This window comes from Struthio camelus, chromosome Z (assembly GCF_040807025.1).
Source record: "Struthio camelus isolate bStrCam1 chromosome Z, bStrCam1.hap1, whole genome shotgun sequence".
Lineage (NCBI taxonomy): Eukaryota > Metazoa > Chordata > Aves > Struthioniformes > Struthionidae > Struthio > Struthio camelus.
Window position 1 is genome coordinate 76,535,160 of NC_090982.1, and position 55,726 is coordinate 76,590,885.

The 55,726-nt window shown below is 40.1% G+C and overlaps 1 protein-coding gene and 2 long non-coding RNA genes across 4 annotated transcripts in view; 1 reads left to right on the forward strand and 2 right to left on the reverse strand.

Annotated features, from left to right (window-relative positions):
* Positions 1–5,218: 5,218 nt before the first annotated feature.
* Positions 5,219–11,829, reverse strand: LOC138064519 (uncharacterized). Its single transcript, XR_011137786.1, has 3 exons — positions 11,719–11,829; positions 6,973–7,059; positions 5,219–6,126 (listed from the first exon to the last, which is right to left on the reverse strand). It is a non-coding gene; the product is annotated as an uncharacterized lncRNA (long non-coding RNA).
* Positions 11,830–11,847: 18 nt separating this feature from the next.
* Positions 11,848–46,354, forward strand: LOC104147772 (Golgi phosphoprotein 3). The gene is made up of 4 exons (XM_068927445.1): positions 11,848–12,371; positions 35,246–35,377; positions 41,479–41,593; positions 44,356–46,354. The coding sequence occupies exons 1-4, from the start codon at positions 12,159–12,161 to the stop codon at positions 44,778–44,780; spliced, it is 885 nt and encodes a 294-aa protein (XP_068783546.1). The 5' UTR covers positions 11,848–12,158; the 3' UTR covers positions 44,781–46,354.
* Positions 46,355–53,869: 7,515 nt separating this feature from the next.
* LOC138064798 (uncharacterized) overlaps positions 53,870–55,726 on the reverse strand; it is a 3,664-nt gene continuing 1,807 nt past the window's right edge. For both annotated transcript variants that reach the window (XR_011138052.1, XR_011138053.1), the window contains exon 3: positions 53,870–54,068. This is a non-coding gene — a long non-coding RNA (uncharacterized lncRNA). The remainder of the gene's footprint in view (positions 54,069–55,726) is intronic.

Below are 55,726 nucleotides of genomic sequence, written 5' to 3' on the forward strand. Positions count from 1 at the left end.
TGGATATGGCTGAGCGACAAGTGTGTAGAAAATGTATTCGATGCATCTTTACTACTAGCTTTTGTTAAATTCTTTTAACTATTGGTTTGCCAATAGGGTACCACCCAGATAGCTACACTTACTGGAAAATCTTAGTCAATTAAAATCCCCCACTGATTCAGACTTCCCCAGTCTCCTGAACTTCTACCTGGGCCTCCTGTCAGAAGGTGAGAGAACTGCATCAACTAAAACTGTGCCTGGTTGTCAGCAAACCCTCTGTGCTGAGCTACAGAAGTCGAAGCAGTCTCCCCACGTTGGGGTAGGCAATAGCTACGTAACGAGACATTGGCAACTTTGGTCTGGCAATTAGACCAGATTTTCAGAAGTACTAGATATTGGTGAGAGAACAAAATTGATTGTTCTCTGGAGAACTGATAGGAGAAGCCTTGAAAAGGGGCTTTGGGGTCAGGGTGTTGGCTGAAAAAGCTGTGTTTAAACAAATTTTCTGAGTTGTGTGATTGTGTGCTCAAAGATGCAGGGCTGTACGTTCTTGTAACTAAACCAAACTGCATCAAAGATGCTTTATTCCTAACTGGAGTAACCTATCTGACTCTGAATTGGCCAACTGCCCAGGTCAAGAAAGATCTCTTCCTGCAGAAGTGAAACTGGCAAATGGAGTTATTTGGGAGTTTTGATAGTTTTTTGATTTTACCAGTCATGCTGAAGATATACTAAGAAAGTCTACTTTGAAGTAATTGTGTCTATGCATTGGTACAGTGTCAAAGGTAAGGGGAGATCATGGCACTCCACCTTGCTAAGTAATCACCGCTGAGATTATTTCACTTCTAAAATATTTGGCACAGTTTTCATTTTGATTGCTGGCCAATTTTCAAAGCACTCTTACTAAATGTAACAATTATATTTTGTGACTATCACACACAATTAAGCGGTATTTTCGAGTCTGAAAATGCTTGCCGTGCTACAGTATCCTTCAAAGACAGTCTGGCCAACGGAAAGTGGCTAGGTAAAAAGGTCATCTTCTTACCTACCGGTTTTGGTCCTCCTGTATATTCTCTGCCATATAAGTCCTTGCTACTGTCAGCACTCCAGACAGGGGAAAGGAGCTGTGAGTACACCATCATCTAAATCATTTGTGAAGCTTTTATTTCAGTTGCAGTAGTACAGATAAGAGCAAAGTGGCCTTGTCAAGCATTAGAAATAGATTGTGTCAGAAAGCAGGTTAAAGACACTCTGGCACCTTGTATTAACCTTATATTAACAATGACCAGCGAACACGTATTCAAACATGACGTTCATATCTGAGGCCAAGTTACAGTCCTGGGGTTGTGCAGATGTAAGTCATACTTGGTTTCAGCTGCAGGGTGTTTATGACTGATGTTGAAGTGCCAAGTTGGTTCACCAGTTCCAGGCTGAGTTTGCAGTTAGGAAAACAGAGCCCGTTTGATTTAAAGAGGAGGGAACTTCCAAAAGTTGCTTTTACAGAGCAGTTTTTCAGAGTAGGAGCGTGTTTCAGGATAGGGAGTGTTTTCTTTGCTTTGGCACAGTGCCTGGTCCTGCACTCCTAGAGTAAGCATTGGCAGTGAGAGATCACCTCTCAGGATTTAAGCCACGTCCTCGTAACTCTCGGCTCAGGTGCATTTTGCAGTAAAAGCTTAAGCGTGTTCTGCCTGTGTACTGGTTCTCCAGAAACACGGGAACTGCATGTGGTGCTCCCTAATGTAGGATTTGAACAATGAGATTATTTTTCGTTTGGGGAAGCTTTTTAAAGGATTTTTAAAAAAAAATCTCTCTGAATGACTTACTGTGTAGTAAACAGCTGATAAATATAATAATCATTGCTTTATCTCCCAGCAAAGAGAATTAAGCTAGCTTGGTGCGTAAGTAAATGTTAGTGAAAACATTTAGTGAGAAAAGACCATAAATGCCAAAGTAGGACACCTTGATACAGATGGTTGACTCATCAGTGTGATATATTCCATGTTAAATATGGAAAGCTCGTATGTCACTTTTGTATCTCAGCAAGAGCAGCAAGGGATTTATTTTATCTTCCAAATTTGACTTATAAACCAGACAGGGATCTGGACTAACTCTCCATGTGAGTGGAAATACTGATTTGCTGTGCAGCTTCTTTCTCAGTCCTCGCTGCTGGCTAAGGTCCCCCCTGGCAGATGCCCCAGTGGTGCTGGGAGGTTCCTGGGCCAGGCCTGGGCCTTGCTTTTACGCTGCTGAATGCATCTCCATTGCCAGTCATCAGCTGAACTTCTCCTCCAAATTTTTGCTCATAACTTCCGTTCTGATTTGTGAATGGTGTTAATTCACCTCCTTGTCCTTTTCTCTCTCTCATCCCCAGGGAAGTCACTGGAGTCCTGAAGGTCTAATCCCGCCTTCACTGATGTAGCTCCTCACTGTGAGCTGCAGACCAAGACCGGCAGCTGGAGGAGACAGATTTGTGGGAGGCCCAAAAGGTAGGCTGTGTTTTGTAGCCACCCCTGCAACCGAGTCTGATGGTTACTTGCCACAAGTTGCTGTTTCTGTACTAGCATGAGGGTCAGAGGCAGACAGGCATGAATGCCCTGGCCTGACGCTGTAGTTTGACTAACAGTAGATGGATTCAAGAGAACAGTAAAGCTTCTTCCACCCTACTCGAAGGTAACTTTTGCAACAGCGCAGTACCTTTAAAAAAGAAATAAAACAAAATACAAAAGCAAGTGGCCAGCAGTAAGACAGCAGTTCATGTAACTGAACTCTCCTTTTCTTCCCAACAGTAAACAAGTATTTGGAGAGTTTTTCTCATGACAGGTTTCCCCACACTGTCTCGTGTCACTGCCTCTCTGCTGCTGCTGCACGTCTGGGCATGCAGGGAAGTGCACTAAGCTGCCGGTTCACTCGAGGGTCAGTGAGGCGAGTCCCTCTTCCCCATCTGATGAAAACCCCTGGATCATGTACGTGTCTGGCCTGTAGGGCTCCTTTTGAAAGTGACGCCGTAATGCCCGAAGCCCAGCATTCCCAAATCTGTTCAGAGATCCCCCCTCCATTTGAACTGATTTCCAGTTTGGAGTTTGAGGGGTGGGAATGTTCAATAGACAAATGAAGGAAGCGTGTTTTACATTGGTACTTTACTTTACATGACATGCATGCCCTCGAAACTGGACAGGAGCCTTACAAAAAAGCCACATTGCTCTTGTCCAACTTTTCCAGCTGTATTTTCTGTTTCTGGTGCTGTTTGTAGCCCTTTTTGGCTTCAGGAATGAAGCCCCAAGTCCCCTCTCTTCTTCCTCAATCTAGTTTCTAGGAAGAAAAAATTACTAAAAGGCAAAAACATCTGAAGAGGTGAGACATACAAGGTTGATTTTAACATTTTTGCTTGGCTGTGAATTTTCAAAGATAGTTCTTTGCTAGTCAGGTTTCTGCTCTGTTCTAATCCACGATTGCTACAAATACTAATATTAAAAAACTGGAGACGCTCTATAATCACACACCCTCCTATCTCATGGCTAGATATTGTGTATCTTCTTCACTTAGTCATGTGCAGGTAGCGTCCTTACGCTGGGTGGTATCCAAATACAGAGCAGGAGGCCTTACATATTTATAGGATGTCGATGAACTAACAATGCAGTTGCTATTTATGAAAATGTATTTATTCACTTTGACAGCGGCATTCTTTTAATAACTGGCCAGCCTCAAGGACTATGTTGTGTTTGATGTTCAAATACCCTTCAGTCTATATAGCATGTACATAACATGTCCTAAGTTGCCTTTGTCCCAACAATTCATATTCTTAAGAAACTAAGAATAGAGTCTGCAGTCTAGATTTCATTTAAATATGCCTTGTAAATCTCCTGTGAAGAGATTTCTGTTTGAACAGCAGCTCTTTGCTCTCAAATGTATTAATGAATGCTTACATTGATGGTAAAGTGTTTGTCAGTGAGAAGACCCCTCTAATAGCAATCAGTTAGAAATGGCCTAGTGAAAACATTATTTTACAGTATTGAAGATAGTACAGATATAATCCAGCGCAGAACTTGCCCAAAGAAAATCAATCAGCTTTTAGCTTGTTTTAAATTTGTGAGAAAATGCTTGTGGGTCAATCTTCTCAAACTTTTTGCTCTGCAGTCAGTTGGAGGCACCTGGGGTACAGGTCACAGCACAAAAGTGGCAGCATCTCATGGGGTGCTCTGTTACTGAGCTGAGAGTCCCACTTCTGAGCCTCCCTGCCCCTCCTGTGAAGGCACGTGGTCCTGTCTGTACGTGCTCCCACTAAATAACGTCTTCTGCAATTTTGTTTCATGCTCAGGCATAACCAAATCCCAGTTAAGTCTCTAACAGGTCATGATGGCAAGGACTGTGCGAAGAAGTCCACAAGCTACTAAGATACAGTGCACTGGAGCAGCCGGGAAGAAGTGTGACATCTCACCAGATTTCATTGTTTCATGGGTTCAAAGCCGACTTTAAATGTAACAGATCTAGGTAGGCGCGCTTACGCTCTGTTTTGACCCTTGGATGAATTGAGGAAAACCGTGCACCAGAAATATATGAATGCTTTATCTATGATTGCCTATTATATGGTTTGAGCTCCCTGGATAGCAGGTATTATGGAAAGTATTACTGTCTGTGCCAAACTTAAAAACCTTCTAGCACTCACGGATTCCTAATCAGAAACTCTCCTACACACCAGTGAGTTAGATGTGATGACAGCCTCCTGGCTGCCATTGGAAGTACAAACCACCTAGCGTAAGCAGAGTCTACAGCCTCTGCCAGGACTACAACGGGCATTTCAATACATTTGGCTGATTTCTCACGCACAAGGTAAAGAGCGAACGCAGCTTTAGCTCCTTTACAACTGTCTTTAGAGAGGCTTCGAGATGGCTGCTGCCATTTCTAAATTTTTCTTCCATTTCCCCTCTCCCAACTGCTCACCCACCTGTGCTGAGTTTATATGACCGCTAGTTCCTGGAATCTTGTGTTTTTCTCCCTAATTTACCCCGTGTCCCTGTTTGCCTCACATTTACTGTGTTCTAAAATTACCACTGATTATTTGATTCTCTTTGTGTGGCTCTTCAGTCATAAGGAAAGGATGAAAACATACCAAAAGTAATAGACGTTTACTATATACATATTTGTGAATGAACCAGAGTTCTCTCTAATTTGACAAAAAAATCTACTGTTGTAATCACTATTTTATCTTGTAAATTACAACTCTGTGGAAACATTTTCTTTTCACCATCTGGCTTTACGTATTTTTTTAATGAGTTGATGAGTATTTGTATACTTTACAAGGAACAGATAGTGAAGAATTTGTTACATTAGGAACTGAAACAAGGATTTTTTCAAAACTGCATTTATATGAAATTCATTGCATTAAACATTGACAACATTTGACAACAAGTTGTCAAAGTACTAACGACAGTCAGTTTGGGTGGTGGTTGCATGACACGGGACTTCCACCTCATTTTATGAAATGAACATGTGTGAAGAAAGCTGCACATTTTTCCTAGTGATGCTGATTGAACCACGATGTAGAAATGGAAGCATCTTTATTACAAACAGCACCTTAACTGATATTTTTGTCCTTATGTTTTCAGTGTTGTACTTGGAATATTAAAATGGCAAGTACAGATTCTTGCTATTGAATAGTATCACTCAGATGATAGCTATACAGGGAGGAAGATCACAGAATCACAGAATCACAGAATCGTTGAGGTTGGAAGGGACCTCTGGAGATCATCTAGTCCAACCTCCCTGTTCAAGCAGGGTCACCTAGAGCATATTGCCCAGGATCACATCCAGACGGCTTTTGAATATCTCCAGCGAAGGAGACTCCACCACCTCTCTGGGCAACCTGTTCCAATGCTCTGTCACCCTCACAGTGAAGAAGTTTTTTCTCAGGTTCAGATGGAACTTCCTGTGGTTCAGTTTCTGCCCATTGCCTCTTGTCCTGTCGCTGGGCACCACGGAGAAGAGGCTGGCCTCATCCTCTTGACACTCCCCCTTCAGATACTTGTACACGTTGATGAGATCCCCTCTCAATCTTCTCTTCTCCAGGCTGAACAGGCCCAGCTCTTGCAGTCTTTCTTCATAGGAGAGGTGCTCCAGCCCTCTAATCATCTTGGTAGCCCTATTAAGATGCTATTAAAATAACAAAGATTACAGGAACTAGCAATCATCTGAACTCAGCAGGTGATGAGAAAATGAGAGGATCTGGAAATACGTGATATAAAAGGAAACCTTTCTGAAATGAGCAAGTGTGAATGCCACCTTTGCACGTCTGCCTTTTGTTTTCCTAAAGTGTCTGTCACTCTGTCTCTAAAAACCCCCACAATTTATTGGTTTGTATATATAAAAATTAAAGGCAGTACTCAATTTTAACTCAAAGCCCCTTGAAGTTAAAAGAAATCTTTTTACTGACTTAGTGGATGTATCAGACTGTATCTGGTTTTTTTATGAGCTAGGTGTTAACAGCTGGCACCGTGCCACTAAAAGTAATTTGCAGCTTCATGCTATCCTGAACCAGTCTAGGTCAAATATGGAATAACTCTTCGTATTTTTGAGAGGCCTAAACCATCATCCTTAAGCCACTTCTTTGGGATGATTTAAAAAGAGGCTTATTAGAAAATATGTATTACCAAATTTCTGCTTTGTAAAGTGATAACTTAAACAATGTCTAACTACTGGGCTTTAAAAGCTGTGAAAGCAGGGCTTTGTTGTATGGACAGAAAGAGCCATTTCAGTGGGTCTTTTCTACTTAAAAAGATTTGCTGCTAGTTTTGGAAACTTCAGTCCAAAAACCACCAAAAAAATTCCAGCTAGACTAAACAGCCACTAATGGGTTTATTTGGTAACCAGTACAACAGGACAAGTAAAACAGGTTTTCAGCTGAAGCTGAAAGAGAGAACAGGCTAGATAATGTTATGCGACCACTGTGTACTATCTCTATGGTCAGATGATAATTAATTTTAGTTTCTTTCCACTTACAATATCGCAGTCTACTCATTTCTCTTGTCCAATAGTCTCTCGTCTCCTCCTTCTGTCATCACTCTGTACTCCTCATCTTGATTCTTCCTGGAAGAAATTTCCTGTTCTTGGAGATCACATTGGTAATACTGGACAGAACAAATCTCAAGATATTGTGTTCCTTCAAAACGATTTCTATCATTAATGTCTGTCCTAGAACTTAAGCAGCATGCTTCTAATCAGGAAGCTTCAAGATATGATGGTTTGACCTTAAGAAATTCCTGTCCTTTGCTTCTGACCACTGGTTTCCACATTTTGTATGGCAGCTCAGTGCTCCTTCTCCAACAATACCGTGCCTATTTGTGAGGCTGCCCTGTCGAACTGAAAACTGAAAAAATACATAACCTTCTTTTGGACTGTTATTTTAAGTCGCATCCTTTCAGGGATCTGACACTTGTTTGTAGTGGCATAATTGGGAGTGGCAAACTCACTAAAAGGGAATGTGAAAACACAGGTAGGAACGTAAACAAGCTTTACTGGTGAAGCCCGTGGACGGTGAAGCTATATCAGAGTCAGCAGGCTCCTTCTAGCTTCTGTTTCCTCTAGAAAATAAAATTCAGTTTTCTTGCTATCGATTTCAAAACATCCACAAGGCATTAACCTAACCATCCTTCAAGAGAGAAATCTGCCTAGTAGTACCTTGTTATGATTCTGTGGCAGTAGAACTAGGATTTGTCCACTAAACTTTTAAGTTTCAGAGGATGGTACATCTATTAGATTTAGACTTTTACACATTGTAGCCTTAATCAGCAGTATGTTATAGTTGTGACATTCAAGTTACAACACCTTTGTTAATAGCTAATAGCAGGTGGCTTGCTGCTTTCGGTGTTTATAAAGTTACTCTTGGTTTGACCTGCTATCCCAACAGGCATGAGTTTCCATTTAGTCTGTTAATTGCAGAAGTGACCCCTACTTCCATTGTTCAGTAAATCACAAGACCTGCAGCTAGCACAACCCGAAGGAAGAGTCAAAGTTTCAAGCTTTTTCTATTTTCCCCTTTATTTCCACTTATTGGGAGCCTACCTGCAGTTCAAAAAACCTATGTACTTTTGAAGTCTAGTCCATAACGTAAGAACCATTAGCCACTATTACAGAAATTCTGCCAAATACTGGCTTAAGTTTAAATGAGGGTGTGTTATTGGCAAGTCAAAGACTTTTTTTTATAGACGGCAGACCTTCTTTATGCATTCTTGCTTCTTCGTCCAACATTTCAAAGATTAAGTAAGTCCATCCGTTCACAGGCTGGATGACACTGTAATTGTGATGGGACGAGGAAGGGAATTCAGTACACAGTACATAATGACAACTCAAAGCACGTGACGTATGCATAGCACCAGCCAATGCTAAGCCAAAGGGTAGGGGGCTACAGCCTTCCAAGCTCCTGGTAAAGCCACTTATGACTCAGAAATATTTTTACAATATGACTCGGTACTGCAAAATAAATCGCAGATAACAAAGCTGTGACATATACTTAGGCTCTCTCAGGTGGAGATTCAATAGACTAGGTAGAGTCCATAAAACAACAGCTTTCAGTAGTATACGAAGAATCAACACCAACGAAATCTGATGCCAGTGTGGGTTTTGTTTGCTATTGTCTGATGCAAATATTGGCTATGTCTATCAGGGTTGCAGTGATGTTAAAAAAAAAAAAAGTAATTGGCTCAAAATTCAATTATAGGCATTCTTAATTTGATTCACACTGAGTTTATTAGTTTCGCTTAATGATAAAGAATCAGAACTGCAATTAGTAATGAAAAACTGCATTAGTTTGAAATCACAGTTAGTTAAACTCATGCAATTCTAAAAACTACCAAATTCTCCAGCAATGCATTTATTCTGTATGCAATTTAGTTGTATTTATGCATATATTTATAATTGTTATACTAATCTTTTTACAGAATGATAGAATAAATTATCTTCAGAGATTAGATAGATTCAGTTCCCATTAAATAGAAGGTATAATCCCTACTTTACACGATATATATGATATTAAACTTTTTTCAAAAAATTTGAACCTGGCCTGTGGTTGGGCACTATGATGCACAGTATTATTTTTATTTGGGTGAATAGCCCAGATAACATCAGCAGTATCGCTAATATGTTTAGTGTATATGCACACGTAAGCATCTAGTACCCAACTGCAAAACCTACAAGTTTATTATTTATTTAGAGCTTGAATATTTACTGATCCATTCTTCAACTGATAAAACAGAAAAGGTATTTTACAAAAAAAAAACTTGGTATTTTACAGCTGTAGGCCTTCAAACTGCATTATAGTACAGGATAACTGCCCCTTTAATAACCATCTGTGTAATATGCTGAGGGAAAAAGCTAAGTTATTACACAGAACTGCAATCTGAGTGAGATGCTGGAAATCTCATGTTATCAGTATTAAAATGATATGTGAGATTCTAAGTCAGAAAAATGACTACTTCTAATGGATAAGTAGTGTCAAATATAAGGAATTTTACAGCACACCTCATCATAATAAAATGAAATTAAAAAAATAAAATTGATCAACAAAATTAAAAATTCTACTTAACCTACAAGTGATCCTAACCTGATCACTTCTGAAATAAAAAACAGAAAAGCAGGCAACTCAAAAATATATATAGCTACTGCTTTTAAAAAGCTATTTTCACAAAACTGAAAATAATGATGACTCATTTGAGTCTGAAGACCCTTCAGAAAAGGACTCAAACAGAAAAATATACATGATAATTAGGAGCTGCTAATGAACATCCAATCAGTTAAGCCCCAAAACGCAATCAAGATAAAAGACCAAACCCGTTAAAATGCCATAGTGGCGTAGTGGGAAAGTGAAAATAATTGTAATAGTCTCAACAGTGCATTTTATCGATAAAAAAGGAGAAGATTATATTGCTTTATGTAAATCTAGGAATTGAAGAAACAGTTGCAAATTAGAAGATATGATGAAAAATCTTTGGCTGATAGAAAGGAACAAGGGGTTAAATACCAGCAGATTCAAAGGGAATTCTAAAAATGATATTGCTAGAGAGAAATGTAAGAATTGTCAATAATAATACTTTAAAAAAGGCTGAAGTATTCAATAAATATCTTCGCATTTGGGGGAAATAGATGAGTTTTATTGTATGGGACAAGGATGAAATACTTTCCATTAACAGTGTACTGTTACAAGAAGAATTTAAACAGCTGTGGTAAACCTAGGTAATTTTTAATCAGCAATCTGTACACAGATTTTCCAAAGAGCTTTTCAGAACATCTTTTGATCTCTAATTATGACTTTCACTAAATCTTGGAACACTAGAAAAGTTCCAAAGGACTGGAAGAAAACTGATGTTGTAACAATATTAAAACAAAGTAAAAGGCATGACCAAAGCTAATTAGAGGCCTGTCATCTTGATTTCAATCCTCAGCAAAGTATCTGAACGGCTCATATAGGACTGTATTAATAAAGATGTGCGTATAATTACTGTTTCAGAAAACAGATTTCCAGAAAACAGGTCTGGTTGATGCTATCGTGGTATCTGTTTTTTATGCAAACGTTTATTTGATAAAAGTAATAGTGTTCATGTTATATCCTGAAGTTTTGTCTGGGCGTTTGACCTGGTACAATAAAACGTTTTGATTTAAAAAAATGCGACGATAAAAAATCAAAATGGCACACTGCACAAAATGGGCTGTGAGCAACTGGCAGGCATCAAAGCACAGAAGAGGAACGATCGGCAACACTTGTGTCAGCGATTCAGGTCCTCCAGGCGTCAGTTTTTGACCCTCTGCTATGCATTTTCATCAATGATCTTGAAGAAGCTATACGGAATTAGCGCCAAATAACATCAGCAGATTAGGTAAGAACTGGGGAAGCGGTAAATAACGGATGCTAGAGTCACTTGCAAAGTGACTTGGAGCTCTTGCTGAACAGGGTGCAAGTAACATATATGGCTCTCAGTAAGGCCAAACGTAAAATCCTAATCCAGGACTAAAAGAACAGGCCACGCCTGCATCGTAAGCACCTTTATCCTGCAATAAAACACGCTACGAAACATATATGGGATTCAGCCTGGCCAGGCAGGCCACGAGCTTGTGGTGTGGCACGCGCAAAAGGGCTAGCACAGTCTTTAAACGTGTAAGCAGGGGGGAAGGGGGTCCGCAGAGAAGCTGTACTGCCCCCGAGGCAAGTGTCACCAGCCAGCAGCGCCAACGCTCCCAACTGAAGCGGAGGGCCTTACAGCAGCCTTCAGACGCCAGACTGAGCGGGGGACGGCGCGGCGCCGAGGGGCCCCTCCGCCTGCTGAGGGCGAGGGCCAGGGCGAGGGCGAGGGCCAGGGCGAGGGCGAGGGCGAGGGCGAGGGCCAGGGCGAGGGCCAGGGCCAGGGCGAGGGCCAGGGCCAGGGCGAGGGCGAGGGCGAGGGCGAGGGCGAGGGCGAGGGCGAGGGCCAGGGCCAGGGCCAGGGCCAGGGCCAGGGCGAGGGCGAGGGCCAGGGCCAGGGCCAGGGCCAGGGCCAGGGCCAGGGCCACCCCAGGGCGCGTCCGCAGCGCGCAGCCGCGCGCAGAGGCTTCTTCACAGCAAGCCGACCAGGCCTCGTGGCTGAAAACGACATCGCGCAGGCGTTAAGGCAGCGGATAAGGCACAACTTTTTCACCGTGTGATCACCAACGGGCTGGAGCAACTTGACAGAAGGTGGTGAATTTCCCACCACTAGTTTTTTGGGGGGGGGGTGTTACTGTGACGGGCCGCGTGCGGGGAGAGCCCCTGCTTGGCGCGGGTGGAGGCCGGGCGAGAGCTCCCCGCCTCGCCGCCGCCCGCCAGCCGAGCGCTGTCCCGCCTGCTCGCCCGCCGCCCTTTCCGGCGCCCCCCCCGCCCGCCACTGCCACATCTTCCGCTGACATCCGCGCCGCCATATTGGAAGAGAAGCTCCGCCGCCAGCTCGGCCGCCGCCGCCGCAGGGAGGGGGGGGGACGCCGGCCCCTCGCTGCTGCTGCTTCTTCCTCTTCCTCCTCCTCCTCCGCGGCCTGGCCTCGCTCCCCATGCCTCCCCCCGGCCCGCCGCAGCCCCGGCGCGGATAGGGCAGAGGCGGGAGCGGCCCCCGTCGCTTCTTCTTCTTCCTCCTCCTCCTCTTCTTTCCCCCGCGCTGCCGCCGAGCCCCTCTGCCCCGCCGCCAGCCATGACTTCCCTGACCCAGCGCAGCTCCGGCCTGGTGCAGCGCCGGACCGAGGCCTCCCGCAGCGCCGCCGCCGACAAGGAGCGAGGGGCCGGGGGCGGCCCGGAGGATGAAAGCCGCCGGGACGAGCCGGGCGACGACGAGAAGGGCGACTCCAAGGAAACGCGGCTCACCCTCATGGAGGAGGTGCTGCTGCTGGGCCTCAAGGACCGTGAGGTGCGGCCGGCGCCGCGGCGGGAGGTCGGGGGGGGCACCGGGGATGGGCTGCCTGAGGCCGTGCTGGTAGCTGAGGGGGCGCGGGAGGTGGTGGGGGCACTGGGGAGAGGGTGGCTGAGAGGGGCGGTGGGGACACTGGGGAGAGGGTGGCTGAGAGGGTGGTGGAGGCACTGGGGAGAGGGTGGCTGAGGGGGCGCTGGAGGTGGTGGGGGTATTGGGGAGAGGGTGGCTGAGGGGGCGCTGGAGGTGGTGGGGGCACTGGGGAGAGGGTGGCTGAGGGGGGCAGTGGGGACACTGGGGAGAGGGTGGCTGGGGGGGCACTAGTTCTTTCAGGGGTTATAGAGAGCATTTATGGGGAAGGGGAGCTCTTGGGAGGGCATTAGCAGGGTGGAAGGGATGTGTAGGGTGCAGGTGGGATGGGGCAAGGGCACTGCTGGGTCGGCAAGAGTGTTGTTACAGGATTGGGTTTGGGACAGAGGTGTTGCTGGGGATGGGGACAGCGATGTTGCTGGAGGTAGGGGCACGTGCTGGAACAGGCTTGGGATTTTGGAGGAGGGAGAGGGCTGAGGCTTTGAATTGCCCTTCAGATGTGGGATTTGCTGAGGGGATCTGATGTTTGTAGCATCTCAAGGAAGGGAACTTCGGTTTTGGGGGAAGATAGGTGCCTTGAGAGGAGGGCCGGGGCCTCCAGACAGCATTGGTGGTTGACTTGAAGGCTTGGGTAGACCTGTGATAGTTACGCTCCTCTTGCAACTTACCTGTGGCTCTTACATGAGAAACTTGTCCGTTTTTGTGTGTTTAGTCAGACACAACTATATTGTATTTATAGGATTCTGAAATGCTTTTGGATGCTTAGCAGCCCTTTTTAGTACGACTTTTCAGTCTTTTCCAGTGTAATGTATGTGAAAAATGTGTTTGTACCTCTCTTAAAATTCAGGGAGATATATTTGACAAAAATGGGCCTTGAACAATGAGAAGCGTGTCAAAATGTGGAAGTGGCATTATTACATAATTTTGTGTTTTTATTGAATTTATACCTTATTTATTTGTCACAGAACTGTGAATAATGTTCATTGAGGGAGGTGTATTTCTACCTATGTGTTGGATCTTTGTTTCCCTTGGAAGAGGCAACCAGTATAAGAAGTATGCATACTATAGGAAACTAGTCCTGTCAGAGGAAACTGTTCAGTTTAATATAGTGCGTGGTGAGGTAGATCTCTGTTAGGTATGAGTTCTAGTATGAATGTAATTAGGGGACCTGCTCCATTTTTGTTTTGTTTTAAGCAACCTAAGGAAAACAATTTGTTGATCTCTGTGGAAAGGAAGTATCTTAAAACTGTGCATGTTCATGAGTGCAGTGTAATGGGAAATAAAGCTGCTAAGTTATGTGTTCTTTGACAGTGCATTGCATCTAAAATAAGTTTGCTGATTAATAATGAATAGGTTGAGGAACGGTTTTTCTGTTTGGCATTCTATTATTAATATGTGTAGGTGTACCTCTATCTATCTGCCAAAATAACATATTTTATTTCTCTCTCAAACTATGTTTTTAGGCTGTATTCTTGTAATCCCATTTTTGTCAGATGGACCTTGGCTCGACATTCTAATAAAGTCGGGGGATATTCGCAATGATGTGTGCTTCTACCTGTTGATTATGAAGATAAATGCTAAGATTTATGCGTATGCACATTTCTTTTTGTGCTCAACTGAATAGTTGCGTTAAAGTAAGTTAGGCATGACAAGACAAGACAGATATCTATCAGGATTGCTTAGGAGATCCTACCTTGAGGAAGATAGGATAGACTGGATGATCTTTCAGCTTGTTTGTTTGTTTGTTTGTTTTTTCTTCCTGTGTGCTAAACTGGCTGAAGTTGTGGCATTAGACTGTAAAGGATTCCAAGTTAGGGAAAGTTCCATCTCCCAAGAAAGAATATAATAGGGTACAATTGCTCCTGGTGTATAAAAAGTTAATAATTAAAAGTGGGCATAAGCAAATCCTGCTTTGCACCGGTGTGCATCAAACTTACAAATCATTCTGTTTTACCAAGTCTAACAATGGCATGCACTAAAGATAATCTTAAATTTCTTTGTATGGAAAAAATAACAAAATGAGTACAGATATTCATGAATCTTCTGGAGATCTTGCAGTAGAGAGACCGAATATAAAGAATAATAATGGCATCTCTAGGGTAGGGGTCTTTATGTGCACAAATTATAGCATACATGGTTTCTGAGGTTTCTTAGACAAGAATCACTAGGGTTTGTATTTTGGTTTTGTGTCTACCTGTGCCCCTCTCTTTTACGCTAATTAAATCTCTTTGTCTTCAGGTTTGTTTTTTTTTTAAACCTGAAAATAAAACTATGAATTCATTTTAAAATATGGATCTTTTTGTTCTCTGTTGTTCTAATGATAAGTACGCAAAGTTAATTTATCTTATGCGTTTGGCAATACTTTATGAAAAGTTTTTACCTCCAATAGATTTGATCTCCCCTGACGTTTGTGTGAGACTTTATAGTAACAGCAAGCAGAGAAGAACAATGTGTGTGAAGTATAATTGTGAAACAATTTAAAGCTGACAAAGTCCTTTCTGCTTATTCCAATAGGACAAAATAATTTAGTGTGGAGCCTAAAAATAAAAAATTCCGTGAGTCTGTGTTGGCATAAGAGCATGTTTCCCTAAAAACTCTAGCTTCTCTCTCAAAAAAGTCATTGATAACTGCCTTTTATAACTTAGCTTTGAATTTTTTGAGAGAGAAGTTTGTTCTAATATTCAACATCTGTCGATAGATCTTTACACCGTGTACAAAAATGGCTTGCGTTTATAATTGTAAGTGTAGATAGCAGAGCCTGTACTCTTAGGAGAGAATTTTTCAGGAATGTTCAGGCAGTGATGGATTGATGAGTCCCGCGTTCCTAGGAGGATGCTAGGTATTAAGTGAATCATGCGTTCAGAATATTTTGATGACTGAACCATAGCAAAACTTTTGAGTTGTTGCTCAGTTGTCACTGTAGCATTGGTTCATTGTGAATGCCCAGCTATCTTAAAAGAAAAACAGCGCTCCTCAGTCCCACTCCTACTGCTTGAACACGATTAAACGTGTTCACGCATGCCTCCTGGACTTGATCTTTTTTTTTTTTCTTTATTAAAATGTAATTTATGTATGTTGGCTCTTTGCTCTTTTTCCACTGTCTATTCCTCTTCTGTTTGTATGTTCTATGTATACATAACTATTTCTCTATTCTAAGGTCAAGATAAGTATGAGGAGTCTATTCTGAAACGTATATGTACTTGCATAAACATGATGCTTTCTCATATATAAGACGAACAAGTTGTGTTTGCCTCAAGTACAACCATTAAGTGTAGTCAAACACATGACTGAGGAGAACTTGCATTTTTGTTTACTTGCAATGGTAGTGCATTTTGTGGTAACTATGTTTGAATGTAGAATGATAGATTGAAAAACCTCATCTGACTTTGGCATACATTGTAGTGATGTAGAAAATGGGACTTTATAGATTGACACTACACCTCATATGTCAAAAGGCAAAAGAGGCAGACTAAAGGAGAATACATGCATATGCTCATATATTCATATTTGAACTTATATGCAGAATTTTCAGATCAATTGTTTAAGTACTGCAGTATCTCTACTCTGCTGTTGACGAGTTTTCCATTATGAGCATACTTACACTTCCTGGAAAAGTAGCCGTTAAGTAGATGGCTTTCTTTTGAATATGTACGTTATGAAAGTCTGAATTCTTTTGAAACCTTCTGACAAATTCAGATGTCCTTAATGCGATGTCCTTAGTGTATCCCTAAGGCTGATAGTTTATTTACCTATTTCAACTAATAGTATTTTGGTATGCTCTCAGAACAATAAAGATTAAATAAATTGACAGGTGTGGTGTCCTAGGGAGAGCAGGTAAAATACTGGAGCAAAATACATTGCTAGGATAGTTCAGGAAACATCACAAGAACACCTACAACTTATTTGGAAACTCTTCAGGAGCAAGGCTGGTAAAGGGAGTCCTATTCATCCATTTCAAGTAGAGCAATAGCCTGTTGCTATAGAAATAAAAAAAAAAAATCACTGCCATACTTAGCCGTATTAAATTAAAAATAATACGGCAATAGAATAGATCAAAGCCACAATGAAAGGGGGAGAGTTTGCTCTGTAGAACTACTAAAGCATCTGAGGCCATCACTCCCCAAAAGGATGGAGCGGTAAATATTAGAAGCTAGCTTATTTTAAAAGCTACAGCTAAAAGATGAGTACAGGCCAGTTTGTTCACTACATCTTTTCCAGACATCTTGTAACTCAATCTCATAGAAAACTGAAAGGTTGCAAGCTGGCTGTACTCTGTAACTGTTGCTCCTTTTATGCTTTTTTGGACACGTAATTCTTTTTCTCTTGGAGAGCTCTTGGTGGAAGTTGGGGACCTGTTCAAATAGAGCAACGCACCCAGCTGCTGCCATACTTTACACAAACGTGCTACCACTAATCAAATTGAAGCAGGCTACAGAGACATAGCACCTACTTCTATAGTTTAGATAATTACAGTTAATAAGATAAAGTACTTATTTGATCTGTAATTAATTCCTTATTTGCTGAAAGAAAGCTAATGTAAAGTATGCCGAGATAATGGTCATATACTGCAATCTGCTGCATCAGTAAATATTTCTGGTTTTATTTACCCTTTGAAGACGGAAATGTCATTTGTGAGAGAAAAGTAGCGTTAAACCACTGTGAAGTACAGAAGTTCTCTTGGATCTTGACTACTTGTGTTCAGCCTTCAAAAACGTAATCTATTGAAGTTTTAAGGCAATTTGAGTGTTATAGTATAGCTTTCTGTCTAAATAATTTATGTGGGGGTCTCCAGTTTGTCATATTTTTAATTGTATCAAGATAAACAAGCTATTTAGGGAGCTAGTTTACCTGCTTCAAATGCGTTGTTTTGTCGTGATCGAGTTAGTGCTAAAACGCAGTTTATTCTTCTGACAAATCTGAGTAGTAGGACTTGTTGCTGCATTTTGTATTTTAATCCTAAAGAGCGGTGTGGTTGTTTTTTTGCTTTTTTGAGACTTGAAGTAAGAATTTTAAAACTGTTTAAAATATAGGCGGTGATTCTCTGAACTTAAGATCTGTCTTTGTGAAATTTTAATTGGGATACAAAAGTTTGTCTTTTTGCATGTGTAATCATTGTAGCTTTGAGAAGTCATCTTGGTATGTTTTCAGTTTTTGAAGTTTCAGCAGTAGCCTGAATGTCGGCTCAAAAGCTCCCAAGTTTTGCTGCAAAATTTCTAGGACAAATAAGTGAAACATGAAGAGGCATCTACTGGGAATTCACGTTTCAGTTGAAGAATGATGTATGAATGTGTTGAATCCTTGACAAAGGCATGCTTTTTCTCAAATGTTCAGGGCCTAATAGCAACAAAGTGTGTAATGTCTGTGGTGAAAAATTATTTCTTTCATAGCTGTCTACCTTTTTGGTCCTTTCTTATTTCATGTCCGTACATAAATTATAGGCTAGTGGAAGATATGGGGTGAGGGGAGGGAGTACCCCAATTCTGTGTACTGTGGGATGCAGTAAAGTGCCTCCTTACAATGCTTCTGAGTAAATCCTTCTCTGGGTTCTTTGGAGGATGTATTGATTTGGAAGCAGCGTTACAGATCCAATTTGGCTTCTTACATTCGAGTGGTGTTTAGTTTTTATGGTTCTACATGCAACCAGTGTGGTTATCCATGCTCTTACCGTATGGTTGATCTGTAATCTGTATTACTTATTCATGGATAACTTGGCATGTAGTCACCTCTTTCATATCAAGCTGTCTAGTGTAGGAAAGTCAAACAAAAACTCTTTGTCAAAGCCTTCCTAGTGACACTTATCTGTTTGTTTTTCAAAGTGCTTTTTAAAAAAAGTGCAGTAACTCTTCTTCCTCTCCTACAGCAAGCTATCTTCATTAAGATTTTTGCCTAAAGTATATCTGAGAAAGTATTACTGATTAATCACTGGAAGGGAAGTAATCAGGGAACTGAAAATTAACATTTTAGATTAAGGAAAAAACACGGTATTTCTTATGTTTCAGGGTTTTTTTGATGCTAAAATAGTTCAAGTACTGCTGCTTTTAACTGAGTTAAACTACATGTAATAGGGCTTCTTTGCATGGTTAAATTGACCAGCATAACTGTTGCAAACAGTATATTCTGGAATGATTTTGGCACTCACAGAGCAAATAATTATTACAGCACATAGTCACTTCTGTGATGTATTATTGGCGAGGGGGAGGCTAGTCTGGAGTAATGGTGCAACGCAGTTTCACAGACAGTGTTCTCAATCTGTTTTGTCATAACTTTTAGTAAAGAAAGAAAAAGAAATAACAGTCAACCTGTCGTGTGCCACATAACTAGATTTTTCATGACTAACCTGCTTGCCAACAGGTTTTATGTCAACGTTATGTCAACTAATTTATTTTCTTTCCTTGCAGAAATATTACTGCAGAATGGTTGAACAATCACAAATTTCAGACATAAGGTTACACCTGAAATAGTGCACAGCTGTTCTCTTCCTTTAAAGTGCAGAACCTGTAAGCCTGGATGAATAAGAGCACATAGGTGTGTGTTACTATCACTAAGCTGTTATACATAATACTGATTTGTACTGAGACTCAGTCTTTTTTTTTCCCAGTATACTGAACAGTTATACTGAACTGTTGTATTTTAGCCACCTTTTTTTATTATTTGCAATGGACCACTAAGGTAATAAAATAGTATGCCTTGTAAACTGGCTTTCTTTTTCGGAAAGGTGTTAAGCCCTTGTCCTTTGCTATTTGTGGAATTTATAGGATTTATTCATTACGTTAGGAAATCAGGCTGTCAGCCTTCTTGCATATCTTTCTGTGTCTCTGATACTGATTTGAATCACTTGTAAGATGTCTGCTGCTATAAACTTTCTAGTCATCTGTCTTCAAAGTCTTGCTAGATAGCATCATGTGGCTCTATTAGTTATAGAGTCCTCTATAGCTGTTAGTTGAGATGTATTTTGTACACGGACTAGTATTGTACTGTGGTTTTCTGTTCAGCAAATCACTCTTGTGCAGTACAGGACTCTGCACTTACGTTTGGACTTCACTTGATTTTACACTGGTACTCTTTCATTCAACAGTCTCTACTATCTGAGAAGCTTTCAGTACATACCAGGGTGCCATTTTAGTCTGTACTCTGTATTATACAGTGGAGAAGGCAGGTATAACGTTTATTAATTTGTTGAGGTAAATGCCAGATGGTTGTTCAGTCAGTTATGCGCTAGTTAAAACTGCTTTGCCTATGCTGGATATTTAAATGCAACTTCTGCTTTAGACTGCAGTTGCAGTCTTTGTCTGGAACCGTAAATTAACAGTTAGGGCATCTTAAATACTAAACAGAAGAACTTGTTTCCTTAAATGTGAGAACAGTGTGACATGAGTGGATTTTTTTTTTTTTTTAATCTCATAGTGAAAATCTTGTGATGTGGCAGTTTCATGAGCCTCAGCTTCTTGCAGATTTTTTTGCACCTGGGTAAGTGAAACAATTGATAGACCTGTTCTGAAAGGAACAAAATGTAAAGAAACTATTGATGAAGGAGAGGAATAGGAGGAACCCTATCTAGTATGTACATCTTGTTTTAAAAAAAAAAAGTTTATTCTGGAAATCTGTGCTCATTAATGATATGATAAGTGATGCAAATCCCTCAAAATGAAACATGTTACTGCTCCCCAATTAGAAATAACACATTGCTGTACTTAATGTTTTAAGATATGGCAACTGTAGAAGAAAAGTTGAGGAGAGGCTGTATTTGAAGGCAGGTACAGTGTACTTATAGGTCCCAAGGAGAGAATTGTAGTTTTAATGGGGCCTATTTTGGTCAAAATTAACTAAGTTTTGACCTGTTATTGAGTTAGCCAATATTAGCCCTGCTTTGTGTTAGGATGACATACTAGATTTCTTACTATTTTTAAGAGGAGACACGTAGTCATTTGCAAGTTTTTGTTGTAAGCTTCTCTGTTGTTAAACTTGTATCTAAGCAGGATGGGAGCTGCTTTTGTGATCCTGCCATATGTATTTACTTTAGTAAGACTTATTTCTTCAGTGAAATATCTAATGTGGAGGATTTGAGCATCAGTTCTAATTAAAGATTTCTTTTCACATACATGTCAGACTTTATTCTCAGTGACAAGAGCTAGTAGTATAGAAGTTAATTTGCAGATTACTTAAAAAAAAAAAAAATCAAATACAGCTTTATTTTGCATAAACTATGGAGAATAAAGATGGGACCCTGATGGAAGGTGACTTTGCAAGAACTGCGCAAGTATTTGCTGTAATTACCTGCATGTGCAGGTCATGCCTAATCATGCCAAAAGTCACACTGTTAAGTTAGTACTTTGATACCTACATGAGCAATTGGACTCTTAGGCATTGTTTTGTTCACGGGTCTCTTAAGTGTTCAGCATTGTGCATATGTTAGTTGCCTCCTCTTCAGCAAAGTTGCATTTTTGTAGTATCTTCATTTTATTGAAGAGGTGTGTTCTATATAATATATGCCTGTATACGTGCTTAAAATGCTGGACCATAGCATTTGGCTTTGGTGCTGTCAGTAGTTGACAGCAGTTGCTGTTTGTTGTTTATTTTTAAATGCAGTGGAAGGTTAATCAAATGCCTGACAAGTTTCTTGTCAACAATATAGCACTTTGTAGAATATGCTTGCTTTCCTAAAGTGTCAGAACGCTTCAGAGATTTTCCTCGCTAACTTCCTTTCTGTGTATAACTAAACTGTAACGTATGTTCCAGTAAAGCAACTAATGATTTAAAATGCATCAAAACTTGAAAAAGAGGGACTGCAGTCAGACATGAATGTCCCAAAATTGTAGGATTCAAAATAGAAAATGTTTCTACAATTGAGGTTGCTTTTTTTTTTTTTTATTCTTTATCTGGCTATTTATTTTTAAGGATTCTTTAGGGCAGGATGTATCAGTAGATGTTCCTGTGCTGAGAAGGCAATGGCTGACTTGAAAAATTAGATTTGCAGCGAAGCTAACCAGGTACAGCTTGCTATAGACCTGTATTCTCATATGAAGTGCATGAAGAGGAATTCATATTTTTTAAAACTGCAAATGAAATGTCTAGACTTGAAATTAGATTTTTTCCCATTAATGCATGAGAAAACCTTACTTATCCCTCTGGGAGAAGTGTCTTACTTGAATATTTTAAATAATTACCAGTTCTGGGTGTATTTTTTTTATTATTACTTTTGAAGGATGACTGGTAAGAGGGATGAATATCTTTTCAGATTATTTTACCTTCAGAAAAGCATCTTTTTTTTTTTTTTTCCAAATTACGTAGGTAGATAGCGCTCTTTCTTTTACTGGATCTGAATTTTTGTACTCACTGAAAAGAGCTATTTGAAAAACGAACCTTAGGGTTTTGAATGTTAAACATACAGAATATATACAAAGTAGCACTCTTCTGAATGCGTTTCTGTCACAGGAAGCTGGGTCCTATCTTTCACCAAGCATGTTTTAAAATAGATTGGTCCAGAAAAGCAGTTAAGATCTGGCAGACAGTAGATGTGAGAACAATTATATAAGAAAAATGGAGGGGGGAGAGTGAGCTCACAAGTTTGGATCCTAAAACCTTCCCCCTATCCCTGAATTTATTGTCTTTTTATAATTTTCTAGATAATAAATTTTATTGAGGCTTATTGCTGTCAACAGCAAAATTTTTGATTTCAGGGTTATTCTCTAAATAGTCTAAACATGAGAAAAATATTTCCAGCACATTTTCATCTGTTATTGTCATTCTTGTGTCTCAGAGTTATGGAAGCTTTTGTTCTTCTCTTGGTTTTTAGGGCAGTAGAAGATGGAAGGAATTGAAAAGTAAAAAAAGGAGACAAGGCAAACTATTACTGAAGAGTTATTTAAAAAAGCATGTAACCCTTAACATTATATATTCAGCTGAATATGAATAGTGTGCGATAAGACTGCACAATTTATTGCCAATGAAAAATAGTTTGGGTCTTGCTAGAGAACATTGCCACAGAGGTGGAATTTGATTTTCAGAGTTCTACCCATGCCTATGCCCAGTATTACCATGAGGCTTCAAATAATTTTGGACATTCCAGCCTGTTTTCAACTAAAATCCTGGAGAAATTTTTCTTTTTCCTCTTCTTCCATCATAATTTTCTATTGCTTGCATCTTTTTCTCAGCTTCTTACGAATGTATTTAGTTATATGCTGGTAATAAACTTCTAATTGGATCTCACTGCAGTTTGTGGTGCTATATGTTTACAGTCTCTCTAAGGTTACTCAAATGGCTAGATAAGAACAGTGAGCTTTACTGAAGTCCACGTCAGGAACTAGATGAGGAACAATAAATACAGGTTGACTACACGACAGGAATTGAGTTGAACTAGTGTAGGATTGCCCATTATACTCCTGTTAGGTCTCATACCTGGAGTGTGCCCCTAACTGTTAGAAACTTCCTAGATTCTAGCAGAGCTGTATGCGTTGCTGATTTACCAGCTGATAAAACTAATTTCTTATTTTCCTGGTCGTCAAGGATTAGATTATCTTGCTTTAGTGGCCTATAAGAAATATACAGAAGAGTTATTCAGAGTATTTGTTAAAGTGTATTTAGCGGATTAGGGGAATGTATAGTTTTATGCAATAATTAGATTCGAAAAGCAGCCAGTATGTCAAACAGAATTATATCCATTTCAGTATTTGAGCAGATCAGAGATGTGAACAGCATGTTTGCAATGTTCTTGAAAGTTTAGCTGTAATGGCTTAATTTTAAGAAACTCTGGATCTGCTTTTCTAATATTTCTGTGCTTAGACATGCCACTCTAATCTTCAAAAAGGACATGAAGGAGGACCCAGGGAACCACAGGCCAGTCAGCCTCACCTCAGTGCTGAGGAAGGTTATGGAGCAGCTAATCCTGGATACCGTTTGCAAGCACATGAAGGACAAGAAGGTGATCAGGAGTAGTCAGCATGGATTCACCAAAGGGAAAATCATGCTTGACCAGTCTGATAGCCTTCTATGCTGGAATGACTGGCTGGGTAGATGAGGGCAGAGCAGTGGATGTTGTCTACCTGGACTTCAGCAAGGCTTTGGACACTGTCTCCCATCACATCCTCATAGGCAAACTCAGGAAGTGCAGGCTGGATGAAGAGGCAGTGAGGTGGACTGAAAACTGGCTGAAGGCCAGAGCTCAGAGGGTCACAATCGGTGGCAGAGAGTCTAGTTGGAGGCCAGTAACAAATGGTGTACCCAAGATTTCGATATTGGGTCCGGTATTGTTTAACTTATTCATCAGTGACTTGGATGATTGGACAGAGTGCACCCTCAGCAAATTTGCTGATGATACTAAACTGACAAGAGTAGCTGATACACCAGAGGGCTGTGCTGCCATTCAGAAGGACCTCGATAGGCTGGAGAGATGGGCAGAGGAAGACCTCATGAAGTTCAATAAAGGGGAGCGCAGAGTTCTGCACTTGGGGAGGAATAACCCTATGCGCCAGTACAAGCTGGGGGTTGACCTGCTGGAAAGCAGCTCTGCAGAGAAGGATGCCAGAGTCCTGGTGGACAAGAAGTTGACCATGAGCCAGCAGTGTGCCCTTGTAGCCAAGAAGGGCAATGATATCCTGGGGTGCATTAGGCAGAGTGTTGCCAGCAGGTTGAGGGAGGTGATCCTGCCCCTCTCCTTAGCCCTGGTGAGGCCTTAACCTGGAGTGCTGGGTCCAATTCTGGGCAGTGCAAGAGAGATACAGAGCTAATGGAGAGAGTCCGGTGAAGATGATTAAGGGGCTAGAGCATATCTCCTTTGAGCAAAAGGCTGAGAGAGCTGGGCCTGTTTAGCCTGGAGAAGAGAAGACTTAAGAGGATCTTGTCAATGTGTGTAAATATCTGAAGGGAGGATGGAAAGATGAGGCCAGACTCTTCTCCATGGTGTCCAGGGACAGGACGAGAGGCAAGGGACACAAACTGAAACACAGGAAGTTCTGTCTGAATCTAAGGTGTGAGGGTGACAGAGCACTGAAACAGGTTACCCAGGGAGGTTGTGGAGTCTTCTTCTTTGGAGATACTCAAAAGCCATTTGTACACGATTCTGGGCAATGTGCTCTAGGAAACCCTGCTGGAACAGGAGGGTTGGACTAGATTATCGCTAAAGGTCCCTTCCAACCTCAAACATTCTGTGATTCCTTACACTTAATCATCATTGCACGAAGGCATACAAATACCTTCGCTGTTAGCCTCTAGCTATAGGATCACATCAGTAGTTCCTCTTTTTCTTGTAGGCCTTCCATGTGACTGTATCTCATGATGCAGAACACCAGAGTTGCTGATCTTATGCTGGTGGGGATAACTTGGCAGTATGCCGTAGCTAAACTTGTGCCACCCAAGTGGTTACATAGACCATAGTTTGGGAGACCTTGGTCTAAGTGATTCAGATGGTCAAAATGAACATGCAGTTATTTTTTTAATAGTGACCAGCTTTTCCATCTGTGTCACTGAGAACTTGGAAAAGGGATTTTTTTTGGTTCTTTGTGTTCATTTCTTTTTTATAAGATCTGTTTGCTTATTTTTATGTTGAGAAGCTTCTTAAAAAGGATATTGGGAGAATAACCCCCAGGTAAACTTTTTGAATTGCTTAATTGTTATTTCTAGTATAAGAATTTCCTGCTCTGTGAAGAAAGATGTGCTTGAAGTTTGTAGGATTGGCTGGAAAAGCTAGTTATCAGATTTGTTGAACAAATAACTTCATAAATATGCTCAGTAGTAAATTAAGTGTAGGTTGCATCAGTCTGGTTGACTTACACACACACACACACACACACACACACTCTTCAGAAATTGTTTTTTTTTTAATTTAATAGTTTTCCGTATAGAATGAGGGACTTTTTGTTGTTTCTAAATAAAATACTATCTCTCAAGACTTTTTATTATCTAAAGAATCCATAAACTTACTGCAGGAACTCAGTTATTGGCTTTGCTTGATCTACCTGAGACTTTTGTTTATAGTTAGTTATGTTTCACAGAGGATGGTTTTCCTTATTAGCAACAATAAGGACAGTGAAGCAGGCAATTTTTCTTTTAATGGGCAATTTTACTGTTACCTAAAAGGATAGGAACAACAGAATTATGTAAAGGTGTCTGAAGTTGGCGCCTTCACTTACTCTGCTTCTTTGTCCTCTCCTCCCCATATCTGCTGGCATTTCCATTTGACTCTATGACTTCCCCCATGAATATGGGGGAAGAGGAAATGTTGTGGAAGAATACTGGTAATAGATGCATTTTGAATTTGTATAATTATTAACCTATTGGGCCAACATGAAGGAATGATTTTTTTTTTAATGCTAAAAGATAATTTATAATAAACCAGATATTTTTCATTAACTTTTTCTGATATAAAATACTGTTTGTATTTTATATTTTGCCTTTTTGGTGTTTGCGAACAACTTTAAGGAGATGTTTTGTAGAAGTTCTTCAAATTTTTCTTGCTACTTTCAAAAATTCAAAATAGTATCAGTAATTGCAGAGAGCATATTTAAAGGAAACAGTGTGTTAAGATGGGTTTCCCTTTATTGAGGAGGGTTTGATAGCCCTGTGCTCCCCAATCTGCCAATACTCTCTATTAAAATCAAAATACCCTAATTAACTTTAAAATAATGTTTGTCATCTGCACTCATAGCTGTGAAGCAGACTAAAGTTGGAAAGTTGTTGGCAGCAAATTCTTACGTTGGAGTTATGGTGCAAGAGTAAGGAAACAGCCATCTTTGTGAATATTTGGCAGATCAAAATCCCTGTTATCCTTTAGCCTGTCGTCGTGCACATGGACAGTGTATGCTCCCTCTCCCCTCCCCAGCTCTCCTTCTGAAGATACAGAAATTGTTACTTAAGACAGGAACTCCTTGACTAAAAAAGTGAGAGTTCTGTCACAATTGTGATCAAGTCCATTATGAAATATAGCTCACTGCAGTCCATATTTCAAGATAAATTGTCCCTGCCTGTCTTTGCAGTAGTTGTCAAATGGGTGACAGATGGAGATTTTGGATTATTATGTGCTGTCTGGCTTTGTGCTGGCTAATAATAGGCTAGTAGACACCTCTGAAAGAACTTGCTATTGCTTCAGAGAATCAAAGAGATGCTGTCATTGTCCAGTCAGATTTAAATAATATAACTTTCAGATTTAAATAATATAACTTCAAATTTATGTTGATCAGGGTAATCGTTATTGGGGTCCAAACCAGGGAGCTCAAGATAATGGTGAGTATAGTCCGTGATACTGTGAGTATTTTGTCCTTTGTGTCTTTTGAGCGGATTGCGCTCGTGAATGGCTTCGGTATAGATAGCCCAATAATGTATGAATAATGTATGTTTGAGCTTTTCTTCCTGATTCTCTTCCCTCCAATGACTAAATGAATAGTTCTTGCCTTAACTATTCAGATTGTAGTGTTGAAATCAGTTTGTCAAGTAAACTGTGGGTTGTCACTGATGGGGGTGCGCTTGCCTTTTCCCCTCTGTCCCAAACACATTCCTTCCCTTCCTCCTGCTGCCACTACCATTCATTCAGTTGCTCAGTCAATCAGGTGAAGGGACTGGCCATTAGCTTTCAGCCAGACCGCTCCAAGTTAGCTGACTGCACAAATGCTACTCTAGGCTCAAGAGAGATGGCAGCGATGAGCAGCAATGGAAATTAACAACAGGTACTTTGTCTTCAGCAGCAGTTCACCCTTTACTGAACTACGTTCTCAGGTTTAGCCCTCAACTGGCTACAAATGAAGACGCAGGGGAGGACTTACCTTCTCAAGTTACCTGATTTTGTGAAAGGTTAAAATGAAAGTGCTGTGGAGAACTGACATTGATTTGAAAGGTCAATAAAATTGAAATGGTTCTCTCGAAGGAAGAGCAATTGAAATTGTGCGGAAAGGTTAATGCCAACGTGCTGTTGAAGGTAATGGTTCAAAAGAGATGCTTGTGCTGAGGAAGTAATTAAACCCTGGGATGTCATATTGTCCTCGGTGACTTTTCCTGCTTTTTTTTTTCCCCTTGGTGTTTCTGCCACCTTAAGTACCTCTAATTTAAAAAAAAAAAAAAACTGAATTAATGAACATACAAAACTTAAGTCTTTATCCTGGTAAATTATTCAAGGCGAGCATTTGGGTATTCTTGTTGCATGACACATCATGCCGTATGAATGTTAAAAGTAAATAGACTCTTTGCCAGTTGTGCTATGCAACATGTAAATCAGTCCGCCACAAAATTTGTATCAACAGACTACTCCATTTACTTAGTCCAATCCTACCAGTAACCCAGACTGACTTTGAAAGTTCTTCCAAGCTCCACATTCTTTTTAGTTAGGCCATCTCGGCCTACACAGCAGTTGACAACTATTTCTCCTGGTTCTTTTAATAGTGGAACTGAAGTGTTGTATTTTTATGTCTCCAAAACCGTGGTCCATGAATAGACCATGAGGTCTCCAACCTGACATTTTTTGTAAATTTTGGTGAGGATGTGAAAGGAAACCTGGAGATTATTGACCTCAGCAACTTCACGTGATGCCAGCAAGCATGGAATGTTTTCCAGTGTGTTTGTCATCAGTAATTTCTGATAACGTACCATAAAAATAGTCTGCCGTGCATCAGAAAGAGTAGAAGGAAAGAAACAACCCATCGCTGGGGAAAGCTCGGTATTTGTTTATGTATAAACATAAATTTAGTCTTAGGGCTTTTGTATTGTCACGGTATTTGAATGCCATCCATGTAAAAGTAATAGCAGGTCCCCAGCGGAGTAACGGAAAACAGGCTTCCTGTAAATTCAGAATTTACTATTTGCTAAAATGAAAGCTTTCCTTAACCTAGGTTGTTCTTAACTGAGAAATCCTGAAGTTAGGCTACCATTAAGACATGAAACCCTTATCAGATATATTGCCCTGGAGCCAGGGCTTTCATACACCTCAGGTGCTGTAATTGTTGGTTATCTTGGCTTTGTGCTGCCTTTCCAGTTGGCCAGCTCCCCTTCTGTTAGGGCTACCATGGTTAAAAAGGGTTAAAATAAAATTTTCTTTCTGCTGGCTCTAAATGAAATTTCAGAAGTTGCATTCTTTGGTAAATTTTTAAGTATTTCTAAACTTGGAATTTCCTGTGCACAGGAATTTCAGTTTTTGTATAGCTCTAGTGATGATTCTGGTTCAGAAGGCTCCCCCTTAAATATTTGGTTTATTTCAAGAGATGCTTTGTTTTGCTTTTATGTCGAGGATGTTAGATGAGGCTTAAAGGATGCTATTAAGCCAGAATATAAAGTGAAAAGGCTTTTAGGAAGAGAAGTTCAGACAGGGCTGTGTTAGGTGCGTTATTCCAGCGAAGTGCTGCTGTTGTTCTTCATAAATGTAAATTGAGTCTGAGCCAATGCCAAAACTTTGACCTGACACTGACCTCCAATACTGAATATGAGCGTGGGTGGATCTAAGGATGGGCCTGAGGGGTCTGTTGTTCCCAAAAATTTTTGGGCAGGCAGGCCGTCGTAAGCCTCAATTATTTTCATGGGCTACTGCATGGCTTTATGATGCCTTTAATTAAAAGGCTTGTAAAGCTGATATTCGTTTGCCATGACTCTGATCTGCAAAGTAATCTGTAATAACTTGAGACTCACTGACTTAGATCAGGGAATGTGTTGTCAACCACAGTCTAATTGTAGAAGGTGCTGCAAACTGGTAGCCTTGGTCAAGTAAGTTAAGCTCGCTCTTTTTTTTTTTTTTTTTTTTTATTGCCGTATGTGTGTTTTGAGGCTTCAGGATTAGAATTGTGTCAATGCTTTTTCTTCTTTCCTTCTTTATTTTTAATCTGAGATGTTTTCACAGATTTTTCACTCATCCCCACCCTTTTCTGATCTGTGGCTGGTGTAGTAGAACTGCACCAGAATAGAACCCTTCTATTCTGAGGTAGCTGAAGAATTGGAGAGGTAATCTATATTTTCGTAGTCGGAAGAGAGTTGTAGTAATTAAATGTTATGGGTAAGAAAAAACCAAAGTATTCTGAAATAAGACATCATACAGTCTGTATAAGCCTCTTGTCCTCATATTTATGAAGAAGGTATTTTTTAACTTTCACTCTGTAATCTGTTAAAGAGACTTTCCCAGTAAATATTTTGAGGTAGTGTCTGTGAATGTAAAATAGCATCTTTAGCATCAGCAATTTAATTATATTTTTGCATTGCTACTGTTAGGTGCTTTTAATTTGCACTTGTGGTAGAGAAAACAGTGAACTCCCCCCCCACCCCCCCAGAAACTAGCTTGACTGTTGCTTGGAAGCTGAATGAAGTAATGTAAATCTGTTGGCTGTTTTAAGTTTAAGCCAAATGATTTCAGGTTTCATAAAAGTTTTTAAGCAGCATCCATTCTGTAGAAACGACCAATACACTTGGCACTGATCTTTGCCAGATATATTCAGATGGGGTGGTTATGTTAGAGACTTCTCTTTCTGATTGCTTACATGCTTAGTAAATTACAGTGGTCATTACTGCAGTGGTTTTGAGGGACCTGAGATGGAGAAGATGATGTCTTCATCTGTCTTCTTTTAAAAACTTTTTACAAATGTTCTTTCAAATCTGAAATCTGTTGAGTAATTTATGGATTTTAAATATAAATTTCAGTTTTGAGTGTATTGAAAAATTGGAAATAAATGTGTTCTGTAGGAATGTACTTTAATACCTCTGCAACATCTCTTATTCTGCAGTTCCTAGTCTTGAGTGCTTCAAAAAAGTATTTGAACAGCTTCCAAATTCAGAATGCTGTGATGTTGTCAGTGCTAATACGTGTGTTTTCTTTCTACTATTTGACCTTGTTGTTACAGCTTTGCTATAGCATAAACAGAAGATCCCACTACATTTTTCACAACAGCGTGATGTTTGAGCTGCTGAAAGACATGAGTTCTTTGTCTGCGCAGGAGTTGTCACAATTTCTAGAAATCTTTATAATAAACATTTTTTTGCAAGTCCTGGGCCCCTATTCTATTTAAATACAAGGTTTTTGAAGCTTGGAAGTCGGGGATCTTGGAGGCAAGCTGCGGGGGTAAGATGATGTTAGGGAATAACATAAGCTAAAGTTTTAAGGGGCATCAGTAGGAGCTTTCCAGTCAGAACCTCTTCCGTGTTCTTGCCTTCTCTGCGGAGCATATGTCAGCCGTGCTTCCTGTTGCAGTCGGCACGCAGTAGCTGCAGGAAACTGGATCGCAGTATATGCTTACACTGTACTTTGTGTGCAGATCTGAGCTTGTGTATTCCTATAGCAAGTAAGAAGAAACTGCGAGAGCCATCCGCTTTGCTCAGCAAAACTAGACCCAACCTCTCAGAAAGTCTTACTTGCTTGAACATGTGCTAATCATGTAGCTTTTTCTCCCCCTCTTAGGGCAGAACAAAAATAAGATGACTGCTCACCGCATGCAGTGTAAATACTTTTAGTCTGCAATCTTGTCTGCCCCATCTGTGCAAACAGATCTAAGGAAAACCCTGAGGGTCACACAAATGCAGTTCTTTACCAAGCTAGAAGTGCAAAATTGTAATGTATGTCATCATAACATGGGGTGGGGAAGCAGGCCCCTGGGTGGAGAGAGTGTCACGATTGGATGATGGGGAAGTGTAGCTGAAGAGGCAAGGTAGAAGCAGGGAGTGAAGGATGGGGTAGGGGGTTCACAGTGAGGCACAGGGCCATGGTTAGGAGACGGACTGGATGTAAAAGTGGGAGTCTTCTATTTTAAGTGACTAATGGCTTTCTGAACCAGAAGACCTGGGTGAGCTAGGAATTGGGTAAGGGGTGTGGGAACAGGGGAAGGGGAATCAATGCTGCAAGCGATGATGAGAGACATGCTCTAATGAACATGGATTTTAGATAACAATCTTTAAGCAGAAGGGTGTTCTCAGCCTTACTTCTGTGCTTTGCCATACTTGACTGAGTTTTCAAAGTTAAGAGTGTAACAAGTTTCCATTATAAGCTTTATTTTCATTTCTCATTGTGCTTGTCTAGCAAAACTTGTTTTTTACCTTAGAATTTCTAGGTCTACTCTGAAGAAAAAATGTTTTTGTGCTGTGTTTGTGTAAACATGACAGTTGTAAACATTCTTATGATCTTTGAATCAACATAGATTTAAAATTTTGTCTCGCAAGCTATTCTTAGCTTAAAGTGCTATTCTGATATAGCTGCTGTCAGATAAAGACAACTCTCTCTGCCTTGTAAGACCCCCCCCCCCCGTTGCCTAGCAATTTTAATGAAATAAGTGTTTCATTGAGTTAGGATGTTTATAAAATTATAAAAGCATGTAGGAAGCTTGCTAAAGCAGAACTATCTGGTGTTACAGAGGTGGGAATACTTGTGCTGTGTAATAACATGAAATAGTGGAATGACTTGTGTCTATAAGGAGTGATCTTTGATGTCAATAGAGCATAGTTTTAAGAGTTTTAGGTATTTGGAACATAATTCAAGAATGGTGTTTAAACAGTCAGGCCAAAGGTCTGTCGTATTCTGTGTCCTGTAATCAAGAATGGCTAGGTAATACTTGACAAAAGGGTGTACACAGAATGACTCCTTCCGGTATACCTTCCCAACTTCAGTGGTGTACGGACTTCCCAAACCGTGTGGGGCTAACAGGTCCACTGATGTCTATCAAACCTTATTATCAATCTCTTGTTTAACTGATATTTTTTAAGCTTTCTTATACTTTTGCCTCCCTATAGGAACAGTTGAATTCTTATTTGAAAAAGAAGTTGCCTTTGAATTTTAAGCCTGCCAGCCAACCTCATTTGTCACCATTTAGTTCTTCTCTGTGGCAAATGAACAAATAATTGTTTCCTTTCCAAATAATGTAGTATTCTATATTATTATTCTCCTCTATTCATGTTGTTATTCTCCCTACCCATTTCACTCCCCTTTTCTTCACTGTCCATCTAAAACCTTTAAGTAGTAGTATTGCTGAGTGTTCTTATTTCTCTTTTCTGTGCCTTTTTTTTTCCTAGTTAACACTGTGTGCTATTTGAGATAGGTGACAAGGTGGTGTTTGCAGTATTGGAGATAAATGTCTACATCTTTCCCTTTCAGTTACAGTAAGAGGTTTGAGATAATTTAAAAAACAATTTAGTTATGCTGTTGTGTGCTAAACTGACCTTCTGTAAAAGTTTCTTCAGTTGTCTGAGGTCTTTGCAGTAAGTGCCAAAAAAGATCAGTCTCTTTGAACTATCTGGAAAGACCAGTTTAATGGATTGAAAAATGATGTTGAAAGGTTCAGGATGACCCCTTCTGTTACAAAATGTCTTCTCCTTCACCATGTTAATAGCAGTGTAATCTCTGTATCTTAAAATTGGTGTTCTTTCTCTTGTGGATCAGCTGCAAACTCTCAACCTTTCATCACAGACCATTTAAAAAGAAGATGGTAAGCGTTCTCCTGACTTTATTGTCACCTAACCCACTGGCGCAAGCACAGTCTATTTATGAAGACCATAATCTTTCTGAGCTGCTCTTCAAGATCACTTGATTAAAAACTGTTAGCTGGTTTTGCTGCCTCCACCCTTGGAGGTTTTGAAGACCAGCCTGGTTAAAGCCTTAAGCATCTTAGTCTGCCTTCGTAGGTGACCCTGCTTCAAGCCAGGGGTTGGACTGGAGATCTCCCGAGGTCCCTTCCTACCTGAATTATCCTATGATCCTATTGTTTCTAGCATGTTTCTGTGCAACTCACTGCCTGTAGTCGAATATGTTGAATAACTGCTGGAGCAGAAGAGTTTGTATCTGGTGATAACTGCAGAAGCAATGGTGCTAATGTCACCTCATTGAAAAATACTAATTTTAATAATAAGTTTTCATTACTACATAAGGAAATAAATTCCAGAACTTAAATTATTTGAATAGTAATATAACACTTTCTGTGACTAGAAAGAAGTGTATATTTATCATACTACAGCTGTAAGTTTATCCAATGGATTTTTAGTTTGCCTATGTATTGTCTGATTTCAAAAAATATTTTTACATAAAGAGACCATTTAATTTGAAATAGTAGCATGTAGGAGGAATCATTTTTCATCAAACCTGGTACTCCACCTGATTTTATACTTTTTTGGGGGGGGCAAAGAAGCATCTGATATCAACCAAAAGCTTAATCTAGGGAATGGCTGACTTTTGGTAGTAGCTGATATTCACAAAGTATCAGCTTTGAGTAGAAGGCTGATTAGACAACCTCTCAAACACCTTTCCAACCCTGTATTTACGGCCTTTTAGATAAATGTCTGTGACGTATTTCAGTAATGGCTTCCTAGGAATACAGAGCTTTTGCAGAATTTTTAGGAATATTGGATTTTTATATAATACAGCTCTTGAAAATAGCTGGCTGCCAAATGGAAGCCCATATCAGCGTGTTCCTAGAAATCCATGTGTAAGGGCATGAATTTATTGGAGACTGGTTAATACACCTAAACATATTTATCAGACTTCAGATGCAAGCATCTGATGTATTTCTATACCCCGACAACTTTTATTTGCAGTAAGTGTAAAACTGCATTGCTCATGATTTTATTAGTGGTTAGGATGAGAATCCTAGGAAAGGGAGTGCTCTGTTTCTCTTGTTTCTTGCACCTTTCTCTAAAGTGTCTCAGGGTGGGTGTTGTCACAGACGGGGTGCCCTCACTAGAGGAGTTTTGGAAGGCCTTTCTGTATCACGCTCCGTGTTTCTGTGATCATTTCTCAAAAGACAAGTCCTTTCTCAAAATTATTTTGTTTTGTCTTAGATACTGTTCCTGCATCAGTCATATTTCTTTATATTAAATGTTGGCTACTCTGTAATTAAAATAGAAGCTGTCTTCCCACTGCAAGTGAGAGCTTCAGCTCTCCTTAGTTTTGTAAATAAATTTGTTATGCCTTTTGTAAGAATATTTAATAACTTTAAGCTTTACTTAAGTTGAAGACTGAGTGTTAAAGCTGACTGTACTTCCTTTTCATAAGGTTTCTGTCACAATTTTTAAGCAGTAAAGTACAGAAGTCAATAAATGTATTTCTAGGAATTGGATAGATTTATGGGGTCAAATGTTCTGTTCTGCCATGTAAGCAGATAACTGTATTTCTGTGTTCTTGATAGCTAAAAAGAGTGTTAGATGTGGTATGGTTCAGAGAATAGATGCGGTTTCAGTTTTGCAGTTTGTGTAAGAGCAGTCTGCATTAAGTTTCAGAAATATATTAAGTAGGTCTAAAAGATTTGAATGACAAAATAGTACCTATATAGTAGCTGTTATAAATATTTTTCTTGAAAAAGTTTTGTTGTCTTTTGGTTTTACTGTATTCAAGACAAAAAAAATCCGTTCTGTAGATTGTCTTAATCGCCACCCTTCTGTTTGATCATTTAATTTGCAATATACTACAGATCTTAATACTGATTTTTCAGATTATTATTACTTCATTGGTGCCAGATTGTTTATGGATGTAAAATAATTTTAATATTTCTCAGGAAATCCAGATAAGCCTGTGTGATGTTGGAAACGCCAAACGCTTGAGGTCTGAAGAATGTAATTATGCTATTTTAACTACTTATAAACTACACTTTATATCTAGCAGTTGCTGATATCTTGCTATATTAATTTGTATCACTCTTTTGAAGTTCACTGTTCTTCAAAGAGCGGAGACTGTCAAAACTAATAGGAAATGGATCTGTTTCTCTTTTATATTTTCAGTGAAGAATGGAAGTTGACTAGCTGTGCCGCTTCAAAGTGCGTTAGGGTAGAAAGAACTGGTTAGAGAAGGCAGTAAGCCCTTTTTATTTGTTTTTAAGTGGCGATGGAGATCTCTTACTGTCTTTCATTCTTCGCAGGGTTACACATCGTTCTGGAACGATTGCATCTCCTCAGGATTGCGTGGCTGTATGTTGATTGAATTGGCATTGCGAGGGCGTCTTCAGCTGGAGGCTTGTGGAATGAGGCGCAAAAGTCTATTAACGAGAAAGGTAAGTGGAAGAAAACGGTCACGTTTACTTTTGTGGCATGCTTATAAGTAGTCGTAAGGAAAGACTTTTTTTCCTTTCTGTGGGGTTAAGGATCCTGAATAGTAACGTAAGCTAGATGCACAGAGTTATTACCTAAAACATTTAAACCGTGAGCTAAAGTGGCTTGTAACATCTTCTGTACTTGCTCTTTGCTCCTGTTCTTTCTCTTGCCCTGTGCCTGTTTCTGTTGGGATCATTGCACACACAGTTGGCAGAGGCTCTGGCCAGGGTGCGGCGGCAGCAGTTGCTGCTGAGAGCCAGTAGCACCAGTTGTGGCCTGTTGAAGGAACTGGCTGTTGCAATGTGGATGAGCTGTGGGCTGGGGCTGAGCGGGAAGGCTAACTGACAGCGTGCCACTGCAAGCCACCAGTTTAACAACTCTGGTGTACGCAGTGGCACAGTCACAGCGCTGCAGTGTATGGGAAGGAGGCCATCCTTGTACATCAGGCCCCGGAGAACACAAACCTGTGTCTAATTTAAGCATGTGACCGGTGTGTTAAATTTGGTGTACTCATCTAACTTTAAGATGGGCATATTTTTAAGATTCCTTATGGAATTAGGCTGAAGATTCGAGGCTTTAATTTGTTACTTCTGCAGCTGGATTTTTCCTTAGTATAAAACGTGCAAAGTCGCACTCTTTGGAGAATCTTTTATTTCATCAGCATTAGTGGATACTTCTAAAATAGATTTATTGAAAACGTGGTCAAATATTGCCTGTTCACCGCAAATAAATTTACTTCTATGGCAGACTTTCCTGTCAATATTACCTTTTGCTAAATTTTTTAAAGGAAAGTTTGAAAATTCTCCAACCCACTCCCAGCTTCCCTCACTTCTGAAGAACTGAGCCTCTGTTCAGACAAACAGCTCCTACTTCTTTTAGTTTCATTTGAGTAATTCAGCTTTGATTAGTTTGCACAGAATTTTTTCCTCCAAAGCTTTTGGCTTCTTAGGCATTCAGGAATGTTCTTTAGCAGTTATTTTCATTCTACAGAAACTTTGTCAGATATGTCTAACTGAAATTTTAACTGTGCTTTTTTAATAAGATGGAAAAATAACCTGTGCTTATTTTGAATAAAGAACAAAAGCCAAATTATCGTCTTGCGTTTTTTAATTTTGTGACTTTTTTTGTGTTTTTTTTTTGTATTGGGGTTTCTTGTGTGGTTTGTGTAAAGAGTTAAAAGCTACCCAGTATTAAATACTCTATTCTTTCTGCTATTAAGACGCTCCTGAGTTTTCTTTTTACAGGCAGAAGGGTTCTGTGAAAAACACTTAATATGAAATTCAAGTTAAGATTGATTTCTGCTTAAGGAATTATCTGCAAATAAAATCCCTAACTACTGATATATGTCATGTCTCTTTTCCCCATCTCCCCCGACCCTTGAATTGAGAAATCCTTCTCAGTGATGACTTGCACTGTTCTGTACCTTCCTTACTTGAAGTCTTGCAGTGTTTAACATCAAATTTCAGTCTTTTTTTTTTTTGTTGCTTGCTAGATTTCAGTGTCTCAATTAACAAATGTCCCTTCTTCCCCCTTTTGTAGGAGCTTGTAGGCATTGCTCACCTTGCCCTCAGCTTTCTGTTTAAGTATTGTGCTCAGTGAGTGGAATGAGCTATCTCGTTGTCTGCGAGGTTCAGTGAGGTGCGGCCTTCAGAGGCAATATAGCTTCTGTATAGCTTCTACCCCTCAAGCTAAGCCTCCTTCTCTCCTCTCCTCATCCTTCCTGGGACTTGGTGGGAAGGTAGGAGCTTCTTAAAGCAGCAGTTGTTGCTCAGAACCGCGCATCTTCGAGCCACGGTGTGTACGAAGCAGGTACAGGCTTCAGTCATTTTAGTCTGTGTTGCAGCTGAGAAGGGTAGTCCTGTCTTTCTCCAGTCTTCTGTCTTTGCGAAGAGGCTTACCTATTTTTGGAGCCTCTTGGGTTTTTACTAGTGTGTGTTTGTGCAGCCTTGTAGTAGATCAGGTAAGGGCTCTGGCTGACAGCTGACTTCTGAAAACTGATCACTTTTGTGATTAGTTTAGTTGTCACTTGAATCACGTTCTTGCTGTTGTCATCAGATGGTGCACAAGTGAGCCTGCTGGCACAGAGGGCAAGGTGAGAACAAGAAGAGTGGACTGCCTCTCTGGGGAGAAGTTCAGCTTTCTAGCCACCTACAGCAACCACCTTAGTCACGCAGCTGACTTAAAAGATTGCCAGCTACAATGATTTCCGTTTCAAGCCTTAAATCAGACAGATGTTACCAATTATTTGTTGTAGTTTCTAAGGCATAGCTTCAGGTGATCAAGACAGGTTAAAGCCATGCTTGAATGTCATAGAATGCAAACGAGACAATGAGAAACTGTCAGAGACAGTGGTAGTGAACTCTGCTGAAGCTTATGAAACGTCGACATGGCGTGGTTTACGTTGCAACATCATTGTAAATTTATCCTGAGGATATGTAGCGTTGTGGAGTTCTACCTGCTGGTATCACTTCTGGAAACAAGTGAAAGTCAAGATTTCTGTATAAATAAAAAAGTAGTTTTTAAGACTAGTGGTTGTTGAAGATAGAATATGGTATTCTGTTCTGCCCTACAATTAGAGAAAACAGTGCAATAATTCCAGTTACCAAAAAAACCTGACAAAACCCAAGAAATCCTTAGTAGGATAACTTCAGTATTTTATAACTGACGATTCTGAGTGATTCACACGAGTTAATTTTTGCATTATTAAAGCTAAACAACAGAGCGCTTACTTAAAATCAATGCAAGAGGTACTTCATCGTTAGCATCACTTAATTGCAAAGCTGCATGGTAGAAAATGCAAATTAAATATTCTATATAGTTGAAATGTCCTCAGCAGTTGGATACAAGGCAAATCTAGTACATGAAAGATCCCTGAAAAATTGGAATAAGGAAAGGTTTTTTTTTTGCAGTAAGGCTAAGGAGTATCATCTCTGAAGAATCAGGTTCTTAGCTGCTTTCTCTACCTTAGCTCATCTATTAAAAAAAGGGGAAAAAAAAAAAATTTATCCACCCTTGCAGATACTTGGTCTTCTGTGATGATTCAACTCATAAGATCCTCAACCCACTTAACAACACAAGAAGGGCAAGGAAAATATGACTTCCAATGTGAAAACTCTGGAAAGAATTAGTCAAGAAGCACTGGTCAATAAATCCTCCTTCAGGAACAAGCAGAGCTGTGAGCATAGGAGAGGGGTGGCTGGGCCTCCCCTGTTGCCTCCCTCCGTGGAAGTGTGTACTGGGAGAGGAAGAGGGAGAGAAATACCATGGAAGCGTAATCCAAATTAGTTTGAGGGAAAGGATAATAAAAAGAATCCACGCAAAGCATATTCAGTATAGCGGAGACGAGACAAGAAAATGGTGCATGCCTGGCTGTGGAAAATGGTAAACTCCGTGACAAAACTGCTGTGTTTTGTGGCTTCACAGAGCCTATCGAGTCTTGACTGAGTTGAATGGAAGAGTCAGTGTTCCCTAGAGCTCTTTCCTCTGAACGCCTGTATGTTAAGGCTCATACAGTCATGTTGGATTTTTTTTTTTTTAACTGTTAAATTAATCATGCGGGACAATTCAAAGATAACTAAAATACGCTTATCTACTGGAATGTCAATTTTAAAAAGAAGGGAAGATAAATTTGTTGGAGTGTTTTCAGGCTAATTATTAAAGGAAACCTGAAAGTAAGGGTATTGATAGAGCTGAACCTAGCAGCTTAAAAATCCAACCTAAAGTAGGCTCCAGGAAAATTAAAGAGGAGAAACTGAAAAATTCAGAATCTTGATATAAACCTTGAAGATACGTAATACTCTTTTATGCAGTTAATAGAGGTTTTGAGTGCAGCCATGCTGTGAGCTTGTATATCAGAAAGAGAAATATAAAGGTAGTATAATATATCAACAAAGAAATATAAATTGTTGTGTATTGCATTTCCAATAGGGATTGTCTGGATTAGAATGTAGTTGTGTTTTTAAAACCAAATATCCAAGTTTTATGGTTGGAGTGACCTCCAGCTCCCAGAAATGTAGATCTGAACTGTATCTTAACAGACTATCTAAACTTGTTGCAGTAACAGAAAATCGGGTTTATCTGGTCTCTCTCTGGCAGATATTTATCTTAAAATTCTCCACTAAATGCAATTCAGTGACTTCCCTGGGTGTTTAATTTGCCTTGTGAAGTTCTTGATAATGTACATCCTGCAGCATCTTTTGTATTTCCAAAATAAGCTGGTGTCTTGTATTTTTTCCCAACTAGATACCCTAAGCTACTGGTTAATATCTTCTGTGTAAAAAATCTTATCTATTTTATTTTTAGAACTAAACAAACCTACTTTTAACCTGTTATTGTGGACTGTTTTATTCTTGCTGGTGTTACTAAAATCTTAGTTTCTGTGCTTTTATGTATGCCATCGGAGTTGGACATAGTATTCCAGCTAAGATCTCCTTTTCAGAAAGAGTTCTCTCGTACAATATTACTGTTAATGCGTCTTAGAGAGGAATTTGTCTCTTTACTAAAGGACTTGGCTTTTGTTGATTCGTTTAGTTCATAGTCTATTACTGTAACGCCTAGATCTTTTTCCTGTCACTTTGAACTGTGTACTTGTTTATTACTTGTTTTATGTTTGTTCTCCATTTTCTCATCCTAACGACATGACTTTGCATTTCTTTTTGATTTCATCTTATTGACTTTAGCCGTGTCTCCAGTTCAGAGTAACCGTGCCATTATGAAGCCGTCGTACGCTACAGCTCATCTCAGTTTAGTGTCATCCGCAGACTTCTTAAGCCTGTATTCTACTGCACTGTTGTTAGTATTAAGAATTATTAGAATTACAGAACAAATGTAAACTTGAAACATATTCCAACAGGACACTTAACCCTTTTCCAGGTTGACAGTATACACCTTCTCAGCTACTTGGAAGACTTATTTAATTTAAGATCTTTCACCTGCTGCTTCTCCCTTATGTATTGAATTATTTGGATGTAGTTGAGTCTTCTTCAGTTGCCCACTGTCTTTTTTACCTGATGCCTATACGTTGCCAACTTGTAAAAGTACTTCAGTTGCCAGATTTAATCATTATTTTCATGAATAACTTTGAAACTGTAGTAATAATTTTCCTCAAGAAGAAAGATTTGTTTAGTTTTGTTTTTATTAAAACATGTTGACTTCTGCTTGTTAAACCAGTAAGTTTTAGTTTGGTGCTGTTTTTCTTCTAACCAGAAGAAAGCGGTATTTGTACATGGTTTATATAACTACTTATATTGGTAAACAAATAGTTATTCACGTTCTTAGGTCTTATTATGTTACTGTGAATAACTTTTTTCCCTTTGCTTTCTCTTGGAGAAAGAATTCAATTAAATCATTTAGAAGTTATTTAATAACAAACTTAAACATCCATCATATATAAAAACTTGCATTAAAATAGGTAAAATTAAAATAAACAACACTTATTAAAACGGAAATATTTTGCCTAAAACATGCATTTTATCTGTTAGTGAATGGAAGGAATGTAGTGTTGCTGGTCAGTGTGTTCTTCAGAGCTGTAAAAACTCATAGCTGTTTTCCTGAACCTACTTTTATCCAGAGATCTATGGAAGGAGAAGAAAATCAGTTTTCCTGCTTTTTCAGTTTTAATTGGGTTCTCAACTTCATGTGACCTAGTTGTTTAACTGTAGTAGTCAAATAAATTGACCTGAAGCTGTAGAATAGATGAGTGCCATCAGAATGCAATTTAACACTGTAGTATACTCTCTTTTAAGGGGACAGTGAGGGACATGGCCAGGTTAGTGGATTATCTTCCTTAAAAAATCAAGTATTAAGCATGTATTAATACTACAGTTTTAGTTGATTAAGTGGGTTATAGGTAGCTTAAGACTAAAGGTAGCTTTTTGTAACTAAAATCTTAAATATTTATTTCTAACAACTAGGTGTATTTAAAGCTTACACGTTCTTAAAGGAGAATTTTTTTAAAATTCTCCTTAGTTTTGGTAGTAGGTAGATTCTTCTAGTCTTTAATGCTTGATATTTACAGTATATGGATTAAGTCAAAATACTGATGCATTTTATTCCGTCTCAGGTGATTTGTAAGTCAGATGCTCCTACAGGGGATGTTCTACTTGATGAAGCTCTGAAACACATAAAAGAGACCCAGCCTCCTGAAACAGTACAAAATTGGATTGAGCTGCTTAGTGGTAAGACTTGGACATAATGCGTTTGCTTCCCCCCCCACCCCTCCTAGTAAAGCTAATTATCTGGCATCGCTAGAGAGCATACTGTAAGATTTTTGGGGTCGAAAGTATGTAAAACGGTTAATTAGTCTGTCCTCTAGAGTGGTCTCTTGTTGGCTGTAGCCTTTAATCAAACAGAAGTAACCATTGCTTTTGACTTAACTTGGGTATGGAAAGGCTCTAGATGGACGTGTCGGAGAATTTCCCAACTCTGTGAAGGAGGCCTCTTCAGCTGAACCCGAAGTAAACCAGACCTGTAAATGCTAATGAGTTGTTGCCAAAAAGATGAAAAGCCAATTAGATTTCATCTTTATCGCTGTAGTTAAAATTTTTCATATACTCCTGCAACAGTTGTATTCTCAGGATGCGTAACTGAAATGAACAATGACCATCTTTTAACACGTACTGCTTTTACTGTTTTTCTGTAGCCAGAATTCTATACTAAGGTTTGTCCGTTGTTTTACAAAACACACAAAATGAAACTTCCCTAGAGTAGATCAGAGCTGTTGTGCAGACAACACAGGAAAAAAAAAAACCCACTATTTTGTCAACAACATGACTTTGGTAGGTGAAGCTGTCTATCTAAATTTATTTGTTATGTATGTAACAACCCAAGAGTTTCAAATACCAACAAAATTTTCCTGCTTTCCCTGCCTTCTTGTTTTGATTGTGCTCTTCCTGTTCTCCCTGTGCCGCTTGAATCAGCCTTCCTGCCACTTCAGTTCATTCTTCATGCTCTTGCCATCACTCTCCTCTTACTCCTTGACTGTGTGTCAGGCAGAGAGGGCAGAGCGGGGAGAGGGAGAACAAAGCGGTCCTTGTCAGCAGGGGGCACGGCTGCACAGCCTCGCAGTTCAGAGTGCTCCTGCGCAGCTCCGCTGCACATTTACAGCTTGCAGAAACAATCCATTTTTCTTACCCCAGATACATAATTTGTGCTGACATTTCACCTTTTTCCCAGTGTGGAGCACATCAAGTTAGTGCTGATTCAAAAAGGTCAACTAATGAATTGAGCAAAACTGTAGGTTTTCCTTGAGGCCTGATCCTGCTAAACTTTGGCTCTGGGAAGATACTGATTTAATCCTTTTTTCTTATGCACGAGTGTTTGTGAGTGTTTGAAGAAAAATAGGTTGGTATTTTGTTTTGGGTTTTTTTTAGATGGGCTACACTGAAAAATTATTTGGAATTTTAGTTAGGAGCCTGATCCTGGAAAATAGCTATTCCATCTGTAACTATCAGTGATGCAAAGATACTGCTTAAAATTACAGTGTATGCAAGTTCAAGGCCATAATGGAGATATTTGCATAGGCTTTTAAGGCTACATTTGCCAGGCTGATGGTTTTTTACAAGCTGGGAACACTGAAATTCAGGTCGGAACGTCAAGTCTTTCTGTAAATGTAACAAACTTCTGTTTATATTTCTACAATCAAGTTCCTGTGTAATTGAGGGGATTGGTCACAAGGTGTCACCACACTACAAATTTTCTTATTAGCATATGGAAACATCCATCTAACAAAAAAAAAAAAAACTAGGAAATAATCTCTGCCCTATGAAGTCTACTTTTATTGCATTTCACTTCTTAGATTCATTCTAAAAGAGTTTCATTCATGGTCAGTGTGAGGAATCACATTCAATACGCTATGAGTCCTATAAGAACTTGTACAGTTCAGTAAGCAAAATGGGCCTGGGTGGGTTCACAGAACCTTTGCCTTTCACTACGCAATTTGTGTCACCTCATTTGCTTACTTAACTTGACTTCTACTTACATATGCTATAGAAATTCTCAGATCATTTATGGAAAAAAGTCATCTACATAAGAAATATTTAATGCTCTCTCATCTCTTGCATCTTAAAAGGAGTAAATTCTTTTATATCAGATGGGGATTTTAGTATTTAAAAGTAGATGTTAAGTATTCAGGCTGGACCTAAAATTTTAGCTTGCTAGGTAAACTCTTAAGCAAAGGCAGACTTGTCAAAGTGCTTAGTAGCTTTCGCTTTATCAGTAGCTGTTGCTATATTACTTTGCGCTTTTAAAATTCCCTCCTCTAAACACATAGACACGCACGCACAGACTGATGTGCCCACTTCTGCCTTGACAAAAAAAAACATTAGCAGTAATTTTTGTAGACACGTTATAGCCCTCTTTTCCTCCCATGCCCCATACACACAGTGTATGTCTCATTATTTCATCTTCGGGGAGAGGGGGCAGGAAGGGAGAGAAGAATGTAAACCTGAAGGAACAGGAAAAAGAGAAGGACGTGTAGAGTAGGTGTGCATTAGCTTATCTTTGTGGCTGAAAAAACGGCAATGACGCTCCTTCCAGTCTCTGAAGTGATAAAGGCTGAAAAGAGGCAAATGGACAAGCTTGGAGGAAATTCTTTGTTTTTTATTAAATATAAACTCTTTCTTTGTGTTTTTTTTTCTTCAGTACGAGAGTGCCTGTTTGTCATATTCTTAATCGGGACATGGCTTAGCTAGTGTTTCATCCAAAACTTAAATGTACACTGAAGCTCCTCAAAGAGGCTCTTATGGTCTCGCTGTCTGTGCATATATCTGGGAAGGTCAGAGATCAGAGAAATGCTGACATGAGCACAGCGTCTTGTTTTCAGCTATACGAATTTGACAGCACTTTCTGCACCATAGGGAAAAGAAAAAGAAAAAAGAAAACTTTAATAGTACAGATTAAACTTTGCCTGACTATTAGCTTTTTTTGTCTGCTTCTTTAGGTGAAACGTGGAACCCATTAAAGTTGCACTACCAACTACGGAATGTCCGTGAGCGGTTAGCTAAAAATCTAGTGGAAAAAGGTGTACTGACAACAGAGAAACAGAACTTCCTTCTTTTTGACATGACTACGCACCCCCTCACCAACAACAATATCAAACAACGCCTCATCAAGAAGGTTCAAGAAGCAGTTCTTGACAAGTGGGTGAATGACCCTCACCGCATGGACAAGCGTTTGCTGGCGCTCGTTTATTTAGCCCATGCTTCAGATGTTCTGGAGAACGCTTTTGCCCCCCTTTTGGATGAGCAGTATGATTTAGCCACAAAGAGAGTGCGACAGCTTCTGGATTTAGACCCTGAGGTTGAATGTATGAAAGCCAACACGAATGAGGTTCTGTGGGCTGTTGTAGCAGCTTTCACAAAATAACTGCAATCAGACTGAAGTGTTCTCTCTTCTTTCATGTAAACCAGTTGTTTCTCTTCTATTGACTATTCATGTTTTCTGTAATTTGTACCTTCTCACATGACGAATCGGCTCTTACTTCATGGGATTTATAAGTGGTGTATTCCCTCCTCTCTGTGTATCTGTATACAGGATTCTGCTGGTACAAGAGACCTTCCTGTTTAAAAACAACAGAAAAAAGTTTTACTGCCATATTGGCATTTCATTTCTATTAAATTTGAGTTATCTGAAATATTTGATTTAATCTATTTTTCATCTTTTTGTTATTGCGGTGGTTTAGCTTGGGAAGCACCTCAAGGAGGAAACGTGCATGCAGTTGGATCACTAGTCTTAGCTGACACAGATGTGTGCATGCATCAGTAGTTCTGCAGTACAACTCCTAACGGATCAGAAAGGGCCTTTTTAAAATCGCCAAAGCTCCATATCAAAGTATCTGTCAGGACACTTTATACACAGACATTGTTTCAATTATACTTAACAAAATTACTTTAAAAGCGGAAATGCCATTAAGCAGCTTTGTCAATAGTTCTTGTTAAATGCCCTGTGAATTTCACTTTGCATATAAATCTCCTGTGTACTTATACTTTCATGAGAACTATAACTGAGTCATAAGGCTAGTGTAGAAAGGTCCAGTTGTTTCATGACACAGTTTTGGGATGGGATACATTCCATTATATTGTATATATAGTTCAAAATGTATATTAACAACCTCCCCCATCTTAGTATTTTGCAAGATTTGCTTAGTTGTACACCTGATGCCCCCTTACTTGCTATCAGTCATCGCCATTTGGTGGAAAGAAAGGCCTCTTATAAAGAGCATGTATGTGAAAGCTGTTCGTTTCCAGTGTCTACGGAGTTTGCCATCCAGGTTTTCTCAGTCTATGCATTGCCTTTGATAATTAATGTATGGAAAGAGACCACTTTCTATCATTGTTTGTAATTTTTTTTTCTTGTATGGAAGAGGCTTGTGATCAGTACAGTTCTTGAGCACAGTTTTTAATTTTGTTTGCACACAAGTTAATGTTTGTCTCTTAAATGTCATAACCTGTTTAACACTTTAAAAACAAAAAGTCAGTCCTAGCTGGTGTTGCATGTAAATGGTTAGCAAGTAATGACTGCAGTTCAGATGATTAAGATTTCTGCAATGGGACGCTCTTATTATTATATTTTAATTTTTTATATACAATTATGCTGATTAGCACACTATTGTAAAAAAAAATATATAAAAACCAACTTTGGCTTTTTAAAATTTATTGCCTCTTTACCACTGCTTGTTATTATCTCCCTTTTGTTTCACAGTGTAAATATTATGCATTGAACAAATTAAGCATTGATTTATATATATATTTTTTTCCTCATAACAGCGCAGATCTGTAGCGGGGCTTACAGGTGTTTAGAAACTTTTTTGGTTAATATTCAGAGCAAGAATACTAGATGGTGTATAACTGTAGAGTTGAAATTTAAGGCATCCCCTAATCTGTATACTAGCTTTTTACCTACAGTAAATAAACTATGATCTTGAAAGTGCCTGAAACAGAGCAAGCATGTCATTTTTATTTTGTGTTGCTGACTAGAAAGGTTTTATCGCTTAACTGAAAGCTTTAGTTAATATCCTTCTTATTAGAAAGGGAGAGGTTATATTAAGTAGATCAAACTGACCTAATCAGTGGTGTCACTCAGATCTGCAGGATCCATGACCAAGACAGACTAAGACGAGCTAAGAGTTAGCTTAAGAGTATGTGGCTGTGCCTGCCGTGGGTAGACCTCTTCCATCTTGAGCACAGCTCTGCAGCCTCATCTGTGTCTGGACTTCCAGTTTTGCACTTCACTTTAAAACAGTTAGATGCCTAAGTAGTTAACTTTGAAATGCAACGTAAATTCATCATACCTATATAACCTTTTTTTAAATAAAAGTTTTTAAAATAAGGTCCTTAACATTTAATGCCGCACTATTCTTTCAGTTCTTAAATGCTGTTTCTTTAGAAAAATGAAGTTAAAAGTATATTGCAAAGTATTTCAAACTCTCGTTTACAAATAAACAGATAAACAGTGTTTTCTCAGTTGTAAGATTCTGTGTTTAAAACTTTGAGGAGCTTGGGCATGAACTTTGGACATTTCTTCTAAACTTTTTCAAAATGAGATTGCGTTAAGTGGGGGGGGGGGGGAGTGAAAGCTGCTGTGTAGTTCTTACATTTGATAGCCTACAGAATACTTTTTGTACTTGATTGTATATGTTAACTGGTTGCTTTTATTGTCTCTCCTGTGTTGTATTTCTTCCTTTTCTGTAGCTCTTTGAGAGGAGAGAAAAGTAATTAATTAGAAAAGTTAGGAAATAGATATTCAGGAGCAAATTGAGTGCATAAATGTTAAAACAACTTGGAAAATCTAAACTACTTGAAACATGCTTCAAATTTACAGTATCTTTTTCACAGTCCCTTTTCTATCCCCTCGTATTCATTTTGCAAGTCTTTTTCATCTTCCTGCTGGTTTCATGTTAGGTTGGGGGGGATAGTGGGGTTTTGTCCCCTTTACAGCTAATCTGGTAAGAAAATCACCTTTTTTTTTTTTTTTTTTTTTTTACCTCTTCCAGTAAGAGTTTTAAAATTATTTCATGTACAAGACAGAGGCCTACAGTATTCATTACCAGCTTAATTTTGCTTAAAGGTAGAACCTCTGTCTGCAAAAGGGGGAGTTTGCATTAAGCGGATCCCTGAACCTCTCTGACGGGTTTGGTGCAAGCCACGGCGGGTTTGCGAAGGGAGACGCTATCTTCTGTCGGCTGCCTGATCCGAACAGGGGCAGCGGGACAGGTAGCTTTGGGGATCTCAAGTCCTAGCTTGTGCTTTTAAAAAAAGCAAAGCCTCACAAGTGCTACCAGATCATAAATCTTAACAACGAAGGTAAATTCGCTACGCTATAGGGGATGATTTAGCAAACATCCTCGCCTTCGTTGCTATAATAGAGGAAATTTTAAAAGGTTTAACGTAGCGGGCTGCTTTGTTCTGCTGAGATTAAGGTACCCTTCTTCCCCTTGCCTACCACTGCAGCTCACAGAGACCCAGAGGCCTTGTTTTGAGGCAGTTCTGGATGCTCCTAGTCTTCAGCCAGCTCTCACTGGCTGCTTAGAGTGAAGGTCGCTATCCATACCCTGAACTCCAACCAGTGTCTCAAGGAAAAATAGATACTATTCAGGGACTCATTTTTTTTAAATAACATTTCCTCTGATGTCAAACATGGGATTTAAAAGATAAATCCAGAGGCAAGAATATATATTTTTTAATTTTACAGCCCTTGAGATTTACATCCTCCTCTCCTGTGTTTGTAGAGATGACATTACAGCGCTCCTATCTGAGATGTTAGTGAAAACTGCCATGCATGATGCTTTCGAGATCCACATACGCTTCAGGTGAAACCGGCATAAATTGGCTATAAAGGACTGGTAATTGAGAGCTCATGTGTTCATGCCCATTTCTCCTACAAAGTGAAGATATGTATTAACTAATGTGTTCTCTGTGAACTGGACTGAATCTGTAATGAAACAAAATAAAGCACCCTTTCACATTACAAGCTGCAAATGGTTAGTGTGTGTCACATGTATGCAATAGCTGAAGGATTCATCTGTTAAGTGATTTCTGAGTATTTTTCCTAAGGTTCTGGCCTACACCAGCTTGTGGAACAGAACTTAAAGAATTCCATCAAGCCTCATTTCTGCCTAAATCGGCTTCAAGCAGTTTGGCTAGTCAAAGGCTGTTACATCCTCGTTTCCCCTATTGTGTCCATCTGTCTTTCTATATGGAAGGGTGTTTCCAGATTCAGAGGAGTACAGACTTCTTCCAAAAGAAGCAGCTCATTCATTCTGTGGTAATGCTAATGTTTACAACAGTTTAATTACTCAGGAAATCAGGAGTTTTCAAGTGCTGTATAAGTGTCCAGTATAAAAGTGTGCTTTCAGGCGTGTGTAGGAGGTGGCCTTCTCGAGTAGGAGGGGAGGCTCTTTGGATGGGGAAGAAGCACTGGATCAAAACCACTGCCCAAGTTCATCTCTGAATAACGTGGGGGGAGCGCCCTCCCATTGGGTCTTGTTTTTTTTGGGTCTACAAAGCAGCAACACTTAAGCACTGTGAGAAGTCCAGGAAAATAAACGCCTGCTGGCTCAGCCAAAAGAGCTTCTCTAGAAATGGTGAGAAGAAAAGCTGGCTCCTAAGCAGAAAGGATAGAGAAGGAAATGATGATGCGTAGTAGCCTTTGTTTTTTTTCCCCTTCCTTTCTGTACTTACAAACAATTCATCGTTTCTTTTTTTCCTCTCAACTTTGGACTCCGGTCTTCTCAGTTTCTTCTCTTTTCCCTATTTCACATCTTGGTGGTTTCCTCTTTCATGCTCATGAACAATCTGCATGGATTCCCAGCCTCAGCTGTTTCCACTCTTGCTTTTTTGTTACTAACCTTTTTCTTCCTTCACTTCTACAGTCGCTCAAGCTCAACTCAGCTCCCCTCTTCTCGACTCGCTTTCGCTTCCTCTGTTCTCTGATTCTCTGCTGATGCTTTGAGGAACCAACCTTTCTTCGACAAACAGTTTTGTCAATACCAAAAACTGAAATCTGATATCCTGCAGGTTTTGGCTTTCTGGTTGATTGACTTAAAGGAATCTGCTTTCTAATCAAGAACTCCACCGCAGCTGGCTTTCTGCTATGGCTTATAACACACGATTTGTTAAGATGAACAGGAATTGAAGCTAATTTATCTCAAAGCTGCTGTCTGCTTGTTTCGAAAGCTAAGCTGTTGTCCATGCAGCAGGGTGGGCATACAGTTGAGGGTAATGATTTTGCCAGTAGTCTCATGTAAGTAGATCTCGTCCCTGTGTTAATGCTCTAAGAACTTGCTCTCTCCCACTGGAACTTTTCCTATAGTGAGAGATATATATACAAGATTAATTTTCCTTCTGAGTTCTCTGTTAAAAAAAAAAAGGGTTGAGCTTGTGCTGCAGCTTTGAAGAGCATCTTCTCTACTTGGCCATCTACTTCATTGAAGTTGTAGAGATTTAAGTTATTTGGAAAGTTTCTTCCATTTGATTAAAAGGGGAGAAGTGGGAAAAGAAAGAGGCACAGATATACTTACAGTGTGATCACATAAACCCTATTTTCCTGGCAAAATAGACTAAAATGCTTTGCTTTTTCATTTTTACTTTCTTGATTCCCAATACATCACTCAGTTCCTTCCCATCTGGTATATACTTGGATAGGCTTTGCCATCATCTAATGCACAGTCTGTCAGGATTTATGGTGCGTTCCCATTCTCTGCCCCTTCCTTTTATACACTTCTTCAAGTCTGTGGGTTTTTTTCCTTTTCCCTGAGATTGATCTTGAAGGCAAATGTTACAAGAAGGCTTTGGTGGCTTACTGTAAAGTGCTCTCTGTGCAGCAGGATTGGTGTTCTTCAACCCAGTTCTCCATGGGTTTCCCATGAAAGGTATTGGTGGACCTGTCTAGAATGAGTTCACCTTCTGGGAAGTTTTCTTGAGGCAGTTACCTTGCGGCTTGGTTTCAGATGCTGAACGTGTTCCACGCAGCAGCACAAAGCAGAGTTACAAACGTTTACCAGGTCCATAAAATGACAGAGAGTCTTTATAGGCTTTTCTTTGTTTTCTGTCTGTGCAAATGAAACCAAATCATGTCACAACCAGCTTTGAAAATTCTGCTGCGACTCTAAGCTCCTGAGGACCTCGGTCACTTCTGAAGATAAGATTGAGCTAGGTCACGTAAGTTTTGCAATGCTAAATAGAGCAACGCAGCGCCTACATGCCATTAAAAATCTCAGGCCTTGTATTCAGAGGACCTGCAGAAGAAAATTAGCAAAACCAGGTCATCTCTCCAAGCGACAGTCTCCCAGTAACCCACCTCAGCTGTGGCAGTTAGCAGAGCCCTTGGCAGAGAATTCACACTGGTGTCTGAACAAAAAGTGGTCCAAGGGGGTTTTCTCTCCTGTAAAGGTCTGAGATTCCTGATGCAGTTAATTTTATGCAATACTCTTATGACGTGTCAGAAAGATCTTGTACAGATGTATGTTTTATTACTCTTTTTTTCTCCTTGGGAAAGTGGAGTTGGCAGTGGGTCAGAGGCTAGGAAGGCTTGCTACTCCTCAGGTGGTGTGGGCGATGCTCTCTGTCCAGGCAGGCTCTGCACCTTAATAGCCCAGTGGTGGAGCTGAACATCTTTCCTGGAGATTTCTCTCCTGGTGAACATGCCCTGTGTGTGCCAGGGACACCTGTGGGGTAGCGGAGACTCTCTGAGCATGGCAGCAGCAACCGGAGAGCTGTACGTACAGAGGTCTCCTTCCGGCCACCCCCTGCAACCAATGCACTGCAGATGTGCCTGGGTCCGTGTTCATGCCTGTGTGCATAGTCAGCTCTTCACAAAGGTTTCAGTCAGTCATGAAAATACCACGTAATAGGGGTGGACAGTTGTACCTAAAAGAGGGGAGTGTCTGTGACCTTCCATAACCAGGAACGTGTACAAATAAAACAGAACTGAAATAAAATGGAATTGTACACATATTTGGAGTAACAGCTGAGGTCTGTTTTATTGGATGTGCTGCAAACAGGAAATGGAGCAGAATTCACTGAATTACTAAATTACTTTCTGCAAATATGTTGCCAGATGTTAGGCACTAGCTATTGATAGCTTCCTTCTGAGATCCAGCTCAAGATTTACACACATTTTAATATAGCAAAATCTGAGCCATTCAGCCAAAGACATGCAGAATCCCTTTTGCACAAGCAGCATTGACGTACAGAGGAATATGCACACAGCATTTATAAGTAAGTATTTAAACTCGCTTCTTGCATTTTTCTTAAAGAGAAAGCAAAGTCTACTTTTGATCATACAACAGTATCCTTTTTTTTTTTCCTTCCTCTATAGAGAATGGAAAGCGCATGCTGCCAACATCACATATGGCTGGCAGTCAACGCAAGGGTTAAGGATTTGTGAGCCATGAACAGCAGAAATGTCTGGCACATTTTCATTTACTCTGTGCAGTGAAGGGGAGAGGCAACCATTATTTGAGCCATAATTGCAGTGCATCTTTGGAAGACAATTGCTTAAAAGATAACTAAAGTTATGAGCAGGTTAGCGACTATCCTGCTCTTAGCATGTCTTTCAGGTTATGTTTATCGGCTGCACAGAAAGAGTTCAGAAACATGGGAGTTCACCCTGTGGGGTTACAGTAATGAATGGGGTTCGAGTCTGGTACTCAGCCCTTTTGTCACACAGTCAGATGAGTCCCAGCTCCCCCAACATCTCTCTCCCTCAGCTACTCAGAGCTTCCACGTTTGCCTCTTGAAGATTTCAGATGCGCAGCCAACTGTCAAGGCTGTCCTTGAAGCTCCTTTCCTTCCAAGCTTGTCTCCTCTCCAAATGCTGGGAGCCCCACGCCTGTAGGCCTAAATGTGGCTTCCTGCACTCAGCCCTGGAGGTCTGGAACGATTGCAAGAAAACTGCACCTATTCTGTTTCCACATGAGGCAGCCTCTAGTGAATACAATGGGGCTGTCAACAAACACAGGAGACAACCAAGTGACAGAAAATATGGAAAAGACTGAAGGACTCTTCTTTGCCTCAGCTTTCCCAGGAAAGCCTGCTCCTCGACCTCTGTGTGTCCCCCGATAATTTGGGATGGAGAGGGGCAGCCAGCAGAGGGAAAGCACCAGGGTGGGGACTACTCAGAGAAGCTGAAGTTTCAGTCAGAATACCAAACACGAGAAATGTAGGACAATTACACAGCATCAACACCAAGTTAACCCTGTTCAGATACAACTACCAAAGCATGAAACAAAAGAAGTGAAAGGTTCCCAGTCTCTTCTTGGCCTCACATCAGTGTCTTATATAAATGGAAGTATCAAGGCACACAGTGGTGCAGCATGAACTTTTATTCCCTGTGGGGATCTCTCTTACAGCACTGTCTATTTGTTCCTCTCTGATTTACACCATGCTTTTCAGCACAGGTTCTTAGCATCTCTCATTTTTCATTTCAACCTTATTTAAGACCACTGACAAATTGCCACCTCCATCTGACCTCCCTCTGGAAGATAACAAGGTTAACATCACTCCCAAACTGAACGGCTGGAGCAGCTGCAGGATCACTGCCTTTCAGTTCTCTGACAGAAGAAGAAACATTAACTGGAGTCATTTATAGAGAATCAGCAAACAAGGAGTCAAAAAGCAAACCCAGCTGCAATCTCAGTTTCCTCCTAAAGTGTTGAATCATATCACAATTTGTGGTAATTGTTTTTTAATTTACTTAAGTACCTACCTAGGTATGTAATTAAAAAGCATGTAGGTGTTTCTTGGGATTTCTTTGGGAATCACAAACCACTTTCAGTCTTACACGTTGTCGGCTTTGAGTCACAGGTGTGGTGAAGCAACCTTTCTGAAGACCGTAAAAACCTTTGGAAAAAGAAAGGGAAAGCTTTAAAGCAGGTGTGACTTGTTGGTGTAAATCATGATTTACAGCTGCTACTAGAAACTGGAGGAGCTCCTGCAGCCTAAAGTTTCTGGGCATGTTAGAGCAGTTGAGAAGGGGATGGGGTGGTAAGTGCAGATGGACCACAGCACTCTGAGGAGCTAATGGCTTTGCAAGTGCTTGCTGCCTTTGCAAGTCAGGTCCTTGTGCTTTTACTGCCTCTGTTCATGTGGATATGAGTTCTCCTATAGCTAGCTGGCTTTTATCACAGGATAGGCTAGGCACATTCTTCAATAAGGGCTTAGCTTCTAGGTTGCTGAGTTTTCTAATGCATAAGCTGGTCTTTTTACTTAAGTTTTAGATAAGATACACCCTCTTTTCATGCTCCTTATGTTTAAGACTGAAGAGACAAATCTTAGCCTCTCATCTGTGTTTTCTCTAAGCAAGTGACTTTGCTTCCTCGTTAGCTTTCATGTGTGACCTCCTCTTTTAAAAAAGAAAAAAAAAGAAAGGCTAAAATGAACAGTGTAACATGCAAGTCAAATATTCCAGGTTGTGGAAAGTTGTTGGGATATTTCTTTGTATTTCTACATCTTCTTCACTTGCCTTGTACTGAGATAACTGAGTTTCTCCTTAAAGCTGTAAAAGCTTGTAAAGTGGCTGTTAACGAAGGTGACTTTGAAGATGAAGAGAGGCTGCTAGTAAATCCCGTCCAGTCTCCTGACCGAAGGCTATATCTGTTTCCCACTGTGTGCGTCCCAGGTTTTGGCTAAATCAAGTTTTTCCAGTAAGACATCCCTATATGAGAGAGAGATATGAGAGATGCTAAGAACCTATGCTGGAAACCATGGTGTAAACTGGAGAGGAACAAATAGACAGTGCAGTAAGAGGGATCCCCACAGGGAATAAAGGCACTGTGTGCCTTGATACTTCCATTTATAAGACACTGATGTGAGGCCAAGAAGAGACTGGGAACCTTTCACTTCTTTTGTTTCATGCTTTGGTAGTTGTATCTGAACAGGGTTAACTTGGTGCTGATGCTGTGTAATTGTCCTACATTTCTTGTGTTTGGTATTCTGACTGAAACTCCCAGCCATTATGCTGTGATGTTTTCCCTGAGAAGATGCATTTATGTTGTAATTAAGTCGCCTCACAACCTTTTCAAAAACAAACTGAACAGCTTAAACTCCTTAATGGCATGTCAGTACAGAAGAGCAGACATGCTATACTGGCACAATTATCCCAGTAAAATACAGTGCCAGCCACTGTTGGAGCTCCCCACAAGGACACCTCTGTGCTGGGATAGGAGTGGTTTTTCTTTTGCTTTTCTCTGCAACTTCTTCCAAAGGGCCCTCAGCCCAGGGGGTTTTGGGGTGGGCAAGGGACTGCCAATCTTCTGCAGCAGCTTCACTCTGGGTGCACATCAGGAGCCAGCCCCAGGGGAGATTTTCCAACCTGGTTGGATGTAAAACTCGGGCTTTCACAAGGGCTAAGGAAAGCTCATGATGGCCCCAGTCCTTCCTGTCTTTCTAGGTAAGTCCAGCCCCCTGGGCCCTGTTTAGACCCCGCTAAGGCCCAGGTAGCTCATAAGAATCATGAATTAAATTACTATAACATATTTTCAATCCTACTTAGATTGAACAACAATCCTAGATTTAAAACTCAGGGATACAGTTGCCTCAGACTTTTTTTTTTTAAACATTAAGAGCAACCTGAATATAAAGACATGAAAGTTCACTGGAACCTGTTTCAGCCTGTAAGTGGGTCACAAGACACTGCATAGTTGAGTGAAATAACACCCACGCAAATCAAATAAAAGAGAAGCTAACCTGTATTAAAAAAAAAAAAATTTCTGGATGCCTTAGTCATAGATGTCGTAGCCATGAAATATTCAAGAGGCCAAGCACTTAGTGGGGAAACGGCCGCAGAGGATGCCTCCAAACCTAAGCACAAAATTATTATACTGACATTAGCAGGTAAATCGCTCCCCTCGATGCTCCAGGGACCTGCGATACATGCAATTTCAATTGAAAATAATGGAATTCATGAGCGTGAACCTGGGAAGCGGTGTCTAGTGACAGCTTTAGAGGAGAAAATCTAGCCAAAAATATCTCATATACAAGCCTGCTTAAAAAAAATACACCTGGAGGGTAGGTAAAACTAAACAAAATCCTGTGCAGTGACCAGCTGATATTGCTAAAAGATGGATGCAGCTGCAGAGATCACTGCAAAGTGGAGCGGAGCTGTAATCTAAATAGCTTGACAGGAGGTGTAACCTGTGTTCCTGGTAATCACAGCACAGCCCAAACCTGTGCAGCAGTTTGTCTGTAATTACACCAGGCCTACAGGGCTCCTCGAGCAAGTTTTATGTATTTTAGGGGCCGGGCCTGTCTGCTAGGTGCCTGCAGGTGGGTCACTGCAGGTGAGTAAGGCTGAGGAGCGAGGAGAGACTGGAA

Coding starts and splice junctions, on each gene's coding strand:
- LOC104147772 (XM_068927445.1), top strand. CDS start 12,159: ATGACTTCCCTGACCCAGCGCAGCTCCGGCCTGGTGCAGCGCCGGACC. Junction 35,378..41,478: donor AAAGTCTATTAACGAGAAAG/GTAAGTGGAAGA, acceptor ATTCCGTCTCAG/GTGATTTGTAAGTCAGATGC. Junction 41,594..44,355: donor TTGGATTGAGCTGCTTAGTG/GTAAGACTTGGA, acceptor CTGCTTCTTTAG/GTGAAACGTGGAACCCATTA.